The sequence below is a fragment of the Solea senegalensis genome, linkage group LG17 (genome assembly GCF_019176455.1).
Source record: "Solea senegalensis isolate Sse05_10M linkage group LG17, IFAPA_SoseM_1, whole genome shotgun sequence".
In the NCBI taxonomy this organism is placed as follows: Eukaryota; Metazoa; Chordata; class Actinopteri; order Pleuronectiformes; family Soleidae; genus Solea; species Solea senegalensis.
In genome coordinates, this window is record NC_058037.1 from 4,954,757 (window position 1) to 5,026,496 (window position 71,740).

Genomic DNA, 71,740 nt, shown 5'->3' on the forward strand with positions numbered 1-71,740 from the left:
CATATCGATGTTAAGACATCCTTGTCTGTCTGGAAATTGAAGTTTGTGTCACTTTGTAAAGTGCTAATCCACTATACCAAACCCCATTGACAAAATCAGCAACTTAGGAGTTGTTGGTTTATTGCCAACTCATTTTGTGAGATTTGTTGCTTAGTTAATCCTGAAAAAGGATTAAGAATTCACACACAAATTAAGAATTCTGAACTTACTGTTGGAGAGAACCATCGATCGACAAATCCTGTGTGCCCTGATGTAAAATTGCTGCTTTTCTCTAAGGACTTTGGAGTGGAAGGTTTATAAAATGGCACAAACCTTGACAGTTTCCTGATATAAAAGGCCGTATAACAGTGAGATGAAGCAGTGGACATATTCTTACACTTAAGCTGACTTTGATTTTAACAGGTCAGCCGTTTGTAGGTTTGCTTTTGCTGTTGCTGGCAGCCATGTTTTCACTGAGCATGTGCCAGCTTGTCAGCACAGGGAGCACACAGGGTGCAATCAGAAGGTACTGTGTATGAGAACCTTATACAACTACACTTTAAAAATCCCTGAACTATCACTTAAAAAGGAGCATGTACACTCAGCCTAGGATGAGCATTTTCAAATATTTGATGAGTTTAACAGCAGCTCTGTTGACACGCTGGCCGTTTTAACACTCCCTCACCTGTTTACCTGTCGTCTACATTAGTCCTTATTAAGCTTTTATTGCACAGATTTAGCCTTGGTTATTAAATCACGTGTGGACCATGAGTGTAAATAATGTTTTGAAAGCGGGTTTAGATGTTCCCTGTTGCTCTTACTGTCTGCATTACCCATTACACATATAAACATGTGGTTGTGGTAAGTAGGCTTTTGATAATGGCAGGGAGCACTGATGACACCAAGTCTGTGTACAACCTGAATTTTTAACAGTTTTTAGTACAATTTTTTAATATTTATCTATTTATTTTACCAAACTGACTGCACTTAATTCTAGCATTTTTTTACTGTTGTTTTATGAATTAACATAGTAATGCACTGTTAATAAAAGTCATTGTTGCTGTTTGAATTTTATATTTGTCTGTCCCTCGATCGGTGTCGGCAGCTCAGTGATGGATGTGACAGATCGATGTCGTTGGCAACAAAAGGGCCTGTGTTGTTGTGTATGCAGACCGCTGCGAGGTCAGAGACCCTCTTTGCTCGCCGCACAATGTCACTATTCTCCGGTCAGACTGGGTTTCTGTGGTCTCACATGACCTCTAGTGCAGTTGTGTGTCCTCACTGTTACTGACATACGGTCTCCATGGAACTCAATGTAATCTTTGCATCCTGTAATTTTCAGGCTAGAGGTGTAGTTTTGTTGAGTTTTTTTGTTTCCAAGAATATTAGTTTTGAGAGTTAAGTGAGACGCTTGATAACGTGCATATCTGTTTGGCCGCCACCTTCGCTCCACCAGGCGGCTCTCTTATCTGGTTTCGGTAGATTAGATTTGCATTTACTGATCCCTCACTGTGGAAATTCATTCACTTGTCAGCAGGGATGGGAGCAGACAGTAAAGTACACTACGTTATATAAAAAGCAATAGTCAGTAAACAATGGAACAGGTATGCAAAGGGTTATGTTTATGTATGTAAAACATTTCCTATTCCAAGAATTATAACATATATAATATGTGTATATATATGTATATGTATATATATATATACATATACATATACATATACATATGTATATATAATTTTATTTTAGCGTAAATTGGCCAGATCTCCATAAGAGATTTTCTATCTGAAGCAGCTTCATGGTTAAATAATACTAATTATAATATAATAAGCTGCAATCGTGAGCGAATACCTTGGATTTTAAAAGAATTCATCCTTTTTTTAACAAGTAAATAGAAAAATAACATTTCCTGAGAGTGAGATCTCATAACCACGCCTGTTGCCAGCATTTAAAGACAAAATGAGAGACTGAGTGAATTATGATGAACATGTTTGGCAGTGACCATGACAGGAAAGCTAAGCTCCCCTCACGGTATAATTGCTTTTTCTCCTGAATTTAAAAAAAAAAACCCACTGTATTCTGGTGGGCAAAACTGGCATCCTTCGAACTCTCAGACAAGAAAGTGAAGCCCACTTGGTGGCTGAGTGTGTCACAGCGGCGCGTTATTCTGCCCGGTGCCATGATGAGGCAGCTCATTTGTAATAGTCACAGTCACAGTGGGATCAGTCCATGTCATGTCACAGCCTGAGCATGAGCCTGAGCCAGGTCTCATAAAGCAGAGCTGACAGACAATACCACCCACTGGCAGCCTGCGCAACCGAGTTCACAGAGTCACCACTGACGCTTCATCAGGCCAATAAATGTGATTCGAAAATAGGACGGGGCACATTTCTTCATTTAATCATGTCTTCGATCTTAGATGATGCAGTTAAAAGCATCAGTGGGAATGTGAGTCTGAGGCCAAGGTCGAGAAGCTCAGCTGCTTCTTCTGCTGCGAAAATGAAATCAAATGATTGAAAAACAGCTCTGGGCTGTTTTTTTTTCATCCTAATGATTTATTTATATGTTTTTAAGTCAGTTATGCGCATGCATTAAGCCTCGGCTGGGATTTTTATGTCTCGTTCCACACAACTTGATTCTCCTAAAGAGACTCACATATATAAGGCGCCGTTTTCCCACATTCAGATTTGATCAAGTGAGGATCATTTTTAATTATTACCGTTATTAAAAGGTTCAGAGTGTCATTGGGTGTCCTTGTTATTCACTCACAGCAGGCAAAGAGAGTTATGCAGAGAAAAAGAACACATCTGAATAAGAAGCAGCAAAACCATCAATATCTTAATTAAGTGTGTAACGAAAGCAACGCAATTGTGGCACCAGCATCAGCCTTGTAATAACAGCTACATTGTTCCAAAGGGGTTTATTATGGGCTGGAGAAGATATGGGTAAATAACTATATCGAGAAAAGAAAGATATCTTTTGGGAAAACAAGGCAATGTTGGTGTAGTCTTTGGCAGTATTTACTTATAATTGCTTTATACCCCCAACTGATACACATTTATATACTTTGCGTGTGTGTGTGTGTGTGTGTGTGTGTGTGTGTATATATATATATATATATATATATGTATGTGTGTGTGTATATATATATATATACATATATATACATATATATATATGTATATATATATGTATATATATACATATATATATACATATATATATATATAAGTCTCTGCTTGTCAGAAGTAACAGCCTGCAGTTCCCTTTCAGTCCACTAGAAGGTAGTACTGTATTTAACAGGAAAGAACAACTGGGGTTATTATCGTGCACAATACCAGTGAAGTGAAAGAAATGTTTTTATTTCTATTATTTATTATAAGTGAAGCACATCATCATCATCATCATCATCATCATCCCCAAAAACCATCAATCACCCATGGGTGGAAAACGTTGTAGAATTCAAATGTTTTTTGTCTTTTTTACATTGGACAACAGTCAGATGCAGTGGTGCAGCAGAGAAGGGACTCTGTCTTTTGAGTGCTGTCCTTCTGGGAGACGTGAGGCACGCAGCAGTCATCGGGGCAAACTGTGATTAACCGGGAAAATCCGGAGTTGAAAATTCACAATGCCATTCCTTGTGACTAAGTGTTTACTGATGCAGCCGTGTGTGTGTGTGTGAGTGTGTGTACACACACATTCTTGAGCAGCTGCTTGAGCATTTGTCCCGAGCGCTGCTTCAACTTTTGTACAATCCCCCTGCATATGTCCACGTGCTAGCCTTGAGTCATTTGAAACTTCAAGCATACCTTTTTGACATTTTTGTGGGCTCTGGGCTGGTGAGAGTGGGGGCAGGAGGTGTTTACTGTTCTGCGGAGACCAGTTTAGCGAGCATTTTCACTACTGATTTCCTCAAAGTGCACACTTGAGTCTAACCACACGTCTTAAAAAATGTCATGATCAGTCATTTATTGGGGGCTTACACGTGCAGTTTAGTCACTCGCAAGCGTTGTTAGAAATCAAAAAGTGAGTGTTGCTTGTGCTGCAGATTGTTCCTCTGAGCACGTTGGCTCCTGACAAAAGTTTGTGGCATGTTGCAACAAATTTCCTAGAGATGCAGTGGGTTTTTTAAAAGATGAAGATGAGCTGCTGTGCAGAAAGTGTATAGATGGAAACTGAGACAGAGGTGAGACACAGTGGGACAGTGAGACATATAGAAAGACAGAAGGAGGGAGGATGATGAGAACAGCAGCAGCCCCTTTGAAGTGGGCCTCAGCTGGGCCTTATGTGTCTTGCTGAGGGAAGGGGATTTCCAGTGCTGCTTGGTCTCCTGTCTCACCCCCTTAGCCTTTTGCTTCCTCCGTGGGCTACAGCTTAAAAACACAGAGAGCTTGTCTCCTCTGAGACATAGTCCCTGCAGCTCACACTGACACTGGAATGAGAGGAATTGTCACTCTTGCATTTAAGAGGCTATTTTATTACCAAGTCCCTTTGGGGGTGAAGTTAGGGAGACTATGCAAGGTGGAAGAGAGTGGGTTCCCTTGCTGTGGGGCATCACGCTGCTTCTTTTTTTGTGGTTTTGCATTTGATAACATCGATTATTTTCATTTTCATCTTTACATCAAAGTGGTTTGAATGCATTTGCTTCTTTGAAGGATCCTTTGTTGGTTTTATAGTTTCATATCAACATTACCTCCTTGAACATGCAAAGGCATATTTAATATCTGCGTGCACTGAAAATCATCTCCACCAAATTACTGCAAAAACTCCTCGGTGTGTTTTACAACTCACATACGCTCACTCAGTCACTGTCTGTCTGTCTGTCTGTCTGTCTTTCTGTCTGTCTGCACACCGCGCTCTTTACACACCCAGGCACACATGCACACACCCAAATGCAGACACATGCACTTGACTGTCAAAAAAAACTCTTTACACACACATGTACACGCGCACGCACACACACACACACACACACACACACACACACACACACACACACAAGGCAGTGGAAAGTCCCTGGCACAACCTGCCTTCTATCTCAGTACAGGTGGCTGCTTCAGTGACAACAAGGTTAAGACAATATGGCCTGCAATCCTACACCATACTTTACCAACTGTTAGTGCATTTAGAGACTTGCTGTTTGCTTGGATGAAAAAAGTGTTCCATTAAGTCCATATGAAAAGTGTGTTCAGAGCTTAAGATCAACACCAGCTGCCAGATACATGCAGCCCCGGAGCATCAAGTTCATCTCACAACTGCACTTTGCAGGCGTTCGTGGTGTGTTTTTTTACAGTCTTTCTGCTCCAAAGCTGCGGAAAATAGAACAAGAGCTACGACTTAATGTGACAGCAATTGCAGGTACCGGTGCAACAGATGGCACTCAAGGAACGTAAAGTTTCAGTTGTAGTTTTAGAGAGGTTAAAGCTGTAGGGTGTTCACTTTAAATATAAACAAATGTCTCTGACATTGGAACCATTGTGACACGAGTTCACACAATGCGGATACATTTTATTCGCTTTGCATGACTCTCTGTGTCTGGTGCTTAGATGTCACATCACCTGGCAACTTTCCCGCACCGCGCTGCGCGCAGGAAGCGGTGTGTCTGACGTCAAGACAGACGGAGGCAACAGCGACGTTGCCCGGGCAAAATGAGACGGCTGCAGACGCAAACAAACGCTCCCTCTGTCAGGTCTGATAGTACTGACTGACAAAGTCTGTTGTCAAATGAAGGACATAGCATGCAAATAATGTTCCAGGGAAATCAACAACAAAAGTTACACCCTGCACCCTTTAAGCTCTGCATTTTCCCCACAACTGAAGTGTTTACTGGCTGCTTGACATGAGTCAGTTTCAGATGAAGGAAGGAGCTGAAATTAAATAATACGACAAACAAAAGAGATAAGGAAGAGAAAACATAGTTCACCTCAATTAAGGACGTTCCCTGTCATCTTCTTACCTGCTGCCAGCTCGCATGCCAGGGCAGACTCGACAAAGGAAAAACCCCAAACAAATCAACCAAAGAATTTAATTTCAAGAGTAGTTATGTGGACTGTTGCTGCTGCTGCTGCTCTGCATGTTGATCTACTTTCATTTCATACAGACTCTCAACTTCCTTTAACCCAGAATGCAGGTCAATTATTCCTGAAACGAGGTCAGCCTCTTTCAGCTTTACCTACACAAAATGTATGCTCCTATAAAATGCATCCCCTGTTTCACTCTGTGCCGTCTGCTACATTAAGGTGAAGATTCCCGCGGAACTTTTGCTTGTGTTTCTCTGCAACGTGTTGGCCAACCCAGGCTTCTGTCATTTCACAGACTTTGTGCATTGCTGAAATACTCCTTCCTTATTCTTCAGAATCAAAACAGAAGCTTTCAGTAGCCAGTTGCGGCACTTAAACTCTGTGGAACCTCTTTATCTATTGTTTTTATCTGTACTGTTTTTGTCAGATGTTTCTCCGGTTTCCTCCCACAGTTCAAAAAAACATGCAGATTTGGGGATTAGGCATATTGGACCCTGTAAACTGACCGTCGGTGTGAGTGTGAGAGTGAATGGTTGTTTGTCTCTGTGTCCCTGTGATGGACTGGGTCAGCTGGGATTGGCACCATGTCGCAGCCCTCATGAGGATAAAGCAGAAGAAGATGTCAAATGTTGTATAATCTTTCATTCTTTTCCTACAGTAGACAAAATGTTTAAATCTAACTTCTATTGTTCTGCTTGTTTTTTCCTCTTCATGCTAAAGTATTTTATCGTTCTTTGGCTGAGAAAGCAGGAAAGCTGCTATTTTTTAAAGCTAAAATGGGACTGTCTCTATGACAGATGCTCCCCGTGTGTGTTTGTGTGTGCGTGCACGTGTGTGGCCTTCGTATTGGAAATTCATTGAACTCGTTATTTTTTTGAAGCATTATATGCAGAAACCGCTGTACAGTATCTCATCTTTATCGCTGTTTCTCTGTGATTGTCGAGCACATTATGAGTCAAGCTCCTGTCACATATCAGCCTGTGGACACAGTGCGTGTCTTTTAATCACAGTTTCTGATTTTCTCCGCAGCTGGACGTGGGTGCTTTAAGGTCGAAAAGTCCCCGTGCAAAATTTGAACTTGATTTCTTAAAATGTACCTCTGTCACTGACTGATAGTTGCACAGAGAGATAAGGCATCTATTGATTTCACTTTATAGGTACTTTCATCGGCTAAACCACATCAGAATGAAATAATTTCAACTCCCGTTACACGCCAAACATCCGTGTTAAAAACGTGTTAAGACATAACAACACTGAGATACTTCGTGCCCAAAACTGTTCCTTTCATAATTTAGAACATTTACTTATTTGACGTGCTGTGCACGGTGAGCTTTGTAACTTTATTGTTCTCTTTTCTAACAACAAAGCTCGTCGACTGCTACAACCACAGTAATGAGATGCAAAACAACTCCAAAGAAATACAAAAGGCCTCACACAAAAAACTACTGCATTCTGCATTTTTAAACTCTCGTATTCATCTCAACTCTTTACCTTTATAAGTTGTTTGATTTATCTTCTTATTTAATAAGTAAAGTGACGCTTTCAAATGAACACAGAATCATGCTCAAGTCATCAAAAGATGTTTTATTTTAAGCTTTTTATACCCGTTGATTGGTTGATTTGACAGTTTGAAAAGAGAGTTTTAATTATGTTAATGTGAAAAGTTTGCTTCACATTTAATCAGGTGAAATTTCACTTCCACATGGATCTGCAGTGGCGGTGAGTGTGGTTATTTTGGCCATCTGACAGTTGTCAAAAGAGAAAGTGGGTGTTTTCTTGTGCAGGGTGGAGGCCCGCTCCCTTTTTTTCAGAGCGCCTTATGTAACCGCTGGTCAGAGCAAAACGGCAGTGAGACGTCCTCTGCAGAATAATGCCCCTGCATGGGTGGAGTGCGGTGCTGCAAAAGGCCAGCGATGTCCAAATGTAGACTCTAGGTACTTTCCTTTTGCATCTGTCACTCAAACTCTGCATGCAGCGAGGAGCGTGAACAAGACCTGTGGCTGAATGTGGACAGAAAAAACAGAAGAGGGACTCCTGAGTCTTATTGTAGGACTCAGACACAACAGAACCAAAGAGGAGTGTTGTTAATAAACAATATTAAAGGCAGAGCAAGTGGAGACCAGACTTTCCGAATGTTTCTGACATAATCAGCGTCACATTTTGATCTGTTTGTTGTTGTAATGCTTCATTTTAATGTGACGTGAAGTCAAATGCTGTGTTTTTCAGCATCGGACGACCAGTTAAATGGTCTCCCTGACAATTTAACTCAGATGGGAATTTTTCAAAAGCACAGTCATGTCTCCGTAATGCCGTGGTGTGGTCTGAATGGGAAACGTGCATGTTGTGAAACGAGAATGCTAAAAATATATGTATGCCATATATGATCCACGTTCAACAGGTTTGGTCGGTTAGGTGGAGTGTAGTTTATACAAAAACAATCAAATAAAAGCTTGGCATTGTCTCGTAATGGTGTGGCAAGGCGTGCCAGTGGAAGCAAGTTAAAAACACACTAGATCAACTGTAAAATGTTGTAATCTACAAGACTTTAATAAACATTAGTAAACGCTGTCTTTCACAAAAATGGGAATGTCCAAAATCAAGTCATCGGGTTTGTTAAGATTGTGTGTAACCGATAACCGAGTGAACAAAACTCACTAAACATTCCACTCTGCTGCACATGTGCTAATGTTAGATCATTAAAAAGCTGCAGATGTTATCACCTTATATGCTTTTAATTATGGTTTGCATGTTGGCAATGGAGTAACTACCATGCATTTGAAATCATGTTTCTGGCCATCTAATCAATTCATGTCCAATTTTCTCCATCAACACCACATAAATATGTCATAGCTGGCTCTTGGCACATTGTTAAGATGCAAATGTCACTTATTTCAGCTTTGAACATCGTGCAGATCTGGTTCTAATGGGATCCACATGCCAGACAGATGCCTAAAGACTTTTATTTTCCATAGTTAGACATTCAGACTAATACTGAAAGGAGAACACAAACCGTGTTATTTATAGTCTAACTTTCTCTTTGTTATCTACGGGCCAAATAAGGCAAGGACGGGGCGCTGTCTCAGATGTCGTCCTGGACAAAAGGACAAAAATATGCGTGTACATGCATGTGACTTGAGTACATGATAAGCAGGGGTGTGCCAAATCACCTGCAAGCTTCAGCAGCAGAGACTGAATGAATGTGGACAGAGTGGTGTACAGTCAGACAGCCAGAGGGACAGACTGAAGACAGTGTGCGCTTAAACACAGCACATAACAGAAGATCATTTCATAGTCGGGGTAATGCAGGTACATAACGTACAAGTTGTTTCTGCAAATTGAAATCCAAACAGTTTTGATGCCGGGAGAAATGGGAAAATACGGAGAACACCATGTCCCCGAGGAGGTCGGGGACAAAAGTGCATCTCGGTGCAGATCAAATGTCAATCAGAGCAGCTACATCTACATACAAGGAAATCTCCCGACATCCTGCTGGAGAGGAAACTCCCTACTTTTGTTGTGCTGTGACCGACCCACGCAGCGGCAAAACAATAGATATTTTTATCCCTTTTGTTAAATTTAACCCACTCGCCCGCGCTGCTGAAATGAAATTGCTATTTACATTTTTGGAGGTATTTTGGACAAACAGAGGCCTTTGCTCCTTTTGTTCACTGCTTTGATAAAACACTTGTGGCTGAAATCTTCACCATTTCCCTTTGTCACTGTCAGGTCATCAGTGGTGAGGAGCATGCGATGCCCACGATACCAAACACCGACTCACGGCTAAGTGCTTGTTATGTCTGTGCCTCATACTCGGCACTGTATATTTACTTGGCCCTTTTATCTGCCCTTTAAATGTCCTCAACACAAAGGGATCCCACACCTTCTGATGTCGCTACCAGACCAGCCTGTTTGTCTGTCTGTGGGGGGAAAAGAGCTCATGACACACAGAGGGAAATATGAGAGGAAGAACAGAGGGAGGCAGTCAAGCAACTCATTGTCCAGAGTTAAGGATTCAGCAGCACAGAATACACGGGGACGCACAGTGAGAGAAGGAATTCCCCTAGTAAGTTCAAATGATTGCAGATGTGCGCCTGGCCGACTGCTACTGCACACATCTGGGCCAGAAAAGCTTCCCTGCATGCCTCCTCCCCCCTCCTCCATCCTCTGAGCCCTCCATGTCTCGTCTTTATAACAGTGCCCTCAGCTCTACCCTGGAAAAGCAATTAGTTAGAGCACATGGCCCAGTGTAAACTACTACTCACCAGGCAGCCAGTTCACCGGCTGTGGCCATCCACAGTGAAGTGTATCACAGGAGGCCTGAAAAGACCATTATCTTGGCAGCTGGTAGCAGAGATTTGGCGGAGGGGAAAGTTTTGGGGGATTTCAGCAGGGAAAGATACAGCTTCTAAGTAAGAGTGCTACTGGAGGTCAGCAGTAGTTGGCCACTTCTGCAAATCTGCGCTCATATGTTATGAGTTTTTACAGCATGTGTACGTTAAAGCTTGGAGTTCTATTCTTGAACAGCTTTTTGACCGCGTCTGCTTTTAAAGCTGCAGTATGCACATTTGAAAGATAAGCAAACGTCTGTTGCATTCAAACCACCGACAAAGGAGTTCACACAAGGCTGATAAATCCTGTTAGTTCCACACGACTCCCTCTCTCTCTCTATGTTACTCAGTGTAGTGGAGTTGAGATCAGGGTCATCTGGTGTCATAAATAAAGTTTGCAAAGTGAGTTCTTCTGCTAAAAAACAAAAACAGGTAGCTTTTTGACCCCGCCCATCCCTGCACTTTCTCAGGGGTCGTACACATGAGTAAGAGCGTCGGAGAATCTGCAGATAACATTTGTAGCTTCTTGTATTGTACCATATAGGCGTTTGCTGTCTTGTTCTTGCATTCGCTGCCACCGTCTGTGTCGTCTTCTTGTGTTTGACATTTGCACTCTCAGCTTTCTTCATTTTTTAAATATATTTCTGTGGTTCCGTTACAGCACCACACACTGGCCTGGCATTCATATCATAGCATTTAGAGTCGTTCTGGGGGGGTTTCATGTGTATGAAACAATAGTACTGGGAATAGTACTAAGTTCTGTTTCCACGTGGATACGTCTTCAGTCAAGTCTGACAACATTGCCTGAAAGAGCCCATTTTCAAATGCAGCAAACAAACAATGTTACATCATATCTGCAGGAAAATGTGTTCTTGAAGCCTAAACATAGGCAGAATGATAATAAATACTGCTTTAAAATGCACATGGCAGGTAGGGTGAGAATATCTGCCTCTTAGTTACAGTGTTTTGCACCAGTATCACCATAATTATTATTGTTGCCATATCTGCTGTGTGCCCCACAGTTATTGTTAGTTTTGTCTTGTCAGTTCTAAAATTAAAAAAAAAAGTTAATCACATTAAATTGCACAAAGGCCTCATTTTGAGAATAATTCCATGTTCAGTCAAGCATGCTTGGCTGAGCACTACGTTGTTTAGTTTAGAGTACAGCATGTTCCAGCCTGTACCCGCAGTACAGCATGTAGCAGGGAACACCTCCTTCTTACTACTAATAATCCATTATTAAACTAGGACTTAACCACAAACAATTAAAATGCATTTTTGGCACTTTACACCTGCTTGCTGTTTAGTTCCTCCTTCCAAAAAAGATGTTCACCTGAGTCAGTCAGACTTGTTTATGCTCATTCAGGAACAACAGGCCCCAGACAGGCCCGGAGACGCCCAGTGCGCATGTGCAAACACACACTGGTGGGAAATTCCCAGCAAAAATTCCACTCTAACAGTTTGTGTGCGCATTCCTGCGTTTTTCAGTGCATCTCGCTGCTGAAATGAAAGTCAAATTTACAGTTGTGGGGCAGTTTTTGAACATTCAACGTACCCTCAAGCGAGTAATAACTCTTTCTCGACAGAGGATATTGCATGTAAGCTTATATTCCTGCTAGACTGCCTGGATGCAAATCTCTTTGGGAATGTGAGTGAGGGAGTGTGAAGGAAGAGGCCGAGCACAGGAGAAGGAGGAAGAAACCGGAGGATTTAGAACTGGGAAAATGAAGTGCTAGCAATGTAAAATAAATAAATAAATAAATAAAAACAAATGTATTTCTATTAATTCCTAGATTACATTTTCACGGGGATTTTTTTTTTTTTTTTGCCAGAATGCAGAAATGCTGGGATTTAAAAATGACTAACCATTCATCATACAGTCATATCATGTAAACTATTTCAGGAACATAAAAAAAGAAACACTTTGCGTATTCCAAAATCCCCTTGCATTCCCTGTAATGACTGATAAAATATATTTTGTTTAATCCCGTTTGACTATCTAACATAACCAAATGAGATCGATGAGAGCATGTTTTCCACTTGCAGATAAAAAAATTAAATTAATGAATGCATAAGTAAGGGGGATTTTTATAGGCGTACAGTAGTGCGCAGAAAAAAAAAATGAGTCATACTTATGTGACTTGGATCTTTCATAGTCTCCCTCCTTGCACACCACGAGCATATCTATTAGACAGTGGTCCTGCCCCACGATTGCTCAACATTTGCTAACACAACTGTGTCATTGTTTTCGGTGGGTTTTTTGACCATTTTTTTTCTCCATGTATCTCTTTCACCATCACGTATGTAATCGTCTAAAACACAGTAAATTTGGCTCCTGCTGCTGCTGCATCGTACGTTGGCGCTGGTGCAAAGAAGCAGGGTGTTTCCTCTCGTCTTAAACCATCCCCAGATTACTGACTTTGCCACGAAGGACCTTCCCTGACTGATTTTATAATGCTTTATTATTTCCTTAATAGGAAGTGCCACATTTAGGCTTATTACCACTGGGGCTGCTATTGTTATGTTTTCCAGCTAGTTAAAACAGTATGTCTTTTTTACCCTGTTAACCATTTTTCAGAAATGGAAAGCGACCACAAGTTTTATGAGTATAAAATGTTACTATGTCATTTTTATTATAAGTGAAAAGAAAATGTTGAAATTGCCAAGAACCTCATCATTTCTCACTATTATTATGCCCTGTCATTATGTTACCTCACTGCTAGTTTGCTGTTAGCCTCTGAAGCTATACAGTGGACTCACAGTTTTGTGTCACATTAACGCTCAAAGTTGGGAGGCTCACTATGTAGCAAGAGTTGCTAATATTTGCTAAAGTAACGTTATCAAGGGGATGAAACTTGGCTAAGTCGAAGGCCGAATACTACTGTAATATAACAACGGTACGATAAATGCGCTCAGACTTTTGCGAAGCGTGCAAATCAACAAGCCAAGTTCAAAATGAACAACTTCCTGTTGAGTTAAGCCAGACTTTTTTGTTCGTCTTAGGCTTCAACATCGATTCCCACCAAGTTTTGTGAAATTCATGAAGTTTCGTGCAACTTAGTTTTGGCTTGCTCCGTCCGTGTATCACCGATATCACATTTTCGCCTGTTACCCCCCTCAAAAATGACCACTAAGCCACGGAATAATAATAATAATCTGAAGGAAAACTGTCACAAAGGGCTATTTTGGCACCTGACATGAAGACCTAACAAGAATCACAGAGCACATAACAAAACAGCACAATACAATACTTGTTCCACTGAAACCAAGGGTCCAAAAAGTTGCTTTTTTTGTCTTTAGCATCTCTAAAAATATGTTTTGCACCCACAGAAAGTGATTGAATTAAAAGATACACTATGAGCTGCTTTCTGGATGTTTTCTGAGTAGCTGGATTTCTGGTTTAAATCAAAGCGTAGCTTCAAAGCCTGAGGGTGAGGGTTAAAGTAGCGTTCCCTGTCAGCACATGAGTAAAACCCTGCATGTCTGCTTTGCAGACTGCTATCAAATGATGGGCATTAATGGTATAAATAATAAGGTAGCTCAGCATGAGGCAGAGGATGATACTGTGATCAGGGTATGAAGCACAGAAGACTTGGCTTACCAGTAGAACCTGATAGTTAAAGCCTGTCTGAATGTGCCTGCTGGTGTGTACTCAGAAATGCTGCCAGGTTCCCAAGACTCAAAATACAGAGAAACAGAGAAATACTTTGAAAACAGAAGAAGAGGTTTTGGGTTTCCTGCTGCCCTGCTGCCCTGTGGTAAAGCTCTCTTGAGACATGTATAAGGTTGTTTTTGTTGTTGCCCCCATTTCTTTTTCCCTCTCACCTTATTTCTGTGCACTGAGCAAACCTCTACTGCAGCAATGTCCATTCAACCGGCCTTTTCTAGTTATAGAATCTAATTCAAGCCATCCATCCTACAGGACAGCATTGTAGTGATATTCAGGGACAAGTGGAAGTATGTGGAAGTAAGCTGCTGTCTAAAACAGCCATTGATCTCACCCACCTAGCCATGTGGGTTCCTATTCATACTGGTATTTTTATATTACATTACAAGCTGCTGCGCGCAGACAGGAAGTGCATCTATTTTGAGTTAAAAGCTCTCAGACTCTCTCTGTGAATATCATCAGTGTTTTGTCTGTCTCGGAGGGTTTTTTTTTTTAACGTGAGACATTTATCGTAAAATCCGTGGATTAAACCACAGATAACTCCACCCCTCGTTGTTTCTTCAGTGCAGACCGATGCAGACATCTGTTTTAGTATAGTTTTAGAAGAAATGATGAAGTCTCAGTCAACTCTTACAGTCAAATCATAAACTGTATTCTGACAGAAAATGGAGACAACTGTTCATATAGTGGTTCGAGTTTAAATCACTTGGTCTCGGCTGAGGGTGAAATGTGCACGTTGAGCTGCTGCTTTAAATGTTATCTCTTTGAACTTAAGTGTTCAAAGTGGTGGAATATTTCTCAACATTTTCTATAATTTCCTGTGTCAATCTGGAATAAAAGCATGTGTTAAAGTCTGGACGTGTGAGGTTTGGAAAATGTGAGCATTACAGAGGCAGAAGGTTGTGAAAGATGCTACAGAGTTGCATCATGAGTTAGCTTGTTACATAGTAATTTATTTATGTCAGACCTTCACCAAGGCCAGTCAGGTTTCCATTGGGTCGAAACACTCTTGAATCCAGATCCAGATTTGGATCGCCAATAAAATGGGAATGATTTCTTCCTCGGGCCATAACTTACTTCCCCAGAACTTTTCATTGAAATCTGTTTGTTGCTTTTTGACTTTCGTTGCTTCACGTCAGACACAACAACATAAACTACTTTGATGGAGGAAACAAAAAAGTCCAGATGTCGCTGCCCTATTTGGCTTTGCTGCATCATCTTTGAAGATGTTTTTTTTCAAGGTGTCCACCTACAGATGATTAATTGAGTCTGACCATGTCATCTGAATGTATTTACTCATGCATTAATGTGTTTTCCAGGTACAGATCGCGTGCTAATGCAAAGACTAAATGGAGTAATTGCAGCCTCTTCAGACTCAGCTTGGTAAGAGGAAGCTATGAAATTAATGTTTTTTTTTTCCAGTATTATTTTGTGGTCACAGATTCTGTGTGATTTACAAGATTTGGTTTCGACCTTGTGTTTACATATTTCATCTTGCACTGAATGACAGACACCGTAACGGTTACGCAACAGCTGAATGGTGTTTTGTTTTCTGTTTGAAGTAAATACTGTTCGTAAGTTTTGTTTCTCCTTTTTACTCCAGTCTCCAAAGAGCTTAACACAGTGTTTAGTTGGATCATCATCAGAGCAACAAGGGATTTTGTTAAAGATATTACTTTAACAGTACATGAGTGGAAAATGGAGAACATGTGCCAAGAATAAAGGCCTGCAGAAAAAAATTCCCTGGCGAGTTCTTCAGTAAATAAAAAGTGAATTAAAGTGAATTGACCTGGCTACAGGATCTAACTCAATGAAGCCCAAGAGAAGAAAGTAAACTATTCAGTGGAAAAGAATGCAGGCCTGTGTTTTCCCGGTTATGAATCAATCGGGGTGTTTTTCAAATTGAGTGAATCACCAATAAATATATGGCATTAGCTCAAGATATCAGAGCATGTTTTATCTACAATATAAACTATTTTTATTTTAAAAGCCTGGGATTTGTTTTGTGCAGAGCTTCAGCCGTCTCTCGTTCAACCACACATATTTCATACGTGTTTGTCTACAGATAAAGTGCTTGTGCGCTCTGCCGTCTCACTGTCATTCAGCCAGATTAAGACGACAAAACTCAATTCCATTTTATCCAAATTGCAGATTTTAGACGTCATACTTTAAACATGTATCTTGAGCATTTGGAAACATGCGTGACAACACTGTTTGCGACACACCTTGAGCAAACCACCATTGTTTGCAACATGACAAGCCACTAGATCATTTACAAAGCACAACAAAGAGGTTCTAAAGAAGCTGTCCAAAGTTAGAGGAAGTGTACATGCAGCATTTTTATCACACACACACACTCTATATCTCACTTTTACATCACCCTGCGTTATTACACTTAAGATAAGCTGTTCCTGGAAACTGGTTCTTTGAAATGTTGTGCTCAATTTGTGTTTGTTTGTTTTTGTTTTGGAAGGTCAGTTAGTCTGTTTACATGTTTTTACATTTAGGAATTTCTAAATGCAAATGCAAGTTTTTATAATTTTACAAAATGTGTCATTTATTTTGTGAGAGTTTTCAGAGAAAGCAGGCCTCATCAGAATAAGGTTTCCCTTATTGCCTCACAACTAAAACTTCTGTGTTTGGAAAACATTAGACAGACTGGGGCTTTGCAAAGTGAAGAAAAAAGTGTTTTAATAGATGTTGGAGATCCCCCCACCAAACTCTGTAGGCTAATCCTACACTTGTACTCTCAGACCTGCGGGCGGGGGGCTTTTCTGGTTTCAAATGTGAATACAGTGTGCACACACGAATACAGTGTGAATGAGCCACACGTTCAGAACCAAAGTTGGGGGAGCAAAAGAGAAAGAACGGTTGCGGTTAACAAGACAGGAACGGGGGAGGAAAGTGAGAGCTGTGAGGACAGAGGGGAACTGAAGGTGTGGGTGGGGGGTTAAGTTTTAGTTGTAAAATATCAAAGCAAAGAAGGTGTTGATATATATGCCAGGAGCATAATATGCTTTACCTTTTAGACATTTAGACTGAAAGCTCTTGTTAGGCCCAAAACATCCACTCTCACTCTCACACCTAAGTCAATTTAGAGTGTCCAATTTGCTTAATCCGCAAATCTACATGTTTATGGACTGTGGGAGGAAACTGGAGAACCCGTAGAAAACCCATGCACACACGGGGAGAATATGCAAACTCCATGCAGAAAGACCCTTATTCTGACCGGGTTGTGAACCAGGGTCTTCTTGCTGTGAAGGCAAGAGTCCAGATAAATGTATTTATCTTAAAATATTAAAAGTGCATATATTTTGAAGTTGCAAAATCCATATTGGAATGTCACGTCTTTGCTGTTGTGCAATACTGTTTTTTGGAAGAATCTTTCGCCAATTAACTGCTATTAAAATACCTCATTGCATGCATGAGATGTTATTATGTCATATTTGAACATTCCCATCTATGATTATACAGTATTACAACCCACACTGTTTGTATAATTGCACAATGACATAGCAACCAATGACAGGGGCTTTCTGACTTAAAACACGAGACAGTCTTATAAGATAACATGTTGGCAACACAAACTCATTCAAGATTCAACTTCGGTTTATCACTGATCACAGTACCAGTGTGAGCAGCTCTTTACGTCAATGCCTCAATGTTTTAGTAACTAAAAGGAAGCAAACATCCTCTTTTCAGCTGTATTTGCTACCTAGGGACAGAGGGAAAATCCCAATGTAGCACGTGCACATTTGCAGTTTTTTTTTCTTTCAGGAAAAAGGAAATGAAAAAGACTGCATAACAAATGAGCTGTCATTGATTCTTCTTTCTTTCTTTTTTTTTATTTCAAATTTCATTTTCCATTCAAAAAGATGGCTTCATTTTTACATGGCTTGGAATATGATGAGGACAAATCATTTTGTGGTGTCATGAGAGTCATTCTAAACAGTTTTCACTTTCTTGCAGTAATAAAGTTACACTTTTTGGTGTTAATTGCAGGTTTTGCAGACATTATGCTGCATCTGAAAGTAAAATAATAGAAGTAATATAATAGTTTATGTATCTGCAAATGCTAAATAGTGAACTGTAGAAAGCATTCAGTTTACCACAGTGTCAACTATATGTGTTGCAATTTTTAAAATGTTTAAAAAGTGTCACCACCAAACCTGTATACTTTTTTTATAAATCCCCAGCATCATCAAATATATCCTTTGCATTTGGAGTTACAGTATGTTGCTCAGAAACAAACACAGCCACTTTATTTGTACATATTTAATATTTTTTCTTGGTAACACTGTAAATTCCCCCAAAAATGTAGTGGTGGAAGAAATATTTTAGAAGTTTTTGCAAACTTAACTGTACCAGTAAATGTGTATTTTATTAGATTATTAATGACATGGATCAAAAAATATATAAAATTTTGCCATCTGTAAATATATAGATATAGGCTACAGATAGATAGTATATACATAAACTATATAGTATATATAGTTCTTATAACATATGCTGTAACGTGTAACATTTTATATTACATTTTTTATTTTTATATTATATTATGTTATATTATATTATATTGTGAGGACGTCGTAGTCGTTGTTGTTAACCTTATCATATCACCATAGAAACGAAGCAGTCCTCTTACACCGGAAGGAGTTCCTTTCCATTCAGTTCAACTTCCGGGTGGGAATATTGTGCTTGAAAGTCTGCTCGCAAATCCATTTGGACGAACTTCTCGGCCAACCTCACGTTCTAAAATGTCCCGAGGCTCTAGTGCAGGGTTCGACCGGCACATTACCATCTTCTCTCCTGAAGGAAGACTCTACCAAGTCGGTGAGTATGTGGACATGTTCACACAAAAGCCGGCTGAATGGTTCAGTTGTTTGCTAGCTAGCTAAATGCCCTGTCATGGTTCGCCTAGCTTGTCTTCCATCTGATAAATAACTCCCTTCCAACGCGAAAGTGAGGTAATTAAAAACCACGACATTTTAACTAATGCTGTGTAGTTTGTTATTTTTCGTCCACGCTTCCGACAGTTGCATTTAACAGAAGAGAATCAAAATAGCTAACCGGCTAGCATGGTAATTAGCATGGTTAGCGTTGCAGCAAAGCAAGCTGATTCATTGCTCAAGATGTCAAACTGACATTCATACAAATGTTGTGGTTTGGAAAAGTTAATTTCGAGTATCATTGTAATCAAACAATCCCAGTTATGATATAATTTGTTCTCATATATGCCATTTTTATGTATTTGAGTGATTTATCAGTATAATTGATGTGATATAACTGTTATCTGATCAACAACATTTAGCAGAAAGGTGCTGAAGTGAACTTTTCATGACATACAGCAACATGCCAGTTAATTGAACAATTTATTCCAATTTGAATGTATCTTCAACCGGTCAGAATTCTTGCTGTGGGGTCAGCAGTGTGTGTTTGGACTTAGTAATTTTTTTTCTTGAATGCTTTGTCTTTACCAAACTGTTCTGTTGTCATAATGACATTTGATCTTCTCTGCAGAATATGCTTTCAAGGCCATTAACCAAGGTGGACTCACGTCAGTAGCAGTTCGGGGGAAAGACTGTGCGGTTGTTGTCACACAGAAAAAAGTACCGGTGAGTTGTTTACATACTGTAGAACTTGTGATGGTTGTGGTACTGTGAATCCACATCACTTACATCCTCCCACCACTAAAAGTATGCATTACTTTTCATTTTGTAAGAAATTGTTATATTTTAACAAAACATCTCAATAATACGATACAACACTCTGAGAACACAAACCTCCACCAAAGCTGTTAGTTTCCCTCATGCTGATACACTCAAGTGGCAACAAAATGTGTTCCCTGGGCCATAATAATTCAAATTAATAGAAATCCATCCTCAAATGTTTGTTATGGTGCTTTTTGGTGACATTATTAAGTGACTGAATGTTATTTTATTCATTTTGTAATATAATTTTTCTGCTTCTAAACTAGTTACAATTTTATATGGAGAATATCGACCTCATTACTGTTGGTAGTAGTTAGCATTGAAATAAATATGAATAAACATATCATATTTGTATCATGGTTTTGTTTAATGTGTGATATTGTAACATTATTGTATTCATTTATACTGTGATAATGAATATTATATGAAATACAAAAACAAATGAATAAATATAAAATAAGTTTATATTTAGTTTTTCAGTGGGTTCTCCGGCTTCTTTCCACAGTCCAAAAACATGCATGGTCTTGATTACTTTTGTCTTTGCCTACTGTTAGAAAGGGCCCATAGAGGTGTATGCGGTGTATATATAAGTTCTCTTTTTTTCTCCCCTGTGAAACAGGACAAGCTCCTGGATGCTGCCACAGTGACCCACCTTTTCAGAATAACAGATAATATTGGATGTGTAATGTCAGGGATGACGGGTAAGAAAAAAAAATAACCTTTTACCTTTTAGATTACCATTAATTTATTATTTTATTCAGTTGCTGTTCTGAATTTTGTTCCCTCTTCTCTTTACTTTCTATTTTAATGTATATCAAAGCATTTTTGTTAAAGTTACTAACTTTAACAAAAACTTATTGTGAAGTTCTCTCACTCCAAACACCAAATTAAACACAACGCTGTGTTTTTTCTTTATCTTTTTGATATTTAGTTAAAATCGATTTTCCATGACTGATTAAATAACACTCTCTGGAAAAGATTTCAAAATTGCCTTCAAGAATTGAAACTCTGCAGTGTGACTGTTTATTGGAAGCTTTGAAACACCTCTGCCACCTTTCTTTTCTCACCCTTTTCAACGTGTTCCTGCAGCCGACAGCAGGTCCCAAGTGCAGCGAGCTCGCTATGAGGCTGCAAACTGGCAGTACAAGTATGGTTATGAGATTCCAGTGGACATGCTGTGTAAGAGGATCGCCGACATCTCACAAGTCTACACGCAGAATGCTGAGATGCGACCACTGGGCTGCTGTACGTATCCATTTAAAAAATAATTTATCGGGCTGCTATGACTAATCTATTACTACTGATAATAGTTAATAAATATATTTGTATTTTTTTCAAATAATTAAAACCAGTTAGTGTATTTTCCGTTTGCTGCACATTACAAAGAAATCATGTTATGGTCCAAAAATCTAATTAATGAATTGAGAAAATAATCGACAGATTAGTCAATGATGAAAAAGTGTAGTTGAAGCCGTAAATTATAGTATGATAATGCTCTTTTATTGTCTTAGTTTTATTTTCTGATTTGTTTAAATGGTTTATATAAATATGGTAAATACAATGGAAACTATTAGATTTCATGACATAAGGCAAAGAAGGGTTAGGGCTTGATAAATTCACACTTCTTTACGACCACCTTCAGACACAGAACAATGGAAATTATATTTTCTTCTCGTGTAATTCAGTATTATTTTTGGTTTAATGTTACAAAATATTATAAATAATTTGTCGAATTTCTTTTTTTCAAATTTTCTTTAAATTTGTCACTTGGGTCCCTGTAGTGTGTCATGATATACCATCTGTTTTTCATGAGTTATATTTGATTGAAATCTTTGTTTGGGTTTTTTACAATCAACAAATTGATGTATGTCCTTGAAAAATGAAAAGTGTCACTGGACTGTCCTGCTGCAGGTATGATTGTGATCGGCGTTGACGAGGAGAACGGCCCCCAGGTGTACAAATGTGACCCAGCGGGCTACTATTGCGGCTTCAAGGCAACCGCCGCTGGAGTCAAGCAGACGGAAGCCACCAGTTTCCTTGAAAAGAAAGTGAAAAAGAAACTTGACTGGACCTTTGAGCAAACTATTGAGGTATCTAAAGTCACTGTTTATCACCGCTGATCAGCTCAGGTTCACAGGAAAATGAATGTGAATCTGGCTTTAAAGGTGTTTTCCAGGCAGTGTTATCATATCTTGTCAAACATTAATATTATACAGTCCAGTATCATATATGTGTGTGTGTGTGTATCATAAACATAAACCTAATCTTTTCTTTCTGCAAACCCACCTCTCTGTTTGTTCCACATTTTCTCTCCTGCAGACGGCAATTTCTTGTCTGTCAACTGTTCTCTCCATCGACTTCAAGCCTTCAGAGCTGGAGGTGGGCGTTGTCACAACGCAGGATCCCAAGTTCAGGTAAAAGACAACTGTACATGCTAGTTAAGCAGATATCTGTAAGGTGAAAATAGCAGCTATCTAAATCAATGATCTTATACATCTTTTTTTAGTAAAGAGATTTTGGAAAGTAGGTGCAAGTATATAATGAATTTATACACTGTTTTCACAGCCAGCAACATTTTTTGGCGTAATTTTTGTGGTGTTGCTGTTGTTGTGCCGGGATTCATGAGGATATCACGATGGTGCATTATAGATTATTTATTTATTTGGTCTTTTGCGGTGCTCGGTAACATCGCTGCAGTGGTGCAGAATGATTGTAATGGTCCATAATAACCTTTAATTATAATGTAACTCAAGTTATAATCGAGAACTGGGCTGGCAACTTTGTAAACATCTCTCGGGGGTTTCTAGAAAAAGGCTTATGGGGGCAACACTGATGGTGAGAAAGATGTAACGTTGCCGCCTTTCACTATGCAGATTTTTTGGAAATTTGGGGTGAAAATGGGGCATTCTAAGGCTCCCTACGGGGGTAATTATTACACCAAAGTTTGTCTGTCAAAAATCGCGCACTCATTGTGAATGGTTACAGGCCCGTGAGGCCCTCGCTCCAAGTCACATGATCCTCTATATAATGATATGTAATCTCATGATAATATGTATTTGCCATGGACAGATAAACACTGGAGTGGCAGAGTTTATGTGAATGTATATTTACCATGATTTTAGTATTTTTGCATCATTATGCATTTTCTAGCAAACAGGAATATTGTTTATCAATTTGATATGTAGTGTAAAGTAGCGTAATATATAGCATCCAGTGCTAAATTGGCATTTTGGTAAGAGGGCACAGCGCCCCCTGTTCTAGAACCCTGTCTCTATTCCAGCATCAGTGACGACCGCCTACTCTGCAAAACAACCTAAAAAAGGAAAAGGAGTCTTTAAAAAGTCAGACAATATTAAGTATGCTATAAAACATTATGTCAGTATGGGTGGAGGGTTTCAGAGATGGTGAGATTCCCTCACGTCATGTGTCATGTATGATACAATTTGTCTGTTTTCTTGTGATGGATAGCATCAGAATATAGACGTTCTACATAATGTTTATATAATTCTAACTCTTTCAGATACTCAAATTTGCACGTTTTTGGTTTTGTGACTTAATAAATGAATTTATCAAAGTCTCTGCATTCAGCAAAATTCAATTCCAGGCATGAAAATCCAATTTATTTTTAAGCATCTTTTGTTCTCTCCAGGATTCTGACAGAGACTGAAGTGGACGTCCACCTGGTGTCCTTGGCAGAGCGGGACTGAGCGAGCAGAGACGCATCACCTGTTGGATTAAGTTAGAGCATGATGGGATATACAAGTCCCAGATGGAGACTGGTGTTATCTTTGTTTGCTGTACATTTACCCCCCCCACTGTTTCATTCAAAAATAAAAAAAGTTTTTGGAGTAAAATTGTAAATTTCTCATATTTATTTTGTTATTGAGGTTCTTTTTTTCCTCTTAAAGCAGATACAACTTGGTTTAAGCACAACAACGTACTTGTGCACACCTTTAAACTCCCATGTAATCTCATTCCTGTTTCATCAGCTGTGTTTTCGTCTGTCGGTTGAATTTAGCAGCAGGAGGAAATGGAACATGAGCGACTGCTCAGCTCTACCCCAGAGCTTCCTGTTGTGGCTCTTGCTGCACTAAAAAAAAATCACACGGCACATCAGTGGTGATTCTACTACAGTGAATGATAAAGTCACCAGATTTGACCTCATTTTCTTTTTTTTTAATGCACCTGTAGCCTGTCAAAAATAGATGACTTCAGCTCAACAGATACAACTGAGATACATTTGGCTTTAACAATGGGCTCCAGTGTGTGGGTTTTACTCTGTGTTAAGAGGACTTTGTCATCACGGTATGATCAGAAATTATGTTAACATGTCAGGTCTTTCTAATAAGACTCATTACATTAGCATTGTCTCATTGCCCTTTCTTTGTTTCTTACAGAAACACTCGCAGCAAAAATGTGACATTTTCTTCTATAATATGTTGGGAATTTTCACTCTTGATTCATGTTAACATCTCATAAGTCAAGTTCCACTCTGTTAAAGAAGGAACCTGCTTACTGGTCCTTTGGAAAATCCCTTTGCTGAGTTAAGCTTTACAGCCCAGAGGAAAATTACAGCTATTAAGTCTTATCACTGTGTTTTTCTCACTTAGTGTTTGTTCCACTTTTACTTCACATTGGAAAGGAGAGGCAGTCAATTCAGGTAATTCCTGACTGAAAAATTCCAGGTCTGCTGTTGACACCGACTCATGTGTGGCACACTTTTTCCTGTTTTTGTAAAAAAAAAAAAAAGCACATTTCCTACTTCCAAAATGTCCTTGGTATTTGTACCTAGTGCCAGGACTGAGTTGCTATTCAGCACTAGTTCTTCCAGGGTGGGGCGGAATACTGAAGTACATTATGCTCCTCTTGTTCTTGCCCAGGGACTTTCAGCGCAGTGACTCAGAGACCAGGTGACCTCGCCCCAACAAGGAAATCCCAGACCATTCAGAGTTCTAATTCTTTCACAAGTCTGACTGATGACTCCCTTCTTCGTCATTTTGTGCAAGAAGTGAGAAATGCTGCTTATTTTTACAATGTGGAAAGAACATGAGAGAGTCACCGCACAGAAGGAGATCAGTGAGCAATTGTAAAAAAAAAAGAAAAGAAAAAAGAAAACGCTGAGTGGATGAAACACACTGATCCGAGCTCTTTATATTCATAGACTTCTTTTTTATTCTGAGCATTTTTCTTATGTAAATAGTTCAATTCACACAACATGAGCACATGTACAGGTACAAAAATAATATCTCTGCATTTACAATATATTACAAGTCCAATATGTACACATCTATATATATATATATATATATATATATATATTCATTTTTTTACAGAGTAGAGAAAAGACTACATGGAGGTCGTGGTCTTGCTGGTACGTGGTTCTCGGCACAGACTTTCTGTAACTTGGACTGGCTTTAACCGGACTAGACGCCATCTTCATTTGTGTTAGTGATCCCGGGGGCCAGCGCCTGTGACTTGGACCTGGACGGGGGGACGGACACTGACTTGTCCCTCATTGTGGGGCCATAGGCAACCCAGCAGCAGCTTCACTGTCACTGATTCATCAGTAGAAGAGTGCTTCTGTTTATTTTCCAAACTTTATGTCGTCGTAAAGCTGTAGGGAAGAAATAAAAAAAATGTTTTAGGAACCAACACTTTTTATTGTTATATTTGACGTATGCTACTGAGATCTGGTCTGAGGTTTCTGATCATTCTGACTCGGATACTGACCTCATCTTCCGACAGGTCCAGATCCTCCATGTCACTGTCATCTGATTCGCTTTCGGGCAGCTCCCTCAACTCTTGTGCCGTCTTCTCAAACAACTGGCACCGGATCTCTTCGCTCTGGCGCCCGTAGGTGAGGTGGTACGCCGTGAAGCCGCCGTAATTCATGCAATTGACGTTGGCACCGAGGTCGAGGAGACAGCGCACCAGCGTGGAGTTCTGGAGATCCACTGCCAAGTGAAGTGCCGTGCGACCGCTGCATTGTTCCTACGGGAAACAAGGTGAAAAATGGCGCGTTAGCTTCCTGCTCCCTTCCTTTGCCTTTATGTTGCAAAACACGGTGAAAAGTCTGCCTTCATGTGGGTGTTAATGACACCTACCTGTGCGTTGATGTCTGCGCCCAGCTTCACCAGGTTCTCCACCAATGAGATGTAGCCGTTGATTGACGCCAAGTGGAGACAATTGTGTCCTGAAGGAGAAAAATGAGGGAAAGTTCCGTCAGTGACAATGAATTCAAGAATCAAAGAAGAACGGAAATAATAAAAGTGGGCAGGCATTCTGCATTTTTTTCCCTGAACCTACCACTGTAGTTGGGGAAGGACATGATGGAGGTCAGGTGGCGTTGGCAGGTCTGAGTAATGACGCTGAAGCAGGTGAGGGAGCCTCTCTTGCAGGCGATGTGCAGAGCCGTGTTGCCGCAGTTGTCTGTGAGCCGCGGGTCGCAGCCGGCCTTCAGCAGCTTCTCCACCAACTGTGGCTGCTCTGTGATCACTGCTAGATGGAGAGCGGTCTGGAGAGAGGACATTTAATTATTAAACCAACTCTGAGTGTGTGGAAGGAAGGAAGGAAGGAAGGGAACGAGGGTTCTTTATTTAGCTGATTAATGTGTGACTGGTTATTACCTGTCTCTGGTGGTTCTGCAGGTTGAGGAATGGGTGATTGTGGGAGAGCTTGATCATCTGGAGGGCATAATCTGTGGCTTCGTGAATGATGGACAAGTGTAGAGGCCTGTGGGGAAGAGGAGAGGGAGAAAAAGAGAGTTAAAATACTGCTTTTCCATGATTTTTTTTTATTATTATTATTTGTTTTAATGCACGAGGAAGTGGTTCCAGGCAAACAAGGGAGAACAAAGCCTGAGCAGTGGAGCGTTTCGCAAGAATGGAGTTTTGTCGGGTTATTTCCACCAGTTGTGGCTTGACACATCTGATGCTTTATCAGTTACTGGCAGCGCGCCAGGGACTTTCCTGAACGCGCAACGCGGACTTAAGCTCCGCCCAGACTGCGCTGTGAGCCAAAGTACACACACTGAGTACACACTGTGATGCACGCAACACACACACACACACACACTTTAAAGCCCACTTGTTTTCCCTGCAACTTCCTCCATTTTCGTGCGCACTTTTGCAGCTTTTCAAACCTCCTCGGTGCACTGCGTTTAAAAACTTTTGAACGCTATAAAAATGCGCAACTCAAACCCACCCGCGAAACTCCCGCAAATGCACATTGTAAACATAACAATCCACACACACGCATAGAGAGAGAGAGAGAGGAAAAAGCAGTGTCCACTTACGTGTCACCATCCTCGGTCACTGCACTCCTCCACGGCTCGTAATCCCTCTGCGCGCGTTCCGGCGCGTTCATGTCCAGGATCTCAAAGTCGCTCACGAGCTCGTCCTCCTTCAGAGAGTCCAGGCCGCTGTCTAAGCGATCCTCCTGGCACGGCAGCGCCTTGCCGTGTTTGGGGCCCATGTTGTCCAAGTTATAATCCATTTGAGCGTGAGTGCTGGGAACTCTGTGCACGTCTATGTCGACTGTGTGCAGGAGCAGATTCGTGTCCGTGTCTGATGTGAGGTCAGGGTAGAAGTGTGGCCCCAGAGGGAGGCGCTCTGGTTTTAGAGTCTCTGGGCGGAGACCTGGCGGGGATTTCCATTTGACTAAAGCAGAGGGAAATCACACAGACGGAGATGTGCTTTTGTGAGAAAAATCCCCTCAACTCACTCAGAACGAAAACTTTGTAGTTTCCTATTCGACACCTCTTTTTCAGCAGCCATGTAACTTTTAAAGACGCGATTTATTTCAGTGAATGAGCGACAAGGTGATCATGAATGAGAGAGAGACACTGACTCTTGAAGAATTCCCTTCTGCACTGGGGGGAAAATGTCAATTTTTTTTTCGTGGTTAACCAAAGCAGCACTTGCATGTTTCCATGTTATACATCTCTGACCCAGTTGTCCAAATTTAACTGAGCTCTTTAAAAGTTCAATTCAAAATGTACACTGAAAATAAACAGTAGCCCACACCTACGCCACCAACCACACGCTGTTATCACGCAACTACTAAAAGATAAGTGTATTTATATACACAAGGCTCATTTAAAGTTGTACTTCGTCTCCTGCTATGCATGTAAACACCACAGAATATAATACATTTCACATTAAGTTACTTTTTTTGAGCTGTTGGGTTTGGATTAAACACCATAATCCAGATCTAAGGCCAATTTCACTGCACTTTTGACTGAAACTTTTTACAAAATGTATTGCTGTAGTTAAAAGGACAGAAATCCTGCTACTACTCCAGCAACACATGTAATCACCACCAAATAAAATAAATCTGAGTTAATTCATTCAATCAAATCTAATATAGTTTGTTCTATTGCTTTGTTTGAGCTGGTGATTTTGGATTAAACACAATAATCCAGAGATGAAGCCCATTTGACTGCTTGTATGTGTAGCTTTAATTGAAAAAATATAATTTATTTCTTTTCTTTTTTTAAATGTATTGCTTTGGTTGAAGGGACAGAACCCAATGACACATGAGTGTCACATAAAAATTAACTTTCCATGACTTAAATGTGCAGAACAGTAATGAAATGGATAGAAATCAATGTTAGAAGAAAATAATCACAAATACTATTAGATTACCAAGCACTAAAACATGCAGCAATTATGATTCAATGCAATACAATGACTGGCAATACAGTGCATAATTGCATTACTCAATTTTGCTTATTTGCATATAATACACTTTATCTGACTCAATCAAAAACGTTCACAGTCACAACAGATTAAAGAATCGACACCTTAGTATTTTATAACCCTCATCAGAATGTATGCCCCCCCACACACACACACACACTGTTCCACTGGGGGGGGGGCAGTACCAGTGGTGTGAACACTCTGCAGCAGGATTTCAACACTTATTTCAGTCCACAGTTACTCTATGAAGTGAATTAACGCAGCACAGTCAGCGCAGAGAAAGAGGGGAAGATTCTGAAGTTTCCTCATGGAGACTCCCCTTGTGAAAGCTGCTTGTTCCACAGTGGGATGTCCTGGACTTACCCGTTCATGCACTGCAGATGCTCTGACTTGGCACTGAAGGGTAAAGTCTATACATAATTCAGCTTAGATCCAGGAAAGGACAGTGTGTAGTCAAGCAGAACGCACAAAGCTATGACTTTTGGTAGGAATTTTGTTTCCTTTTGTTGTTTTGGTTTTTTTTCAAACCCCACACTGTGACTTTCCTTGTGACCTTCTTCTTCTCTTTCTTTGCCTTTGTCCCACTTGTGCTTCAAGGCAACTTTTTCGAAAGAAAAGGAAATTCCTTTGTATGTCACAACACGGTGGTGAAGTGTGTGACAGAGCTACCTGTTTGTGCTCCCCTGACATTTGAGATAAAATTCCCAGGATGGCTTGTGTTTACACTGTAAAGCGGTGGCTTGGTGGAAACATAGCAACCGTATCCAAGGGCAAGTAAAGCTATCACACCTCGGTGGGGTGATACTCATCTGTGATTGCGCTGTACACACCAGACAGACACACACATACGCACACCCAGTGGGGCTCTGATGTCACTGAGTCGCAGACGAACATCACTAACAGGCTCTCTGCAGCTCCTCTGTGTCTGCTGTGAATTCCACACATACTTTAATCTGTGCCAAGTATCATAATGACACATCTGGGGACAAACTATACTTGCAGCCCTGTGTTTTCTCTCCAGTTGCCAAGAAACTGTGATTTTTGTCTTTATATGGCTAGATATTCACCTAATCTAGGAAATACTGATACTTCCACTTTACGTCTTTTGAGAGCTTTTGTTGTTGTTGCAATGCCGTGCGAGTGCGCCTGTCTGCACTCGCCTGGTGTTTACACGTGGTTACTATGGGCACCAACCGCTGATTGAGCACTGACGCCAGTCAAGCACTGTACATTGCCCTCTGTCTGCGTGTTGGTAGAGCGCCGCTTATCTGAGTCAGTAGGTGCCTGAGGGAGCATCACACCCTGTCAGCGAGGAGCTGAGGTCATGAAACTGACCAACCAACACTCACAGCAGCACACATTCTTCAACAAATGGGTGGTGAAACTTTGGAGCGGCCAGATTATGAAGTAATAAATACCTAATAAAAAGTGATGCTTTTGCTGACTATCCAAAATACTCAACGTGTTACCTGCCTCCCTGCGTCAAATTAAAGACACAGTATGTAATATCTGCGGCAAATTTTCATAAAAGTGTAGTGGAACCATGGCAGCAAACGGCAATGAGTAGTCGTGATATATTACAACAAATAAAAACACAATAAAAACAAACAAACTGGCTAACTCGTATACGGAATATTTCTTTCCTCACTCTGATGTCTCATGCGGGTTTGCCTGTTATTAACTTATAACAGAGACAGATAAAGTGGATGATGGCATTAAAAGGCGATCAAAATCAAACAATCCTTGAGTAAAAACATGAGTTTCTATACATTTAAAGAGTCTTGGATACATTTTGGTACAAGTGAGTACACTCTTCATCAAAATATTAAACATTAGATGTGTAGTTTTTACATATTTAATGCTGAAATGTTACATATTATAGCTTTAAAGAGATATAATATATGTATTATATCTTTAAAGAGATATAATATATATATTATATCTTTAAAGAGATATAATATATATATTATATCTTTAAAGAGAATATTTCCTCATTAGTAGTACAGTAATTACAATGACATTACATTACACTCTATAAATAATAGTTACATTAATAGTTCAATTTTTTTCATAGGAAATTTGTCACTGTTTCCAACTCAGTTCATCTAGTTATGTGAATATACATGACCTACATTTCATGTAAACGTGATGGAAAACTTTTTTTTTTTTCAGCAAAAGGTTAATGAAGTGGGGGGTAAAAGGAGAAAAAGTCAACTCACACACTAATACTGAAATCACATCATGGCTAATTTGTGAAAGTGAAACACATGTAATTTCTGGAGGGCATCGTTTATTTACACCTAAAGGAAGACTTTGACATTTAGGGATTCATGCATTTTCACTTTCACGTTGAGAGATTGTTACCACTGCTTTTTTGGTAACAATGCTCATTGCACATCATGTATACAATGGAATTGCTGTGCTTCTACAGCAGCAGTAAATATAAATTCAGTAAAAGCAAATATAAACGCTCAGACATTGCTTTCAGGATCTTTGTGTTCAAAGTTCTTATGGCCCAGGGAAGAAGCTGTTTTTAGGCACCTGTACCTGTACTGAGACACCGTGTGTTGGCAGTGTCCTCCAGAGAGTGTAAGGGACAGGCAGTGACTTTTTTGGACAGTTTTTGTATTGTATTTTTACTTTTATTCATCCCATCCTCGACTAGAAACCTTCCTATGATTAGGGCAGCCACAGAGCAGAATAAGGGGAGTTGGGTACCTCAAACCAAGTTCCCTTTTACTCTTGGCCATGACCCTCTGCAGGTTTTTCTGCCACTGAACTGTTGGCATACCATACTGTGATGCAGTATGTGAGGACGCACTTGATAGGGCCTACTGGGACCAGGCCCAGGGGCCCAAGGACTCAGGGGGCTCTGAAGCCCAAGCCTCTGTGCTCCTATCCTGATATTTTTGCTTCTACATTACTCCAACCAATATTTTTAATAGGGCCCTGAAGCCACGTTACACTGGCTATGTTATGTGGTATATACTAATAGGGCCCCTCAATCATATACCATGGTTTATGTTAATTAAGGGGCTCCTAATGAGTATAGATGTGTCAATAGACGGCAGTAGTAAGAGAACTCTTGATAGGGAGGTGCTGCAGGTAACTCACGAGTGCTCAGGGGTCCAACTGGCTCATAATCTGTCCCAGGTTGTACGTTAAGGGATTATCTTCTGCAGAACCTGGTTGTACTTTAACAAGTGTTTTTCTGTCTGGTCGTTAGTCTGTGTAAACCCTGAAAACACCATCAACCATGTCACATTCAAATCATCTTTTGTGATTCATGTGATTGGTCGACGAGGTATTTGCATTCACGAGCGGTACGAGGGTGTACTTAATTAAGTGGCGAGCGAGTGTACAGCGGTGTAGGTCAGCATTTTTTTTTTTAACAAGCTGGGCTCGTGTTATACGCCTGCCTCCCGTCAAGTTACAATAAGGTCATCTGGAGGCCGCGTTCGGAGTGCAGAGACAACCTATCACAACACAACACACTGTAAAATGTTGTGATTATAATGGAGCTAAGGGGGTTCTGAGCCCGACAAGAAGCCTGCACAGAAACAAGTGTACATATCATGGCCTGGAGGGGGGTTCATACATTATTAACATATTCATAAAGTTTTCATAAAGTGTTGATTTGCAAAGAAACAGTTCCAATGAACAGCCTGCACATCTGGCGTCTGTGCTGAGCCTTAACACAGCAAACAACACAATTACAATCAATCAATCAGTCATGCTGGACTCACACTTACATGTTGCTTTAATGCTATGTGCATCAATGTTGAGCAGGTCAGCGTCTGTCTGTATTAATTACTGTAACATTGCTAAGACGATAGTGATGATATGGTTCTGTTTGGGCCTTGGAGTGTTTGAGCCAAATGTTATTTGATTGGCTGACACTCAGTTCAGTAACAGTCTGGGTTTCAGTCAACTATCCCACCAACTAACTAACCAACCAACCAACCAGTTAACCAGTCAGTCCATCAGTCAAGTCTTGTTTATCACGTAATCATACAGGTACTTGTTTTCAGAATGTAACTGGGATAAAAAACAATGACTTGGCTGTAAAACGTACAATTAAATCTTAACTGCTTCGCCCATAGATACAAGAAGATCCAGTCTTTTAGGCGGATATGGAACTGGAAATAAAAAAGGTCTTATATAAAGTACCTTAAAGTATCTTACCGGAAAATGACTTTGGAAGTTGAAGTTACTTTTTATAATGTTACTTAAGTAAAAGTCTTAAAATATATGACAATTACTGTGCTTAAGTGTCAAAAGTCATTTTCTGATATAAAATGTACTCAAGTTTTAGAAATAAAAGTATTAAAAAAGTGAGGAGTAAGGATTGAGCCATTGTGTTTCCACTGGTTGTGGATCAGAAAGATGTGTGAATGGCAAAACTGTAATGTAAAACAGCAGAGTAACAAAGATAGTTAAAAGTAAAGGTTGCTAGAAATATAAGAATTAAAGTACAGTTACTTAATTTTAATTTTAACAAAGTATTTGTACTTTGTTATGTTACAACACTGGAATAAAGGAAATATGCAGTGATATATGAATATGATCTCACCCTGACAAGATTGAGCTGTATGTTTTATCCCATCCAAATGAATGTTGAATGTAAAGTAAATATTGTATTTTAATTATAAAGCAATAGAGGTAAACCAGTCTGGAGGGAGTCAGGATAACCTTTGGCCTTGAAGCTACAGTAAATTAAACAAAAAGCTTCCTGCTTCCAGCTCCAGAATTTGCATACAGGCAAATCATGTAGGAGGAAATCAAATGTGTACATTTCTCAGCATTGTACTAAAGCACATTTATTGGAAAAATGTAATACTCTTTAAATTTAAAATATAAAATAAGATGTAATCATTTTCTGTCAGTTTGAAGGTCACTGTCTGAGTCAGGTTGCATTTATTAATTTTTACGACACTGCACCTAGGTCAGCGTTCTAAAAATAGCTTCAACTTCCCAGATATGTGACTGTCGCTCATGACGACTTCCTCCCTGTGTGTGGAGGAAACTATCAGCGCATTGTTACAGTAATCGCTCAGTGGACGTTTTCTCTGCAAGTCATGCTCAGATCATGAATTGCTCGTGTAGGTCCAGTGACACTGACACAGCACTTCTACACCCACTCCATGTTTTCACATTGTGTGGTTAAAAAAAGGAGTATTTTAGTACATGACAGCTTCACACACGGCTGTTTTCCATGCTAAATAACGGGTCGGGACGTATTCATTGTTTGACAGTGTGAGTCAATGTGTTTCTCGACTTGACCGTAGCCGTGCTTTGTGAAAGGAAAACATTTTGTGTGGTTATTATCTCATATAATCACAGTGTAGAATATGCTTTCAACACAGTCACAGGGAGGAGACATGCATGACCTCATTCACTTTTTTACAAAATAAACCCACGGAAGTTTTTTTTTTTTTTTGTCCCGCGTTTTCCCCACAACAAATAAAATCGATTACTTTAAATAGGTTTCTGTAGATGTAACAAAAGAAGAAAAAAACTCTTCACAGACGCATGTGATACTCTCTGTGATTTCGATGGTTTGAAGGACTGGTTTCAACAGCTTTCTAGTGCTGTCTAGCCAAGTGAAGACATCGGAGCCGCATTGATTGAAACTTTCAAATTGAGGTGAGGAACTCTGAGATCCTCCCCTTGTGTTGACTTGGTTTCACGCTGAATGTGCAAATGCATATTTTTTCGGGGAAATGTGGGTGTTTTTCGGAGAAGGGGTAATACCTTTGTTTCCCTCCCCAGGCATTCCCACGGTGTTTTGAACACACGCACTATCAGGTTAAGAAATGATATACAAACATACATATAAGGACACATGTTAAAGGTTCGGTTCGACTTTAGTTCCAAAGAACAAAAACATTTTTTGCTTTATGTGTCCCATTTGTAGGTCGTTTTTATGGGTGGGATTTTCAGATAAGCGTTACATGAGAACATGAATAGCACTCGTCTAAGAAGCAGCAGCTGATTTTTTTTTTCTGGGGGGGGAACACCTAAAACCCGATTTTGTTGAGGTTTTAATGTCATTACCATTTGGCTTCCTGTCTCCAACTCCCACATAAAACCAAACCTTGTCTTTTTCACAATGTGGCTTTTGTATGGATTACACAAACTAGGTGAAACCTGTTAAATATAGTGAGTCGGGGTGCTGGGAGGTGAGTTTGTTTGTTTGAAGAAGTGTGGTTGTGTGAGGTACTGGCACACCCTCAGTGAAAACATGGCTGCCAGACACAAGGATAAACAAATTCGAGGCATTTAACAAAAGGTTCAATTCATAAAATCTACAACAGCTTCATCCAATGATATCTTAAGTTGATCTTGTAATTAGACTACATTTTGTCAATGGGAAACAGAAGTTCATAGAGAAAAGTGATTTTCCATGATGACACACAGGAGCTGTTGATCCATGACTGACCTCATCAGTCAGTTTCAGTGGGGTTTTTTTGTGTTAATATCCACCATTCAGATTTTTTGATACAAACTCACCATAAGCTTAAAGATGCTAATTTTCAAGAGTCAGTTGTTGGTGAAAGGGCTGTCCTGCGACGAGATCAAGCAGCAAACATATTTTTGATTGAGTTTTTCAGTTTTTTTTGTGTAACTATTGGCACTTTTCCACTACACAGTTCCGGCACAGCTCAACCCGGTACGCCACTATTTGTTTTTGTTGCGTTTCCATTCGTGATAGTACCTGGTACCTGGTACTTTCTTTCGCACCTCCTCTGGCGAGGTTCCAAGTGCATCCAGACTGCAGGCCATTGATTGGTCAGAGAGAGCGTCGGCACTGTGAAAGAGACATGAGCAAAACGTCCGAGACAAGAATCAAATCGAACAATGTCGAACTGTAGATCCGTTAAAAAGACTTAAGAATCCTGAAGAAATGCGCTAATCTCCGACTTTTAGCAAGGAAATGTCTGAAATCTCAATATTTAACAGAGGAGTCTTGTGTATTTAGCGACGGCACTGCTGAAGCTGCATCATAACCCCTTCTGCTGCATTTTAGTTCAGTTCACAGTCTGTGCTCCGGTCATGCGGGAAGTACTGAACGATTCTGTGAACAAATCTTTTTAATTACCTAATTCTAATGATTCAGTTACACAGTAAACGGCTGCTTTACAAGTCACTAGTTTGTGTGCGTCTCGTGTAAAACAAAGTCAAGCCGTGCCAAGCCATGCTGTAACTGGAACTGTAGTGGAAAAGCACTTTGCGTGTCAGTACCTCAAACAACCACACCAAATAAAAAACCTTGAACTACCCCTTTAAATTTCATGCTAACTAGATTGTTTCTAAAAATTCCCCTCTCTTTCAAACAAACCTGTGAGCACTCATGTGCACCTGAGCATATCTCTTTAAAAGATGATTATGTAAGGAGTCTTAAAGTCTTGGAGATTATTAACCCCTGGTGGCTAATAACGTTTTAATTCCTTGTTAGCCTCAGCTGCAAATTGGAAGTTGATGTCCATTTTTGTTTTTGTACAACTTTAAGTCATGGAACTGTTACCAGAGAACCTTCAGCTCACTGTTTGGTTTTCTCGAGTCTTTCCTACATTCCTTCATGTGCAGCTGTATTGATTGCCCATAGTGTCAGCCGTCTGCGCTGTGGACAATGTGAGACAATGAGAAAAATTTCACTATTATGAAAGAAACCGCAAAGACAGCTCAGGTTTTCTGCTACGGCTCAGTGAACTGCACTCTGAACACAAACGAGCCCAGAGAAGTTTCCTGACACACTTAGAGCAGCGTGTGACTGGCAGCGCACTACACACCACGGAAACAGTGAGGCTACCACACAAACCACAAATCAACTGAGCAAAATCTCTCACTTTAATATTCCCATCAGCAGTTTTGCATTCTTGTAAGGTTTCAGTTGGCCCTTGGTTTCAGATCCATTTTTGTTGCGTATAGCTCAAAAGGTAAAATACATTAGAAATAAACCAGGACTCATTTATTTTATAATCTGTCTGTGGGAAGCAGAGGATTTTAGTTTGTGCTCTGTAGTTTATGTGCCATGTTATCATTTATTCATGATCTTTCTTTACTGACTTAAATTATACAGTCACTTATCCCGCGGTGGATTATATTCCAAAAAATTAATATTTTATTTCATGAATACTATATTTTATTATATCATATTTGAATTCATATTATTTTCAAATTATTATTTTAACACTATTATGAAATGTCACTGTTTCAGTTGCAGGATAAGCAACGGTGCCATTTATCGCCTTTCCACAGGTCTTTATCGCCCTCCTTTGGTCAACACGTGCATTGCAGAGCATGGGATCACAGGGCCCTCTTGGAATATATGCACCATGTCAACAAGAACAACACGCTGATGTTGTGACATGTGATCAACCAGAGCTATCGAGTGTTGTGTTTCCACAGTCATCAGTTCTGCAGGTAACAGACAGCTTCAGGCCTCCACTCACTCCTCAGTCTGTCCATCACTGTCGCTGTGTTGTGAGCGAGCACAGAGTCCAGCAGCGAGCTGTCACAGCTCCTGCCTCCGGGGCTGCGGCTCCAATGATTTTTCATCTTCCAGTCAGCACATTTTCAACTAAACCCCTGCAGCTGCACAGAGTGACCACTGTTAACACTACACCCACAGGGGTGTGACATAGTACATGGACTTAAAAGGTCACTTCCAGAACAAGGGCGCTTCAGAAAACCAGTAGGTTAAAGTATATCTGTCTGATTCAACTGATTTCTGTAAGTGACCTTAAAATGTTGACATACTACAAACAAACTCTTGTCATTTTCTATATTTTGCATTTTCATGACAGCTGCTACTGAATAGGAGTCTGTTTCCTCCAGTGATTTCTTGTATTTCTATTTGTTTTGGAATCGTTCAGGCTTTACATTTATCAAGACTGAAATCCAGGTTCTTTTGAAATACTTAACACATTCGACCAACGTCAACCAAGCAAACAGTGCACTGGGTCATTTTGACAGGTCAAAGAAGTAAAAGCACAGGAGGAAACCAACAATTTGATGACGGCTGAGTTCCATTTTTAGCTGCCTCATTCTCAGGGCACATGTTTCCTCGTTGTCATACTGTTCTGACATGAACTGAATAGAGACATTGCTCATGTTTTCGGTAACACCAAGGGCTTTTTTTTTCGCAGTTTAACCCAGCAAAGAATTAAAACAAAACTACAGAATAAACACATTTCTGATTCTTTTATTTGCAACACAATGACATAATATTTACATACATTCATTATCTATAGCACTGTGGGTGTAGTCTAATTTTATCTACAGTACATGCATATAAATAAATCATTAGAATGGACACATTTTAGCAGTAAAAGCAGCCCAGTGAACCAACATATGTGCCCTTAAACTGAGGAAGCTAAATGGAACTCAGCCATCCTTAATTTAATAATGTAAACCTGTGATATTATTTCCTACTGTGATCTGTCAAAATGGCTGCTTGTCAAACAGCACAATATCTACATAAGAGTGAAAACTTACCCATAACTTACCTTATATAATAATAAGGAGAAATAAAATATAAAAGCATCTCTTTAGTTCTTACATTGATAGGTTTTTGTTTTATATAAACATCAAAACAAATAATATTGTTAATGTGAGAACGCAATAAATAAAAACATATCTATATTAAAATCAGAGAAAGTGCAGTCGTTCTAATTCTAAAAATGTATTTATCCAAATCCGTCCGAAAAAACCGCTCACAACGTTTAGAATGAGAAAACAATTAAATAGTACAACCAGCAGGTGGCGGTAATGCAACTCAAAGTTGTCATGTGCCGTCATTTCTAAAACCAGTGAAGAAGACACAGCAGAAGTGAAGTAGATGCAGGCTAGCTAACCGGTTAGCTGTCTGGGCTAGTTTTGCCTTTTTACTGCGGGGTACGACGAACAAACACCTCTGTCACCCCGATAACGTCGGCTCATTTGTACGCCGCAATGCCGGTTCACTCCCGGGAGAAGAAAGAAAGCAACCACGAGGACATGGAAGTGGACTTTCCCGAGCAGGACGGCAGCAGCACAGACGAAGAGGACACCGTTAGCTCCTCCGTGTCCGAAGATGGAGACACCTCTGGTAAGAGAAACAGGCCTTAAACACCAGCGTACCCTTAGTGTTTTTAAGCACAGTTTTTGAAAAGACGTGCTGTTGAAAATTGTGTGACACTTTCATTAGAGTGTTGATGGTACAGTGTCGAGCTATGTTTGTAGCTATAGTGACAGATGAGCAGCTGATGCCATGTCTACCATGTCTTCATGTAAACAGAGATGGATGATGAAGACTGCGAGAGGAGGAGGATGGAGTGTCTGGATGAGATGACCACTCTGGAGAAACAGTTCACTGACCTGAAAGAGCAGTAGGTTCCTGTGTGTGCAGTAGAGGAATCTCTAGTCCTCCCCTAAACCTGTCTGACCTGAATGAATGTAAATATGTTTTGGTGTGTGGCAGAAACAAGGAGATTCTTGTCATACTGTCAGATTATTTGAGTTTCTTTCCCCACAGGAAGTGTTCCAAATATTTTTATAGTATGTGGTTTGTTTGTGTTCAGTTTTTTTACCAGACCCAAGGTCTATTTGACCTGGTATTAACATGCATTTATGCTGTTCTGAATGTGTCCTCGGATATGATGATCCAAACCACATTTTGGAGGATTTAATTTAACATTGATTAGCCACCAACTGACCAACACATGATTTCTAGTGGTTAAAATTAAGATGCACGATATGATCAGCATGATAATGATATTGGCTTTAAAATGTGTTATTGGTTATCTGCAAACACACCAAGATCTGCCAATATGACTAATGACTACTAAAGAAGGCTTCATAGGCTGCTACCTCCTTGGCTTCTATGCTGTCGCCCTCTACAACCATTATTTCTTTTACATTTATTTTGCTCAATGAATATTTTGATCTGCTGCGGGACAACTATGCTAAATATTATGTCAATTTCACTACAGAAGAGAAAAATTACCTCTGCAGTTGGTCCCAGGGAAAAATTTATTTTTATCGCAATTCCGATATCGACAAAAAGTCCAATCCCTAGGTAAATTATTTTTTAATGCTACAGCGGTGTAAGTGCTGTTGTGATTTGATAAGCTCCTTTGTGACTCCTTTTTTCTCTGTGGGTCAACGATAACCAGATTGGGACACACGCACACATTGACAGGTGACCCATATTTACCTTTAGACTTGTTAAAAAAAACTTACATTTGTTCTCATGAAAAGACACGAGAAACATACAGGAAACATGTAAATGCCATGTGTGAACGGTCATACTTACAGTCGTAACACTGTCCACTTGTGATTGGATCACTCCAACTGGTCCAAATAGGAAAGATGATTTCAATGTGTCTTTGGCTTTTAAAATGTTCAACCTGAATAAATGTATGTGTAGTGGTTAAAGCAATGCTTTAAGCCACTGAGATGTCTCACCTGAACAATTGAATTTACACGTTAGTAATGATCGCGTCTGAATCTGAGACAGACTTGCGGTTGAACATCAAATTCTGTTTATTTTCCTTCCTGGTGGACGGTGACCCTTAGGAGGTTTCAAACTCCCCAGAGCATCAACAGTCAAAAACTTCTTGGGCAAAAGACCTGAGTGAACACAGAAAAGTTTGTACTAAACTAATGACTGACTGCTAATTACCCCATGAGACCAACACCATATAAAATAGATGAGTTGTTTTCTGCTGCTACAGCGTCTCTGTCATGCCTCATCATGATAAGTGAGGCTATTTATTTTGACCTTGCACAGACCACTGAGAGCGGAGTATGATGACAGCTTCCAGCTGTGTTTTATTATCTTCTTCTGTCACCACTGTGGTGACTTGGCTGTTTATAGAGTCTTAAAACAACTGCTAGATTCCCAAAATTCACCATAGTGGCTGAACTTGCTGTAATGCAGCAATAATAATGAGTGATGAGTTTTGTGTATCTGTCATATGCTCTTTGTTACCGTATAGGTTGTACAAGGAGCGTTTGAGCCAGGTGGACATCAAGCTGCAGGAGGTGATGGCTGGCTGTGCCCAGGAGTACCTGGAACCTTTGGCCAACCTGCAGGAGAATATGCAAATTCGGACCAAAGTGGCAGGTGAGTCAATGCAATATTTCACTCTTTGCTGTACATAAGTTGATTTCAATCATGAACTCTGTAAATGTCTGTAAAATTTGGGTACAGGCTGCCGTTCACATGAAGAAAGCAACTGGAGATTGTTTTCATCAGGTGCGTTCATAACAGAATTAGAATATACATCCAGACCAGAGGTGCCGCCTGTATCTAGCATTCAGAAGACAAGACACTCAAGCTGCTTACACTCACTCAGACATTTTCTGTAAGGGTAGGGTTGGAGATCCTGGAAAACCCTTTTTGAGCAGGCTACATTTTGACTTCAACAGCAGTTTGATTGATGCATCACAATCCAATTAATTTGTTCAGTGGGATTGGATGGTGTTTTTACAGGCCTGTCCGTTCCACAGCTGACTCACACTTTCCAATTTGTGACAATTGGTTACAATCGGGTTTTGACAAGGATTTTATGCAATGCAGTAAAAAAGGCCCCAGAAAATGATCTCCCACCCGACCTTTTACATAGAGGACTGTCTGTAAAATGGCCAGTGTGAGGTTGTATTATCACTCACAGTGGACTGGACAATTTCCTGAAAATATCAGTACATTTTTGAAAGAAGCTATATATATTGGTATTGCACTGAATTCTTTCAGGGATTACACTCCCTAACCTTAGACACTTACACTCCCTAACCTTACACAACCTCCTTATAGAATTAGTATATTTTGCACACACAGATAGTTTGATAGTTTAACCTATGCATTTAACACACCATTAGTGAAAACACACCCACATTAAGGTCTTAATGTTTGTGTAAATGTTTTTTTTTAAATATTATTTAATGATAAGTGCTTTACTGTTGTGAGTTAAAGACAAGAGTTGCTTGGATTAAAACAATCCTCATCTTTCATGTAGGCTGCCTCAGATTAACTTGCCACCAATGTCTGTTGCAGGCATCTACAGGGAGCTGTGTTTGGAGTCGGTGAAAAATAAGTATGAATGTGAGATCCAGGCAGCCTGTCAACACTGGGAGGTGAGAGACTAAACATTTTGGACAATAGCATAGATTTTTTTTTAGAATAGGTTTTGTTAAGCAGATTATTGTCTGAATAAAATAGAAAACACACCATCATATTTCGTGTTTATTATGAACAACCTGAATTAAATTGATCCCCAGGCAGTGAGATTAGATGATGGTGGTGATATGCTTTATCTCTGTCTTCCAGAGTGAGAAGTTGCTGCTGTTTGACACTGTGCAGAGTGAACTGGAGGAAAAGATAAGACGATTGGAAGAGGACAGACACAGTATTGATATCACCTCAGGTACCAGCCACAACTTGCACATTTATTTTGAGACCCAAAACAAATCTCTGGTGACCCATCTCTGGGTCCTGATGTCAAAGTGGATCAGAAGGTATGTCAACAGTGATTGTGAATAATCTGACCTGTGATGCAAATCCCAGAGTATTTGTATGAAGTAGGAAAAAAAACCCTCCTTACGTTCATGTCTACTCAAAAGCAGCAGAGATTTTAGTTTTTTTATTGAACGACAATAGAAGCCATCACTTGACAAACCTATTGATTGTGTATTTAGTTTTAAGTCTCCACTTACCTTTTAGTGTTCAATTACTGTTAATTACTGTGTTAAGAATCAGTGGATTAAAGCGGAAATCTGGGATTTCTCCACCTGGGTGGGTAAAAAGACAAAAACATCTTTTTGTCCTTGATTCTTGATCCTAAAACTGATGAGTATATGACTGTGTGGCACTGATCGGTCACCATTTAAATTCAATGCTGGACCTTGGCATTTTATTTATTTAATTCTCATTAGCTTTGCTTATGCACACAGTTTGACATGTTTGTTTATACATGTTTTTTGTTCATTCACCTTTTTAAGATTGATGTTGTTGTGATTTTGCTTCTGTTACATTTTCATCAGCTCGTTCTCCTGTGTTTTTATTTGTTTTTATTGCACAGCACTTTATAAATGTGTTTTGAAATGTGCTATATAAATGAATCTTTTATTATTGTTATGGTACAGCCACACAGTTAAAACAAACAACTTGCATTAGTATTAGTGTAAAATATTAATATTATGGCCGATAAGGAAATGTGACGCTAATATCCAACAGAAAGAATCATCATGGAGGCACAATAATAATCTGTCCTCTTTGTTTTCCAGAGCTGTGGAATGATGGATTGCACTCGCGTAAGAACAAGAAGAAAGATCCGTTCTGCCCTGTCAAGAAGAAGAAGCCTGTTGTTGTGTCCGATATCCTTCGATTGTCTTTTGTCCTTTTTTTTGTCCTACAGCTCATATCACTTCAGTTTTGTACAGTTACAGTTTTTCCTTAACCTTTCCATTACGGCCTTATATTGTTTACATGCTGCAAGATCTAGATATTCTTGAAGACTGGACAGCGATAAGAAAGGTAGTGAAAATGGACAAAAAAGTCGCATGACAAGTGCATCTATGTTGATTTTAAATTTGGTGATTTGATCTTCTGTTTGTTTCACCTGTAGGCAATGGCATCGCTGGGGCCACACAGGGCGAAGGTGGATGGTAAGTGTTATTTCTCCCCTTCCTTGGTTACAGTCAATATTTGGCTGAGTGCAGCGATCGACCCACAGTTACACAGAAGGAGTTGATTCAATACTTTGAAGCACAAAAGTGCTCAAGTTCATTGATAAAGAAACAAATGATGCCTTTGTCCTCTTCACTGTCCTGTTTTGGTGTTAACCTTACCCTGTCCTCAGTCACTTGTTCCCTTCCCCATCTTCCTATCGCTTCCTTACCCCACGTCTCCCTGTCTTTTTCTCCCTCCAGTTCCGCCAGTCAAGTCTGACAGACATCACCATGTGGCGCGCTCCGAGGACGGTCGACTCTTCTATGACAACCAGTGGTACTGCAGGGGACAGGCCATCTGCATCAACAGGAAGGACGAGTATCCGACAAGGTGTGTATGTGTTTGTCTGGGAGGAGGGTTCAGCAGGGCCCAGTCAGACCTGATATTAACATTCATCCTCAGTGATCTGATTGCAGGTGGATAGCGTTAAGTACGACTGTTGACGCGTGGCATTAAAACATGCCCTTGATGCTTCTCCTGTGTTTACTTGAAATAAGATCTGGCTTCCACTGCCCTGTGTTCAAATATGCACTGACTGACGTCATGTCTGTTTGCAAGGACAAAATAATGTTTTTAATGACGTGTGCCTGCTGTCAGTGTATTTGTTTCCTCTTTCGAGGACCTTTTTTGGCACAAACACTGACCTTGTCTGGACCAGTAGTCCTCATGGAGACCGAAACCTGGCCCTTATGAAAACTGTAATGTCATAGCCCCACCTCTGTCTTGCACCGGTATTCACTGTCCCTATTTTTGTTGTCATTGTTATCATCGTAGTCTTGTATTTGGAGATTGTAAGGCAGTGTTGGCAACTACTTTCAATGAAAGTCAGTATGAAAAGACCCTAGATATCACTAGTGCATGTTCTGTCCAAGTTCAGACACAAGAGTTAAGTAAAAAAACAACTTGAAGATTAACTGTGACACTGAATCGTAAAATTAGGGGAGGAGAAAGCAATACCTATTTACACAGACACTACGTTTAAAAGGTTTAGGACTAAGATTTGAATTGTTTTTAATTAAGGTTAGGATTATGCATTAACTGGTTATGGTTAGGGATAACACTTTGGTTAAGCTGGAAGTTAATGCAGTGTCTGAGAAGAATAGCAGCACAAACCTGTGTAAAAATACAGTGACCTGATGACTCCACCTGGAGCTGTGAGAGCGCAGTGGCTCCACTCACCTTAATGGAGGAGACTCTATTCTGAAAAGGGACACAAATACAGGCACAGATTTATAGCATGGTATAAATGGATTGCTCTCCAACAATAAATAAATAAAATACATTCGAAACATGGTCTACAGCAAAGGATAGGAGTAACGTCTTTCAGAATCAATGTTAGTTTTATTCCTCTGTGTCTTTTCTAGAAGGAGTCCAAGGTCTGTGTATATCTGTGTGGAAGGACACAACTTGAATTACTTTATAGTCCTACCTATTTGGCCGGTACCATTGCAATTACAGAGTTCAGAACTAAACCCTTCTTCTGACACATGCTCAGTTACTGTTACATTCCTGAAACATGCAGATTGTCGACGAGTGCCTGGATAAACCCAGCTAAACACCTGTGGGCGGTATTAGACACAATCTCTATGCTACAGAGCACTCGAGCTGTTGTGGAGTCTTCACAACAACCTTCATAAAACACTTTATGTTGCGTTCTCCTTTAATGTGTCAGCCAGCCTTTGTGTGTACGTGTAGATGCAGCGTCTCCCCAGGGAAGTAATGTTTCACTAAAGTCAGCTTGAAGACATCTATTGCCACAAAACTCTGCGTAGGTTCGCGACTTCAAACTGTGTCTGTGTACAAAGACAGATCTGTGAAGCTGTGTGTACGCATTCTTCAGGGTTTTTTTTTTTAATAGATCTCAGTCACCGTGTGGAGTCTCACCTCCTCTGACATGCAAATACATGGAAACAAGGCTTTTTGGTTTTTCTGAGACCTCTCATTGGAAAAAAAGGCACAGATTTCTCAAAGCTCTGCAGCATTGGCAGAGAAGCTGTGACATGTGATCTTTACACACAGTCGTGGCTGTTAATAGTCACTGTGTTCATTCATTCATTAATTCATTCATTCATTACATGTTTGTACTCATAAACTAAGGTGCACAGTCACTAGCATTGCACGTCAGTTAGGATTTATAATAGTACTATAATTAATAATAATTAACATCAACATTTTATGTATCTACTTGTTTACGTCAATTATACATTTGCCTGTTCAGCCAAAACACATATTGTCACACAAAAGTTACCACATAATGATAATAACCGCAATTATTGATTATTAATTGATTACTAAATTAATCTTGTTCTTCTCAAATATGGATATTTTATGGTTGCTTTGCTCCATTTAACATATTAATCATTAAAACTGAATCTTTTTGTTTTGTGGACAAAAACAAGACATTTGAGAAACTCATCATTTTGAGGTTTAGGAAACACTGATTAACATTTTCTGGACCAAATGTTTACTTGATTAAATGAGACAAGTTGCAGCCCAGGTCACTGCAGCCTCTGGTTCACTCTGAAGAAAAACAAACGCAAGAGGCTCAGTTTCAGGCAAAGCCACTCGATTTGATTTACGATTTGTGGGGGATTGTGGCGTTGTGCTCACGTCGTTGTGTGTTTGTGTTGCAGTGCCATCATCACCACGATCAACAACGATGAGGTGTGGTTCAAACGACTGGACGGCACCAAGTCAAAGCTGTACATCTCCCAGCTGCAGAAAGGCAAATACACTATCAAGCACTCTTAAAACTCTCACCGACACTCAAACACAGACACGTGCAGCACTAAGACCATCATCTTTCGCCATGTTTCTCTTGCCTCGCTCCCGTGTTTTTTGCCATGTTTTGCCATATGTATAGTACACGTACACTAACGTCCTGAGATTTTACTCTCGAAGCCTGACAAACGCACACAAACACACACCTCATTTCACTCCTTCTTTGTGGAAGTATCGAAAAGCAAAGGAACAATTGACCCTTTTTAGAAGATGGTCTTCTCTGTAAATATGTATATGTATGTTGATATTATTGCCGAGGCCACAAAGTGGAACGGGAGATCAATGCAAAGTGCTGCTAAAGAGAGGAAAAAAAAAAAAAATGAAAGGAGAAAAACTGGAGCAGTTGCGAACTGTGAAGCTCAGTCGAGTGCCTTTCTGAGACGAGACAATGCCTCGGCTGAAAAAAAAACAAACTACCAATGCAGTGAAGCCTTACTCTGTACTGTGCTAGCACGAGGTGGACTGAAGCGGGTCAATAAGCGAGTGAGTGAGTGAGTGAGTGAGAAACCCCCCGATCCAGGTGAGGACGCTGTCAAACTTGAATTTCATGCTCCACAGAGTCTAATAAATCTGTATTTACGTCCCCAGGGTTTGAGAAAAAAAAAAGAAGCCAATATAGAGATAGAGAATGAATTGAGTAGATGATTATATTATTATGAACATGATGAGATAAAACTATTCCTCAATAACACCCTAGGGTTTGGGTGAAACCCAGTGGGGTAACCACTGTACTTAATGATTTCTTGGTGTGTTGATGTTTCAGTGTAATTTTACCAGCATGACATTTTTAAAATCAAGGCCAGGCCGTTGGAAAAGAAGTCTAAACGTGCGGAAATGAGAAGTTCTCTGTACATAGAGACGTCAGTGTGTGTTGTATTTAGTTCACTATGTTTTGTTTTGGGTCTCCTTCCTCTTATGTTGCCATTGGTGTGACGGTGCCTCGAATCTTTTAAAGGAATCGGTTTCTTCCTGCCATTTTCCGTAAATGGGGCTGTTGTGGCTCCCTGTAGAGCAGGTGGTTATTTTCTGTGAGGTGTCGTGTACAACGTTAACTCATTTCCCATGTGCAGTATATTTTGAATGGAATCGAGCAATTTTTGAATACATCAATTTTCCTTTATGACAGGATCCAAAAAAATTAGCTGAATAGTTTTGTGCATCGTTTTTTTTTAATGGTTAGCTTGAAGCAGAATCAGACCACGGTGCCATGTTTCATATTTTTTGTCTTTTATCTAGCCTGACATTATTTAAATACTGTAGTGTAAATGTTACGTCTCTCTTTAAAAAAAGAAAAGAAAAAATCCAAAAGTATTTCTGGTTACCCACCTCTTGTTTTTGTTTCTCTTCCGTTGTCACTTCTCTTTCCCTATTCCTCTTTGTCTGTGTCTTATCTGTCAATAAAAAAATACCCTCCGCATTTATGCATTAACAGTACACAGAGAGAGCAAAGTTAAGGGACTTTTTTGGAAGAGGAACTCATCCTATGTTAATTACATTTGGTGCAATGACGGATGATCTTGCTTTGTAACGTCGTTGTGGTATTTTATCCTCTTCGTCGTACGTCCAATACATTTCTCTCAGTATTTACCGTAAACAGGGTTCCCACGGGTCCGAGAAATCTTTGCAAGTTTTTGAAAATCGCCCTTAATAGACACAGGTCATTGAAAGTGCTTGAATTTTTGTGCAAGAAAGAAGTTAAGTTGATATTTAGGTAAATGTCTCCCTTGTTTGTTGCGACAGTGCCGACTTTTTCATGCGTCCTGCGTTGTTTGATGAACGTAGTCTAGACCGACGCAGAACTACTGTCAAGTCGTAATTACTAGCGGTCTCTCTCCGCTGTTGACTTGAGATTCCATGCAGAACAACGAGAGAGAGCAAATTCCAACTTCCCCAAGATCCCAAGGATAATCACTTTGAGGGGATTGGCCCTGGAAAATCCTTGAAAAGTCCCCAGATTTGATGTCAACCAAGGTGTGGGAACCCTGGATAAAGCAAAGTGTTGGTAAAGTTGATTTTTTTTTAAGTTCTGCTTTGTTTTTATGCATCATGATTACTTTTCTACGGTAGAGGTAAAATGTTCCAATGCATGTACACCTGATTAAAGTTTTTGGTTGTATTAATTGAAGTGTCCAACATGCACATGAATAATTCATCATACAACAAAGATTTTGCATTTGAGTACAAATAGGTTTCAAATCTACCTTTTTAAGTCCATTTGTCTGGCTTTCCAGTCAAAAAGTATAAAACTGCATTTCATTGATTGTAGTATTAACCTGCACTGATAATTTCTCTTACCTAAAAGCCTTAAATAATAATTTGATTGGGCGTAGCATGCACACAAAAGAATCCGCAGAAAATCTTTCATAATTCTTCAGTGTGGAGAGGCGGAAAAGTCCCTGACACTGCTTAACCCAAAGTCACCCCTGAGGTTTGCTGGACTGTGATTGCACACTGTGATGGAAAAAAAGGGGGTTTTATTAATGCTGAGCTGGTCTCTTTGTTAATGGCTCTTAGTTCTGCTGTGCTTTTCTCAACTCTTCACTCACTTTATTTCTGCCAAAAGGCCACTCACTAGATTAACACCACACACTCAGGATGTGCACTGATATACGGTTTTCTTGCCCCTTCCACTGTCCATCTGCCTGCCCTCAGGCCTGAGAGGAAACCTCATGCGTGACCTCTGCAACATTTAATTGATCCATTGGGAATATTCAGCAGTGATCAATTGAATGAGTACTTTGTTAAAGCGAGTCCTCTAGTTTAGGTTTTCTAACCCAAACGTGTGCTTTAAAATTGCAGATAATTGACCATAATTTACCTCATTTACACTTGGTCAGTATCACAAAGCTTATTCAAACAAGTGTGTCTCTCTGAAATATGAAAACAAGCGCCCTTGCTCTTCCTTGTCGAAAGACCCTTTTCTGCCCAGTAGGTGTCAGTAGAGCTCTACAATGAAGAGGCAGCAGTCTCTGCACTAGATGCTAGGAGGGAGGTGGTCTGTAAATCTGGGGCACCCTGCGACTGAAGCCTTTCAGCTGATGAAAGAGAGAGCGAAGGAGAGGATGAAGGCACGGTTTGATCACAGCTTGCTGGCCATGTCTGCTACCGCAACAGAGAGAGGAGGAGGAAAATCCCCATCACCGCGTCAAAGGCAGTAGCAGTAGTGAGCAAGCAAGTCACAGGGCTGCCTGTCTTAATACGCCATCTACGGGCCTGTAGCCAAACTTGGTGACCCCTACTCTAGAGATGTTCTTGAATCTGCTTCACACATTCCGTGGATGAATGGTCAGAAGTGGACATGACACGCATATGCAGAGCGTTGTGTATTTGTGAAGATGCTTGGCTGAGTCGGGCGCACTGCTCATCCTGATGTTCGAGAGAGTGCTGGGGAGCTGCTCCAGTGATGAGTCAGGTCCTGCTGGATGAGAGAAACTGACCATCTTCATCAGTCCCATCTATACTTAATGAGTAACCGGAACTGGAGGGTCACTGGGACGTGTTTACTGCAACACTGAGGCTAATTAGACCATGAAAGTGTCACACTGTGCTGAATTACTTATATCCATGCCCCTCTGTGCGATGTCCGCGTGTGTATTTTTATGGCTGTTCAGGAGAGTGAGGCCGTTTGTGTGGAGCTCTTGTGTGCATGCTCGCATGTGCCGTGTGCCAGGGCTGTGTGGGGGCGAGTACCTTTGCTGATTGTGTAAGAGAATGTTAAATGCATACATCCATACGTTCACATCAAAGGGATGAATCAAGCTGCTCGCAATCAGGAGAGAAGAGTGAAGAGAGACGCGCAGAGAGTGATTTGAATCGGGTGGACGGTGCTGCCTGCTATCACCTCTCTAAGTATGTCAATGACAGTGGCCTAGAATTCACCGTTATCACTCAGGGTATAACTGTGTCTTCATCTCATCCTTTCTAGAGGCCTATTTCATCAAGTCACTGCTGCCTAAGAGATAAATGTGTGTTTACACGTAATGGTGCATTGTAAATTTACAACGCTTTGGAAAAATAGTAATAGGAGGATAGTGGCAGGAGGAAATAAGATAAACCATCTCTAGATAATCAAAATCTCTTTGTCTGGGAAGCAAAGTCATTACATACCAAAGATCAATATCCGCCAGCGTCGTTGCTGATTGTTAAGCATTCTTTACAACGATGTACAAACAATGGTTAGATTGCTGTTCTCACACGATGGACAAAGTTCACTTCTGTGTGAAAGAAGATATTTTCCTGGGTTAATTTCTCCTCTTTAAGATCAAGGCCCCCAGTTCCCAGCTTCGTAGATTCAAGGTGTATTCCAGTTCTGACGGTGTATTCTTCATAATTAAATAAACCATTGCTGTTAGCAGCCTGGCACGTTTTATCATGAGCTAAAAGCTACAAGCCAAACCTTTATTTTAGCCAAGAAATTGCTTCCAAATATTGATTGGCCCATTGAAAGTGGTTGATACCGGTATCTCATGTTTGACTGGGCGTGATTCACTGCAGCAGTAAGATAGTGAGGTCCTCCCATGCCCAAATCTGTCATGGTGACCAAAAGACCCTCAGAGTGACGAGGGATGGCTCTTATGGCGTCATTTCAAAGTGTGCAGCATGGTAGAACCGTGACAGCCATGATTGTCAAGCCTCAACAGAACACCTACTCCCTATCTACTCTTTAGCTGTCAGAGTGTCAGACAGAAAGCGCTACCTGTCAGCCTCTTCGAATGAGTAGCAGTCTCATGATATGCTGAGCTGTCCCGGCTAATGCAAGCCTACATCCTCAACACAAGGGAGTATTGTCATCAGGGAATGCTTCGCTGGCACAGTGCTCAACTCAGGTCAACCTTGTGGTTTGGATCTTGACTCAATAAGGGTGAATTAAGGTTTAGCTCCAAAAGTTGTTGTGGAGAAAAGTCCCACAAGCCATTCCATTGCAGTCTTCAGGGGAAATGGCTGCACTTTCAGCAGAGGGAACTGACTTAGAAAGTGACCCAGTCTGTTCTGTTTTCCTTTATGTAGCCATTACGTTTCACCATTAAGGTGAATACATGACCCTCTGCTGAATTTGAGCAACGGGCAACCTCAGCTAAAGCCGTTATCTCTCCATTCCATGCTCTGGCAAGTGCTAAAAAGGTGAAAACAAGCCATTCAACGCAAACGACATGCTTAAGCGGTGACTTGAGAGACACTAGTTTCAGACTGAATCTTTCATGATAGCCCATGAACATTTAAAGTTCATTTACACTCAGGTGTGCTCACTTTCACTTTCACTATGTATTATCGAGGGACAGAAATGAAAAAAAATCTTAGAGACATCATCTCTACCTTAGTTGAGTTTTCTCATAATGTGCACTTTGCACCACTTTTCCTACTCTGTGGACAGTGTTGTTGGCCTTAGGCTCTGCCATTGGCTGTGTAAGGGTATCTTGGAAGGATCCTCTTGGCTGTCTGTGTTTAACCCGTGAAACGACACCTTTGCTTGTCGACGTGTTGGCACTGGAAGTTGTATCCCTGCATATTTTCACATGCGCCGTGATTGACACGTGAGCTTGACATCTTCAGCTTTCTGAGTTTGTAACGTGGCTGAATTTGGCATCCCGATTTGCAGCTTCTCTTGGTAGTTAAGGGGAAAGTTAAGGGGGAAAGTCAAGCCACAACGGTCGTGCCCCTAACTCTGTCAACTAGAGTAAAGGTTTTATAAATGTCACTACTGTAAGGCTTTACATTTCAGTTGTTTTAAGTTACATTTCCCTAAAGTTTCCCCTTTACTGCCACTGTCGTGATTCATGATCGTACCTGATATGAAGTGATCACCCTGTGGTAGTGGTTAGGGTTGTTGCCCTGCAGGTCGGTCGGAAAAAAGGGCCTTTCTGCATGGAGTTTGCATGTACTCTCTGTGTGTGCACGTTTCCTCCCACAGCCCAATAAGAAGCCCATAGGTTTGAGTAAGAGAGTATCTCTATGTGTTGGCCTTGCAATGGACTGACGACCTGTCGAGGGTGTAACCTACCTTATATCAGCTGGTATTGGCACCACCAACAGCTGCACGACCTTCATGTGGAGGATAAAGTGGTAGACGATGGATGGATGGATGGATGGATGGAAGTAATCACTCTACAAGCGGAATCCATTGCCTGAGTGTCCCCATAACTCTAATCTTCTGCTTTCGCTTTGAGTGTGTTTTATAGCAGTGATCCATCTCCGCTGCCCTCGGGATCTTTGGTGATCGAGTAAAACGCTCTCTCGTTAGCCTGTCTTTGGCATCCCGGCGCTCAGCTATCCACCATTTATAATTTTTATGAAAACAGTGAAAAGACGAGTCTTCTGCTGGTTATGTCTAGGGAGCTGAACAGTGCTGCTTCCTGCCAAAATGGCATTGTTTTGGTTCAGAGTGTTGCACGTCTGGATTGTGTGCATCACCTACCGGTGCTCTATTGCACATTTTATCAAGGTACGCAGCCCTATGAAGTCACGTGACCAGTTTGTATTAGCAAAAAAAAATAAAAAATCATGCAATGTGGATTAATAAGCCTGGAAACTGTCATTTAAAGAGGCATGGTGCTTGTTATAAGGGCTCTTTTTAACACCAACCTCTTTCTTTGCCTAAAACAAAAAATATTATGACCTTAACAGACTCCCAGATGATTTTTTTCTGTCCTATTAAAGTCTGGTTTCATGTGTTATAATAATTCTTTTTGACATGGGGGCTTGAAACTGAGCAGCCTCAACAGGCTGGCAGGGCCCTCTGTGTCAGGTTTATTTAGCTGACCATACGAGGTGATAGTATCACCTTCCACTTCTACACCCACTGTCCCCAGACACCATACAGTGTCTCCTCATTATGTCAGCTCTGATATGCAAAGTAGCCAGTGAATGGCTGTAGCATTACACAGAGAGAGAGAGGCAGGGCTAATGAATTTGTCTGAGGGCTTACAAAAGCATGTGTGTTTGTGTCTGGACGGACTCCCCGGCCAGTTGGTAGTACTGTTGCTATGATTCTACATAGACAGGATATCAAGTTCAGTGTCATCTTCCCAAACAGATAAACACACACCTTATCCGGCCCTTGCCGGCGCAGCCTCGCATGCTCGGAGCAGGCTCGATATGGAAATGTAGTCAAATGGCCAACTGGCATCAGAGACTGCAGGGAGGAGTCGGGGTGGTAATTTAGAAGCAGGCTTCTTGTTTGTCGAGATGCATGATGAGTTTGTTTACTGTAAGACCACACGTGCAAAATACGCTTGTGTATCGCCCCGTGTGTGTGTGTATGTGTGTGTGCCGGACACAGAATCAGTCGAGTAAGAAACTGAAAGCTCACCCAGCCATTTGGCTGCAGTCCTAATTGGCTGTGCTCTTTTGACAGGATGCTGACGGAGCACTTTGCACAGATAGGTACTCTGTTTTGCTCCATTTTCATCTTCTGGGCTTGTGAAAATATTTCCTCAGAGGAATTCCCCGCTCTCCTCATTTTCAGGCATAAAAAAACCCATAAGTGTCGCCCTTTGACAAGTTACAAAGCTTGTCCCCCCCCCTCTCTGTTTTGGATCCAGAAAAAGGGAATGTGTTGGCTGGAAATTCGCCAGCTTGAAAGAGTCCACTCGCTGATGCTTATCAGACCTTGGTTGTTTACTGTTTGTTGACCTCCTTGGCCTCTGAATACACACACATGTACTCACAGTAACATGTTTCATAGACATAAATGTCCTCCTTCCTTATGTTTGTGTATGAAAAAGCATTTGTTTTAATACATTACATGAAGTCCAGATCATAAAAATCCACTTCATTGTAATGACATACTTGACCCTGCGGGGAACGCACATACAGAAACACTCACAGAGCTTTTGATGGACAGCAAAGACCGTTGGGGTGTGAGTAAAAAAAAGGGGGTGGGGGCGGTGTCAGCAGCATTTGAAGCGAGCCATGTTTAAAGGATGGGAAAGATTACCACCTCAGGGTGCTTTTACCCAACACTTCACGTTGATGGATCACAATGATATCACTTAATGCACTTCTATCTCCTTCTCTTTCTCTCTGCTGCCCATTCATAAATACATTTACTCAGTCTGACATCCCTTCAGGTGTCTTTTCACATCGCGCACACTTTATGTGAAGTTATGTCATGCTCTGTGCGCCTTTCAGAGGTGCAGCTCGTCTGTCCTCCGTAAGTGATGTTGGGAAAGAATAACTCAGAATTATTATGTTCGTTAGTCTAGACTGAGATGTGAAGGAGTTTTTTTCCATCGAAAGTTTGTTTTGTGAGCTGTGAGATTCTGGGAAATATCTTTCAATGTTATGCTCCAGCGATAACATGAAGCTACAGCCAGTAGCTACTTACTTTGGTTTGATAGAATCAATGGAAACTGCGTGCGCCGCATTGGCAATGTCATCAGAGTGTGTGGAAGATACTTTACATGACATTAATGATGCAGTATCTCAACTTAATTGCTCCAATAACTCCATGGTTCTCAAACTGTGGCGCATGCACCACCAGTGGTACGTGGAGGACACTCGGAAATACTGTTCTACTATATATATATCAGTGTTAGAGTCTCCTTATATCTTGCTCCATCTTAATTATCTTAATCTAATGTCACTATAGCAGTGTGTGAAGTATACGTGAGGAAGAAGAGGATGATGAGAGAGCGAAGTGTCTTATTGGGAATAATCCTGTGAAAAGTTTGTAGCTGACTTTGCCTCGGCCTATTTACACCACGGTATTTTAACATTGGTGATAATGGAGTTATGTTATGTTTAGTTTATTGTTATGTTTATTAGTGTTATGATTGGTGATCTCTACCATGTCCCGCTGCAGGTCTCTGTCTCATTTCGGTTCAGCCACCAAATGCCCCTGATTCGATGCACCGTTGAAGTATATGCGCTCTATTATTATCTTGATCAAATTAGTTTAAAGCTGTAGTTTGAAACAAATGTCTGTTACATTCAATTTCCAGTTGTGTTTGTCTGGCAGTGACGTGGCTTCCTGACGTGGCAGATTGGATTAGGTTGACTGGAGACTCTCTCAACATGTGTCAGATGGGATTGGGTTTATCGCAACGAATGAATGTATAGTAAAATGGTGCTTTTTTGATATTGTGCCACGGGAATACATAATCTCTTGATGTCTCTTGTCATGTAGCTGTGGCAGTAGCACCTGCCCACTTTAAATACAGTTGCCCATGTCAGACCCCATCATCTTGCATGTTTTCTGTTGACATTTAACTCCTATCTATATATGAAAATGCTACAGTGCTGTGAAAGTGCTGTAAGTCACCCCCAGCTTTGATGTCGGCCTTGTTGATGCAGATTTTAGACGTGCAATTTGTCAAATTCTATGATCTTTGGCATTTTGAATGGAACGACGTGCTTGAGAATGAGTTGAACTCGACTACAACGTGTGTTTGTGATGCTCAAGCATGTCTTAAACCGAGTATAACGGACTGTTTTTACAGCAGCAAGCTTCATCGTGAAATTGCAGGAAGAATCAGTGATGTTACCATGATGTTAATCAGGCTTCCACTCCAGATTGAAGAGCGTTGTGCTGTTGTTCAAGTGTAAGTGGAGGTCACATGATAAATACTTGACATTTTAGCCTGTAGAAGCTGTTATTTTTGTTAGTATGTTTCCCATATTTTGAAGTCGTATTCCATATATTATGTATTATTGGGCATTATTATATATTGTTTATTATACCTTAGTGTCCAAATGATCACAAAATGTAATAGAAGTTGTGATTTCCTGGTTTTTACTCATTACCAGCTCACCATTTGCACTATATTTTAGTTTGAGCAAAAATACCTGAAAAGCCATTTGGACGTTCCCGTCAGCCTCAGCCATGATCTGTGTTTGGTGCTCATTAGCAACCGTTAGCACTAATGATGACAAAGCACTGCTGCTGCCAAATACAGCCTCACATGGCTGTAGACTCTAACTCTCGTTGATTAGCAGTTGAAACCGAATAAGCTAATTGTTTTGGCTGTTCTCTGTTTATTTACAGTAATATTTAACTGTTGCCGGCGGTGACTCTCGCTCGCGTTCTCCCAGCATGATGTAACAAAGTATTGTCGTTTTTTTATATCAAAATTTGTGAGATTGTGCTCTTTTTATTTATTTATTTATTTATTTATTTATTTATTCAGAAATCTGAGAAGTTGTGAATATGTGTGAACTAGTTCAGGGCTGCAGCAGTTATTTGATTACTAAATCAATTGTCAACCATTTTGATAGTCGGATTGCTCTTATCGCTCTTTTTTATCACATGCACTTATAACCACACTGCCTGGGGATCACCGTGTCCAGCAGTTCCTTGTCAGAGACTGCGCCCGTAGGCCTCGTCATAACTCTGCAAAGCTGACATCAGATTGTCTGTCACCTCTGTTTACAATCAAGAGCCCGCCTCGGAGCTGCCGAGGCAGACGCCCAGTTGCGAGGCAGGTGCTTAACAAGTGGTGCGGAGCCATCTGAGGACAGCGGGAGAAGCACCGGCTGACTCATAAACACAAGAGAGGACAGAGTGTGTCCAAGTGCTGTGTGGAGCCTGGTCCAAATCAGATCATTGCAGGTTGTGAAGACGTCCAGCTTGTTGTGGTTCCTGTGTGTGTGTGTGTGTGTGTGGTTGAAATAATCCAGACTCACTGACTGTGCTGTACATTTGAATATCGTCCAAGGAGAGACGCTGAATTACGACGCTGCGCGACGTCATTGTTAGTTTGAGCGAAGGACCCCCCCACGGAGGGACAGGGAAGATGTTCAGTGTCCACCAGCCATGAAAGCACTGTGGCTTTGAGTTCATCTGAGTGTGTTTTAAAACATCGTTGGAGGAATAAAGAGGGCAGCTCCGTCAAGCTGTACAACCGAGCAAGTGTACATGTGTATTTTCGCACAATGGAAATATCTCTGAGCTGATCTCAGCATTTTCTCTGTCGTTTCCAGCAGTGTTGGCAGCATGAATATTCATGAGGTCCTCTCGTCTTTGGTAAAAGCCTTGTTGTTCCACAGAGGCTGCTGGAGGGAGGGAGGGAGGGAGGGAGTGCACTGCTCTGTGTTTACAACTTAGGTGATTCCGTGTTTCAGCACAGGTTCACCTACTTTTTTTGTAAAAATCAGTTTCCCGACGCATTGTACCTGCTCCCCCTCGTGCACCCGTCTGTTATGTAATTCTGTTAAAATCACACGTTCAAATACACTGCAAACGTGTTGACACTCATGCCCTGAAGCTCTCCGTTCATGAATAAGTAAATTTAAATAACAAATAAGCAGTGTTTTTTTTATCGTCCCAGTCTATTGCTTCTAACTATTTTCCGTCCCCTCACATGCTCCTCACTAGCGTCCACGCGTGCACCAAAACCTTTGGCTACACAGGCCTACTTTCACCTCCAGCTGCAACAGTGCTGGTACGCCTGCATCTTCTGTTCTTATGTAACCCTCAGAAGGAGGGAAAGCAGAGGAGCAGGCTCATTCTGTCTTTATGCGCCGGCTTCAGTGATGCCCAGTGATGCGTGTTAAGCCCCACAGACTGTGCACTGGAATATGCATAAAGACGGAGCGCCCTCGGAGCAAAGCGTAGCCCCTTCTACCTGACCCATCCATCCACATACATGTTTAAAGTGGAAATGAATAGGCTGGTTTGTCTGTGTCTCTTCATAGGGAAACAGGCTGGGGAGAAAAGGGGGCTTTTATTGTGAAATGGATGTCTTCAATGAGTTAGAGAGAGAGAGAGAGAGAGGGAGAGAGTGAGTACACGAGCAGGGAGATGCAGAGAAAAGAGTGAGGAGGCACTAATGGAAGCCACCATCATCCAATCATTTTCAAGTCCAAATAATTCCAATAGGCTTTTATAGTGACACATTTTCTCCGCTTCTGAGGCGATTATAACTCTACAGTGTGATGTAACTGTGCCTTATTAAGGTATAATAATAATGATAATAATAATGATAATATGAGTGAGCACTTCCAAAAAAGGTTGAAAGCTGGATTTTCCAGTGAGGTTATTAAGAGTACATCTGCCCTCATTAATGTTTCATTAGGCCCGAGCTGACAGCAGTAGCATCACCCACCATCAGCGCTCCATTACAGGCAGCGCCTCGTGGCGAGAAGACGCTGGGTTCACATGCTGCACCGAGGCCTTTCCCGTGTGGCGCTGGCTTGCATAGATTTTGCATGTTTTACCCATGTTCATGTGAGTTTACTGTGTGTGTCGTGTTTCCTTACAGACAAGCTGAACTGGTTTGCTGAAGTGGAAACTTAATATCCAAAATGTGCTGGAGGGAGTGCTGAGATGAGGATGTTACATATTATCGTGATAAAAGCTCAATCAGTTTTCATTATTCATAAAGTAAAATTGCCGAATCTGCTCCGATTCCATCTTTGAAACAAGATATAAACAATTTGAAGATGTCTTCATAGAGTAATGATGAGCCTTTGGCCGATGGTTTATATAAATATATATATTATGTTCTTTTTTGTGTCATTTACTCAAACTCAAACATCATTTCTTGAAGATTAATGAGATGATTAATCTATTATCTAAACAATGTCACATAACTTTTCTGCCTGTCTTAACCATATACAGTAGTTTATAGTTTTGATACTTACACCAGAACCAATATAATAGAACACTCCTGTCTTCATTAACCTTGGTTGTTAACTTATCTTTATAAAAAGTAAAACACTCAAACTAAATCAATTGATACAACAGGTTGGTTATTAATGTACTGTTGTTATTGTTTATTGTTTAGTCGGTTAGTAATCTGTTAATTGTTGCAGCCTATTTTCTTTTATTTTCCTCCCTCTGATAAAATATAACAATTTGATGATAGAAAAATACAAAGAAAAAACTTCAGTAACCAGTTATTGAACAACAATAATGGTCTGTCTCTTAAATCAACATTTTGTGTCTGCAAATCCATGCAATAATAAACAGTATTTTCAATAAAAATAATGCATAAATAAAAAAAACAAACACAAAAGAAAAGTTTTCATCACTTAGCAACAATTAGCAAATTTAAATAATAGTAAATAATAAACAGCCATTGCAAATTTCAGTCTGATTACTACAGCTATGTGTAAAGGTATTGGGTTGTCTATTTTATTGGTGTGCTTTAAAAAGCGGCCACCGAGTTGTAAAAGTCTTATTCATTCCTTTATCTTTTTAGAGGAAATCCAGTCAAGGTTTTCCATTAGGTGCTTTGTCCTGATTAAATAAAGAAAACGTTGTGGACTGTGGACGTCCAGAGTCTGAACAGAGGCCCTTTGCTCCCTCTGTCGATCATTTTCTATCCTTCTATCTTTAGTGTCTGTAGTAAAAGAATAAAAATCCACAACCATTACAACAATAAAAACGCAGATATACAAGAGATAAACTACATACAGTATGTTTCTTTTTCTTTTTACCCTGGGACAGAGCTGGAAGAACAACGTGAGCAAGCTTCCGGTGTTGTATTCTCATTATTCTATTGGGTCTCATTATCCCTGTTCTGTGTTCCTGACCCTGGTCCTGGTCAGAACCTCATACTTCCCCGGGCTCTGTGCCCACTGGCCTTTATCTGGCCCTTTCACTTGTTGCCACTCTCGTGAGGTTAATTGCCAGCCAATAATCGTTGGCCTGTGGCTGCTCCAGCTCGGAGCTGAGCTCTAACCACAACCTGGTGAGTTCACCTGCTCTCACCAGGCTCCAGCCCCCCTCTATTATTCATCAGTCATCTCAGGTGACCGCTCATAAACACCCTATTATCATTTCGGATCCGATGTCTCATTAGCGGCCCATTCAGCTTCCTCAAATATTGCTTTTGTGACCTCAGCGGACTGCCAACCAGCTGCCCTCATCCCACCGATTGATCCTTGACTGTCTGTCATCCGACAGCGGGTGTTGTAATTGGCCCTGGAGTCCAGGTGCTCCTGCAGAAACTGAAGAAGCCTCCGGGAGTGGTGGCGAGTTTCAGCAGGCCATTGTTGTCGTCTCAGGTTTTCGTCTTCAAACTCTGTCCAAAGTCGTCTTGGTAACAGCTGATGAAGTGCACTGTCCCCACCCTCAGACCTACCCCAACTCTCCCTACCAGGTATCATTTAGTAAACCTGGGAGACTGGAGAGTCATCACAGTGGACACAAGGAAGGAGAGAAAAGTGTTTTTTTTTTCCAATGCAGCTCACTGTACCCTCGAGGAGCGCAGGGGAAAAGCGTATTTTTAGTTCATCAAGCCGTGCCCTCAGTGTGTTTAACCTTTGACCCTTCATTGATGCTGCACTGACTTTGTTGGGCCGCACAGATTTGACTCTCGACACTCTAAATACTGCTGCTCCATTACGGTCCAGTTTGCCTTGAGCGTTTAAATATAACATGCTCTGGTGTGTTTGTATGTGTGTCTGTGTGTGTTTGTGTGACTACGCACTAACCAATGAGGTTTTGGCTCTATGTGGGCCAAGGCATTGACGTTTCAAGTGAGATTTAGAGGCGGGGAATTTGATAATGAGAGTCCACCAAGGATGTAGTTAGACAAGTTTGTTTGTTTGTGTGCACACTTGTATTTGTTGCCTTTCTAGGACCTTTTCTAACATAAACACTGACCTTGTCAGGACCAGTAGTCCTCATGAGGTAGTCCTCATCATGTTTGGTTTGGAATGGTAAAGCCCTGGGTCATGCATTTAAACTGAGAACAGTATCTTACTTGGTAGGCAGGGTATGGGCTGTGCCTTATAGCCGTGGAAGTGTGCGAGACGACACGACAGACATCCAGCAGCTCTTTTTTCCCTGCTCGGTTTGGGGCTGTTTGTCTCAACAAGCCTTCAGCCTTTGTATGAGAATAGACTGCGGGTGGTTGTGACGTTTTTTGTCGCCCAGTCAACTGACCAAACCGGTCTAACTCTACCGTGACCTTACCATTTTGCTCTTGGGGGGCCAAGAAATGGAACAGTCGTGTTGGTTATTTTGGTACTATTGAAGTGTGTACCCCAACCGAACCGTTCCACTCGATGGCTATGGAGATTAAAACCTGGTCCTAATGAGGCAGAACCTCATTTTTGAGGAACTGGTAAAGACACAACATCAACAGCATCTGTTTATACATATGTCAATTGTAAAATATTACATCTATTTCTACTTTTTAGGGTGCTGCACTTGTACTTTTTGCTAGTTGCTTCGTCTAATAATTTTTTGCCACTCTTGCATTTAAATACTCACTGATGTCATGACTGTTCATGAGCAGAAAATGGATATTTTTAACTAGTTTGTCTGTACATACAGTAGATGTGACCGGGGAGAGAGGAGAAATGAAGGGAATCAAAAGCACTACTTGCGCTGCTGTAACATGAGATAATTTTAACCATTAGGAAGGAAGAAATCATATGGCAGTCCATGTCATTATTGTGGAAGTGGCTACAAATAAATGAATGTATGGGTGCTGGTTAAGGCCATCAGCTGAGGAGGCAGTCCCTAATCCTCCCTGAGGATGGATTGTGTTTATACATGTCCGGAATGTGGTCACATATGTCCTCAAAACCGCCTGCTATTCTTTTTCTTGAGATTGGATCTGAGAAAGCATTTATGATGAATTCAGACTTGTGCACTATCTGCATGTGACCAGGTCAGAATGGAATCAGATTATTAAATGATCATCTTGTGGATGTATTGTTCAGACACATGAGCAAGAGGAGGTGCCAGAGACGTTCACCCTATCCATACTCATAAATGTCTGCATGCATACCCAAAGCCACTTGACAGATGTTCCCCCACCATTTATAATGCGGAGCATCACGGCTTTTGTTTGTCTCTGTGTCAACTAGGTCTTGGCTTTTATTAGATGCTCGTACACTCTCTGCCAGTGTTTTCAAAAAACAAGCCAGCGAGGCTGCTAATTAAAGGCCAGGCTGCTGGTTGAGTTTAACGTAAGAATCCTCATTACTTTGCAAGGCAGTAATTAGAGAGATGAGGGGAGGGTGTGTGTGTGTGTGTGTGACTGATTGTGCTCAGCAAAAGGCACACGACTGTACATCAGGGAAGGTTTAGTCATTCTTTGGCCAAGTACGGTGTCATTATCTGCCATCCTGACCTGGAATTTGTTCACTTATTAACTTGATCATGTTTATGTCAGTGCATTGAACATGTATTTTTTCTCTTTCACAGGACACAATGAAATTATTATTTATACTCATTTAATAAAAACGTGGCTATGCTTAGTGGTACCAGTGCTTTTCATACGGTTTGGAACTGTAGGATGCTGAGACTGTCAGCTATGTACATAGTGCGACATCATACCAGTACGACACAGTGTAGCCTGTCATTAAATCCAGTGTGCCTTTTATGATTTTGTGATTTCCGTTGCCATTTTGTCATCTGAAAGAGGTGATTCTCTGTAAGTCTGTCTGCCTCTACCCTGTAGGTGCTGTAGAGTGTTTATTTATATAATCATATAGAGGTTTAACCTGACTGAATAGCCACCAGGGGGCGAACCTGCTGTTTGCACAAGAAGTTTATTTGAATGGCAGTCTATGGGGAAATTAGCCTACTTCGTACTTGTCAGACGGCTGACTGTTTCCTGGGCCTCAGAGATTATTTGTTCTGCTCTTTGGTATTTTACCTATATATCATTTGTAAAAAAAATATATCAGTCTTTCGGTTTCCCAAGTGAAGTCAATCAGGAAGTAAGAATATATTATATAGCCAGCAGGGGGCACATCTTTTTTTAGTTTATAGGAAAATGAGCATACTTTTCACTTCATTTAAATCATCACTACAGATTTCACTTCAGAGTTAATGACCTCCATTGATACTTTAGGGTCTTCTTCACTGGCACACGGTGGCAATTTTGTCAATGATGTTCCCATTTAGAGGAAAATAGACAACAATGTATGGCACATGTGAGAGGACAGCTGTTTTCGTCCAGTAGAGAATCCCTTAGAACTTACGTTTCCAAACCTCAACACAAAAAAGTGCACTTCTGGATTCTTCAAAATGGGGGGTTCAGATTCTTATGGGTGACGTCATGACCGGTTGCCATTTGGATGTACTTCAGGGCAGCACGATACAGGACTGTGAGGAAAAAGTATAAATGCTTTGCCCAAAATAAACCTGAGAGGGAACGAGGCCAGCAACTAAACACTAAACTATTGACTTCCTTTTCCATTAACTGCTTCTTTGTATATTTGCTTTTAACGATGTAAAAGTGTACCATCTGACAGGCCTCCCTTATTCACGGTGACTCACGTACATTTTACAACCATCGCTTTAAATCTTCTGCGAAGGCTCATCAAAGGAGGATGATAAAGGTTGAACTATTTATACCAAAGGTAATTCTCTGTTCTGAATCAGCCCCTGCTCATTGCGGCGGAAGGCTTGCGTTTGTGTGGGGAGATGTGAGGAGATGGAAATCATCTCTTGGCTGGGAAAACCAGTGGACCGACGGCCTCAGCTGGCCAATGAGAGTGGACTGCCAGCCGCCCACCTGGTGACTAGGCCTCTGTGTGGGTGGACACGGCGGAGAGGACGCTACTGCTTTCCAGTCTTGTCTCTGTAGCGGCATGTACAGACACATATTCGCTCTCATAAGCATGAGGCCTTAATACAGCGCTGTGCCATGTAAGGCAAATAAATGCTGGGCTCTCTCATTATAGTTTAATATCATTTAATATTTAATATCTCTATAGCGTGGTCTGTGTACGGTATCAACATGCTACTAAGCCTGCAGTGTGATTTTGCTTTAGAATACATTTTCATTTTGATCATGAAATGAACAACTTTGGGACACAAGGTGGTCCGATGGCTTGAATTGTTGCCTCACAGCAAGAAGGTTTCCAGATCTCTGATCTCATTTTAACAGCTTTCTCCTGCAGTCCAAAGACATGGATTAAAGATGAGATTAGCTGGACTCTTTAAAAAAATTTAACTTTCTGAGCAAGGCTTTTATTGTCGAAGGACAAACCAGCTAAACTTAACAATATGGATGATTATAGACCTGTTGCCCTTACTAGTTTTCTTTCTAAATTACTGGAAATATTTCTCCTCACAACAGATAATTAGCTTGGCTTCAAAGGGAAGCGTGGCACTGATATGTGTATTTATGCACTAAAGGGAATAGTTGCTGAGTATTGTACACAATTCTACTGTGTTCATGTGTTTTATTGTTGCATCCAAGGCCTTTGACAGAATTGATCATGAAAAAGTATTCCTGAAATTGCTTAGCAGAGGTGTCCCGAGGTATATCGTCAGAATTCTAGTGTTCTGGTACGCCTATCAGGCAATGAGGGTCAAATGGAGTAACGCTGTATCTACCCCATTTCATGGATCTAATGATCAGGGAGGTATTGTCTCCCATACTGTGTGTATATGGATGACCTGTCAAAACAACTGAATGGGTGTAAAACTGGTTGTGTTGTTGGAAACACTATTATTTACCATCTGATGTATGCTGATGATCTGGTCATCTTTAGTCCATGTGGTGCTGAAGGTGTGCTCGCAGTACGACGTTGACTATGACATCCAATATAATGCCAGAAGTAATATTGTCAGAAGCAGGGAGGATAGAAAACTAGCCTGTCCTTCCGTTTCATTTGTGCGGCACTAGAGTTGTCAACGGGTCGGGTCGGGTTTGGGCCAAAAAAATGTGCAACTGAGGCGTGTCGGGTCGGGTCTCGGGCTTCTTTTTTCCGCTTAAAAAAATACATTTCTTGCAGGTTGTAAATTATATGTTGTTGTGAATCATCGCTGTTCATGTGTGGTGAGTAAATCTGGCTTGATGGAGAGGGGCAGACCTGACTTAAAAACCCACAGGTTGGGTCGGGTCGTAATTTTCAGGCCCGTTGAGAACTCTACACTCCACTCATGATACACTAGGAAATAAAACAATATGCTCAGGCTACTATGTTGCCCCGCTAATTCAGTATGTGTTCTGTCATTGTAAAATGCTCACGTTTGAAAGCTTTTTGCGCACCTTTTGTATATTAGCACATCTTTGGTGCAGCTACAGGAAAAGTAGTATGCGGAGGCTCATCGTGGCCTTCAATAATGCATCGAGTTTGATGCTTCAGGTTCCCAGAGTCATCTGTGTGTGTCTCTGTGTGTTCCTACATGTGAAGACATCTGATGTACAACTGTATGTGTCACTTAGATGACTCAGAGAACAGCATGATAGAGGCATTCACCAGCCCGAGGAAGAGCTGCTATCAGTACTCCTCCAGGCTCGATAGCCCTCTGTATGAATGTTGTCTGAATTGATTGCTGTGGTTGTGATGTTGTTTGTAATTTTTACTTTATTTTCTTGTTTTTTTATTATTATTATTATTATTATTATTCTATTGACCTCCTGCAAGTCTGCAATAAATAATACTGGCATGGGCGCAAGATGCAAGAGTCCTGGCATAGATAGGCATATGTAGACATATGACAAATTCAAACCCTATGCAAGGCGGCACTGCAGAAGTTCAACTGGTCCATGCTTTGTATTATGTTTACCTCATCTCCCTGAGTTACAGCTACTGCTAGCATATACAAAGCCAATGCATGAACACTGCTACACAGCCCCAGACTTTCTTAGTCAGTACGAGTTTGGCGCATGAATTCAAAGGATGTGGACCAAAATCCACAGGCCTTATTTCAGGCCAGCAAAAGTTTATGTGAGGCTTATGCAACTTATGCAAGTGAGCTGATCAAATCAAGTGTTTCCCTGGTTTCCTGAGCAGTGATCTCAGTACAGTGTCATGGGCCTGCAGGCATGGCTGCAAGTTAAAGCTCACTGCTAGCATCGCCATCTCCACACCCCCTGACTTAACACACAGGACAAGCAAATCAATGAATTCAAGAAACCAAAGGCTTTTTGTCTGACAGTTTATCAGCAGTTATGATCTCGAGCTGAAAAACAAGCTGCTGGAAGTAAAAATAGACACAAACTGAGCTTCTGCGGTGAGGACGACACATCTGCAGCTTAGAGACGTGCACACACAAACACACACAGAGGCTGTCTGCCCGAGTCAGGACAAGGAGGATTAGGAGGGAACTTTTTATGGGTGCTTTATTGCATTTTTAGCCAAGGTGACAGCAGACTGCCTCTACTCCTCAGGCGAGAGCGCTCTGAAAGGACAACTCTAGGTTCATAGTCAAACTATTCTCCACCATCCTACTTAGCTAGCTTAGCCTGTCCGCCTTCCCTCCATTCATCATGGCGTAAAACACACAACACTCTGTGCAGTAAAGGAATGTTGCCACAGACACAACACACAACATTATCTGTGAATTAATTTAACAGTTTGAATGTAGTGAAGATTAAATTACTATAAACTCTGCACTACACCTTTTAAAGATTGTAACACTTAGTAGGGCATATTATAAATCGAGTACACTAATGGTGTTTATAATGGCTTTAAAATAAAACTCATTTGGGATTCATAGCCTTAAAATAAGCCCCTTTTTTTTTTACAAGGGCATTGTATTACACAGGCCACCATTTTGTGCCTTCATGTTTCTACAGCAGCTTGAATATTTTGAAGTGGAGGCTTACTACGCAAACAAACGACATCCGATCTCTGATAGTCCGTACCATAGTATTCTGTTTGTTGCAGTCTGCAATCTCACCAGTAGATGTCACTAAATCCTGCACACTGGACCTTGAACAGTCGGTTTCGGTGCTAACTAACTGTGCAGTGGTTATTCTGCAGCCTTCCAAGCTTCTTGATTCAGTGGACGGGATCAATAAACTACCCGATATGTAATATGCTAATTATTTATAGCGCTATTTTTGGATTGACGCTTGACTATTGATTACTTTTCGGGAGCCTTGGCTCACCTCCCGATGCTGTTGCAGACCTGAGGTGATCACGTATCGATGCGAGCCGACGCTCTTGTGTGGAAAAGCCCGTGTGTGGTGCGACTACAAGGCCGTTTTCCTTTGCCGAGACTTCTCTTCTCTGTCAATCAACATAACTCCGGATTAGCTGGAGCTGAGGGTCGACTGGTCGACCCATCCTGGGAGCGAACGCCGTGCCCTCCTCGCGCCGTTCCGCCGTCAGCACCTTTCACGTACAAATGCAGAGCCTCTCCATCCCCACATCCTCGCCGTCCTACTGACAGCAGCCTTGTTTTTTTTTTACCCCCACAGCACAAAATGTGGCCTGCAGCTCATCACAGCAGGACAGAGAACGTCTGAGTCGGCGAGTTGCCTCAGCTTTCTTGGCACCTGGATGTAGTGTCGATGCAGGATGAACTGACAAAGAGGGAGAGGTAGACGGAGAGGTGGATGAGGCTGAGGGGTCATGCAGACACGACGAACAAATAAGGCATCCAAGCATAAACCAGGCTGTCACAACATGTCTGACTAATTGAATTGTTCCCGGCAGCGGTGAGAGAGCACAGACCATTTTAAGTTTAGCTTTATTGAATTATTAAACGAGAATAGCAGGACGTTATAACATTAAAGGGGGGGGGGGTGAACATTCTCCAGACGTGTTCGTAGAGGGAGGAGGGAGCGGTGTTGTGACTCCCTGGCTGAATGCGGTGCAAGACGGCCTGAAAAACAAAATGACTTATCACCGAAGACGCTATTTCTGTGAACTGCGTCAGAAGAGGTTGCCATGTCTGCATTACCCAAACCCCCAGTCTGTTTGTAGTAATGACTCCTTTTGTGTCACGGTAAATTTGAGCCAGTTGTATTTTGTTCAGACGGTGTATATATTGGTAATGAATAATTGAGGAGTCGGGCACGTGCGTAGATTGTTATGAGCGGGTGTACACGGGCTGATGAATGCGTACGCTTGGGCGGAGGGGAGGGGTAGAAGTTGGACTTGGGGGGGCAGATTCTGTTGCACGTTTCCATTGCGTCGTAATATGTAATTCATCGAATACTTTCATCAAGGTCATCAAGGGAGCGTCACAAGCTTTATCCCTCAAGCCCACGGAGACTTGGGAGTATCAGCCTTCCTCTCTTGGACGTCCTTGCCCTCGTCTCATCTGCAATGCCTCCCCCCCAGCGCAGCACCACTGCATTATGTTGCATTTGCATCGTATTGCCTCCGCATTGCCTCTGCAAGACGTGGCCCCACCATTTCACACTCCCCCCCTTCTTCTATTGCCCTTTTATATATTATATATCTGCCTCCCTCCCTTCCCCTTGTCAACCCTCTCCCACTTGTCAGGCTGGTGCCAATCTGCAGGAGCTTGGCGGTGAGCTGATGTGCAGACGGGGCAGGACGAGGCTCAGTGGATTCGCAGCAGCAGCAGCAGCAGTTGTATTTGGAGTGAAGCTAGTGCGGTGTGTGCAGTGTTCGGGTATGAGCCCACAAAAGATTACGTTGCGGTAAAAAAAGGGGGGGGGGGTACATCAGAGGGAGGAAATCCCAAGCAGGAGGATCCCTGCTCAGCGCTTTCTCCCTGGCACCACCCACCTCCTCCTTCTCCTTCATCCATCCCTCTGCTTGTTTTTTTTCCCCCTCCCTTCCCCCCTTTTCCTTCACTCCCATCCTGTCTCTTTGAATTGGTCTGTGTGCATTGATCTTCCTTGCAGTTTTTTTTTTTTCCTCTCATCTGAGGGGAGTTTATCCCTGTTGCAGGAGCTAGTGATGCAATCCACTGCCACTCCAGTCCACCCCCCCCCCATGTGCGTGCGTACATGTGAGTGGGCGTGTTCCCTCCTTGCATCTTAAGACGTTTGTTCTGTGTTCACGTGCGTAACATTATGAAGCGTTGGAGATCCAGGAGCACAAGCGGGGGAATATGAAAGCTTTACTGGGCCTTTCAGCGTCACTTTGTCTTCCCTCCGTGCCGCTACACTCTGTATCACAAAGGGAGGGTTTGCACAACAGGTGGATTTCCATGTTATTGATTCCCCCACTACAATGATACAACTGATAATAGTAGTTGTTGTGTGGATAAGCCCTGTGGTGAAAGTGGGTTCCATGTAGCTAACAGACTCCTGGGTGCTGGTGCCTTTACCCTGGGGGCCCAGCGTTGATGTACAGGGTGTTTCAGCCTTTGCTCCCGGAGCTTGATAACAAAACAGGCTGTTCTGCCAGGCCGTTATTAAAGGGCTGTTTGTATAACCTGCTGTTTTTTTCATTAGCAGGAATCTTATATCATTGCCTCTGAATATTGCATGAGGTTCAGTGAGGCTTGGTTGTTGTGACACCGCTGTAATATTTCACAGCAATCAAAGATGGATGAGCCTATTCTTTTAGGTAAATGGAAGGAGGGGGCCTGGCACCGATGACGAAAAGCCCAGAGACAGTGACACTGAGGTGACACTGAGGCACCGTAAAGAAGGCGGAGGGAGGGGGGGATGAGTGATTGGAGTCCATAAAACCAAAAAACGCAGTCTAAGACAAATGGTGCAGGCAAGCGATGAGGAAGTAAGGTAAAATGAGGGGGGGAGGACAAAAGAGGGAACTTAGATGGAGGATGGGGAGGCAAAAAAAAAGAGAGAGATGGGACTATAAGAGAGGAAGAGAGAGACCCACGCTGCTCCCAGTAATTTAAAAGGCACCGGGACTGATTTAGAGATGAGTTTAGTTGTGTTGGTTGGGGTGGTGAGGGGGAGGAGGGAGGGCGCTGCATTGCAGAGTACAAGGAGCAAGAGCTGCCAAACCCCCTGCGGCGCTTTGCTTGACCACCTCTACAGTCGTCATTAGCTCGACGCGGTGAAAACGGCCCTCCAAGGCCCATAATAAGCAGTGAGGCTGCAGAAACATTATGGCTCAGTCCATACAGGATAATTACTGCACCTGTCTGCGCTTTATTGCCATGAATAATACAGCAAAAAAAAAAGGCAGGGAAGACTATAACAGACAAAGGTAAAAATACACTTATGAAGTGCTGAGAGTGTGTGTTCAAGAGTGTGTACATGCACGGCGCAGAGTGTAAGTGTGTAAAGATCAAGCCGTTATAAAAAGTTGTTTCTTTATTGCGGTCCTCGTTGTCCTCACACACACACACATACTGTATATGCATAGTGTTAACATACATGCTCCACACCTCAGAGTCATACACACTGTCGCTGTATGTCATGGGCTCGTCTCATACGTGTGCCTGTTCTTTCCAGGGGCGCAGATACGTGATACCTCTGCCCGGTCAATCCGTCTCACATTACTGCCTCTGCAGTGTGCTGCTTCATTTACATGTGAAATATTGATGTTCTTAATTTAACCCCCAGGGTGCTCAGGTGTCCCGTCCTCCCCTCAGAGGAGGGGAGGCCTTTTCCAGAAAACCCTCAGCCCCTATGCACACACACACACACACACACACACACACTCCGCCCGTCTGTCCTGGGATTGGTTGACAGGATGTGCTAAATTGCGCCTCATTGGGCAGCTGCTGTGTTGGGCGGCAGCGCCAAAACGCCACCAGTGAAGTTGTGTCCCGGGGGGTTTTGTCCTCTGCTTGGTGTCCCACCTGTTCTGCATGTATGTGCATGTGCTGTGTTTGCACGGGTGATTCTTACAGGAGTATAAAGTTTGACTGTCAAGGTTTAATGCTGTCGTTGTAGGTAGAGCTGCAACTAATGGAAGATTAATCTGCCAATTATTTTCTCGATTCATCGCTTGGTCCATAAAATGTCAAAAAAACGTAAAGAAATGTTGATTGGTGTTCGTCAAAGCCGGAAATGATGATGTTCTCAAATGTCTTGTTTTGTGCACAAACCAAAATGCAAACTTTGAATGAAGCAAAGGAATGAAGAAAATACTTACATTTAAGAAGCTTAAACAATCGAAAATCTTGTTTTAATCATGTAAAAAGCTTTGAACCGATTAATCAGTTATCAAAATAGTTGTCGATTTAATTTAGTAACTGATTATTAATCGGTTAATTGTCTCAGCTCTAGGTGTAGGTGTTTGTTGTGGACAGTGCTGCAATGATTTCTCCAAATTAAGTGTCAAAAGTGTTTTTTTTTTATATAATTTAAACAAGTTATCTCATTTTTCAGCTTCTTAAATGTGAATATTGTCTTGTTTCTTTATTCCATACAACAAAGAAATCAAAGGAAAAAGTCATTTTTTTAGTGGACAAAACAAGACATATGAGAACATCATTATTTGGAGGTCTGTGGTCAACATTTTCTGACATTTAATAGACCGAGCGACTCGTCGATTAATTGAGAAAATAGCTGTTAATCGCAGCCTGAGATGTGGAAGGAAACCTGGCATCTGCAGGAAGTGGTTATCTGTAAGATGAGTTAACGCAATAGGCCTTATCCACACAGAATAAAATGTGATACGATATGATAACGTGGCATACTTAGAGGACAGGAAATGTCCTCATACACACGAAAGCCCCTAAAACGACTGTAAATGCTGTAGTATATATGCCAGGCCTGTATGTGGCGCTGTAATGCTGCCACAGAACTGCACCACAAATGGAGAAGAAGATGTAGAGCCAGACTTTAGGCCCATAACCAACTTTCATAGTGGCCTAGCCTGTGGTTTCATCAGAAAGAACTGAAGAAATAAGTAGAGAAACACTTTTCTCTGTCCCTTAAGTTTCCTATATCAATTCCTAAAGTAGTCTGATATCAGTGGTCGTTCTTTTGTATTCGGTTAAAGGCACTTCCAGATGTCTGTGGCTCGTATATGACATATTTTTTGTCTTATTTCAAAGAGAAACAAATGCTAATATTGTGCACCCTTATTGATTTTATGCGCGTTATGCACCTGAGATGATAAACGTGTTAATTTTTTATTTATTTATCTCCCAATTATTTTTTGAAAGCACTTTTTGATTTTGTCGTCACCTGCTGCTTACTGGCTGCAGAAAATGTGATTCTGATTTCTTTAACCAGCTGCTGCCAGGGTCGCTGGTGGTTCATGATTCTATGTGACATATATTTATACTGTATATGTATATATGCTATAAATATACTCCAACACAACTAAAAATGATAGTAAAGA

General features: G+C 41.1%; 4 protein-coding genes across 6 annotated transcripts in view; 3 read left to right on the top strand and 1 right to left on the bottom strand.

Annotated features, from left to right (window-relative positions):
• Window positions 1–1,053, top strand: part of zgc:153383 (uncharacterized protein LOC751751 homolog) — a 4,220-nt gene extending 3,167 nt beyond the window's left edge. For both annotated transcript variants that reach the window (XM_044048485.1, XM_044048484.1), the window contains exon 5: window positions 1–1,053. This exon is cut by the window's left edge and continues 803 nt beyond it. The gene's annotated coding sequence lies outside the window, so the exon portion shown is untranslated.
• Window positions 1,054–18,641: 17,588 nt separating this feature from the next.
• LOC122783691 (proteasome subunit alpha type-6) lies at window positions 18,642–23,559 on the top strand. The gene is made up of 7 exons (XM_044048483.1): window positions 18,642–18,827; window positions 19,515–19,609; window positions 20,325–20,406; window positions 20,795–20,950; window positions 21,617–21,795; window positions 22,025–22,119; window positions 23,355–23,559. The coding sequence occupies exons 1-7, from the start codon at window positions 18,752–18,754 to the stop codon at window positions 23,410–23,412; spliced, it is 741 nt and encodes a 246-aa protein (XP_043904418.1). The 5' UTR covers window positions 18,642–18,751; the 3' UTR covers window positions 23,413–23,559.
• Window positions 23,560–24,853: 1,294 nt separating this feature from the next.
• Window positions 24,854–35,988, bottom strand: LOC122784494 (NF-kappa-B inhibitor alpha-like). Its single transcript, XM_044049791.1, has 8 exons — window positions 35,933–35,988; window positions 35,130–35,215; window positions 27,000–27,363; window positions 26,332–26,437; window positions 26,012–26,219; window positions 25,810–25,898; window positions 25,436–25,696; window positions 24,854–25,319 (listed from the first exon to the last, which is right to left on the bottom strand). The coding sequence occupies exons 1-8, from the start codon at window positions 35,986–35,988 to the stop codon at window positions 25,290–25,292; spliced, it is 1,200 nt and encodes a 399-aa protein (XP_043905726.1). The 3' UTR covers window positions 24,854–25,289.
• Window positions 35,989–38,050: 2,062 nt separating this feature from the next.
• Window positions 38,051–48,021, top strand: LOC122784496 (breast cancer metastasis-suppressor 1-like protein-A). 2 transcript variants are annotated; one of them, XM_044049794.1, is made up of 11 exons: window positions 38,051–38,497; window positions 38,687–38,777; window positions 40,389–40,516; window positions 40,604–40,648; window positions 41,447–41,526; window positions 41,720–41,816; window positions 42,676–42,765; window positions 42,861–42,925; window positions 43,017–43,056; window positions 43,321–43,450; window positions 45,754–48,021. In XM_044049794.1, exons 1-11 carry the CDS (start codon window positions 38,362–38,364, stop codon window positions 45,869–45,871), a joined length of 1,020 nt encoding a protein of 339 aa, XP_043905729.1. In that variant the 5' UTR covers window positions 38,051–38,361; the 3' UTR covers window positions 45,872–48,021. The 2 variants fall into 2 exon arrangements, with proteins under 2 accessions (XP_043905729.1, XP_043905730.1); XM_044049795.1 differs by lacking the exon at window positions 40,604–40,648 and having other exon boundaries at window positions 38,123–38,497.
• The last annotated feature ends 23,719 nt before the right edge of the window (window positions 48,022–71,740 follow it).

Coding starts and splice junctions, on each gene's coding strand:
- LOC122783691 (XM_044048483.1), top strand. CDS start 18,752: ATGTCCCGAGGCTCTAGTGCAGGGTTCGACCGGCACATTACCATCTTC. Junction 18,828..19,514: donor AGGAAGACTCTACCAAGTCG/GTGAGTATGTGG, acceptor TCTTCTCTGCAG/AATATGCTTTCAAGGCCATT. Junction 20,951..21,616: donor GATGCGACCACTGGGCTGCT/GTACGTATCCAT, acceptor GTCCTGCTGCAG/GTATGATTGTGATCGGCGTT.
- LOC122784494 (XM_044049791.1), bottom strand. CDS start 35,988: ATGAAGGAATGTAGGAAAGACTCGAGAAAACCAAACAGTGAGCTGAAG. Junction 26,438..26,999: donor GTGACCGAGGATGGTGACAC/GTAAGTGGACAC, acceptor TCTTCCCCACAG/GCCTCTACACTTGTCCATCA. Junction 25,899..26,011: donor GTCCTTCCCCAACTACAGTG/GTAGGTTCAGGG, acceptor TTTCTCCTTCAG/GACACAATTGTCTCCACTTG.
- LOC122784496 (XM_044049794.1), top strand. CDS start 38,362: ATGCCGGTTCACTCCCGGGAGAAGAAAGAAAGCAACCACGAGGACATG. Junction 40,517..40,603: donor AATTCGGACCAAAGTGGCAG/GTGAGTCAATGC, acceptor ATTTGGGTACAG/GCTGCCGTTCACATGAAGAA. Junction 42,766..42,860: donor GAAGCCTGTTGTTGTGTCCG/ATATCCTTCGAT, acceptor CCTTTCCATTAC/GGCCTTATATTGTTTACATG.